General features: G+C 32.9%; 2 protein-coding genes, 1 long non-coding RNA gene and 1 other non-coding gene across 5 annotated transcripts; 1 reads left to right on the top strand and 3 right to left on the bottom strand.

Annotated features, from left to right (window-relative positions):
* Positions 1-18,602: 18,602 nt before the first annotated feature.
* LOC108457716 (ammonium transporter 2-like) lies at positions 18,603-21,808 on the top strand. The gene is made up of 4 exons (XM_053026482.1): positions 18,603-19,584; positions 19,666-19,951; positions 20,113-20,220; positions 21,182-21,808. Exons 1-4 carry the CDS (start codon positions 18,940-18,942, stop codon positions 21,610-21,612), a joined length of 1,470 nt encoding a protein of 489 aa, XP_052882442.1. The 5' UTR covers positions 18,603-18,939; the 3' UTR covers positions 21,613-21,808.
* Positions 21,809-22,020: 212 nt separating this feature from the next.
* On the bottom strand, positions 22,021-24,527 carry LOC108457717 (BAG family molecular chaperone regulator 4-like). 2 transcript variants are annotated; one of them, XM_017756802.2, is made up of 5 exons: positions 24,381-24,527; positions 23,921-24,153; positions 23,282-23,418; positions 23,046-23,192; positions 22,021-22,448 (listed from the first exon to the last, which is right to left on the bottom strand). In XM_017756802.2, exons 1-5 carry the CDS (start codon positions 24,434-24,436, stop codon positions 22,257-22,259), a joined length of 765 nt encoding a protein of 254 aa, XP_017612291.2. In that variant the 5' UTR covers positions 24,437-24,527; the 3' UTR covers positions 22,021-22,256. The 2 variants fall into 2 exon arrangements, with proteins under 2 accessions (XP_017612291.2, XP_052882443.1); XM_053026483.1 differs by having other exon boundaries at positions 23,282-23,409.
* Positions 24,528-34,755: 10,228 nt separating this feature from the next.
* Positions 34,756-39,557, bottom strand: LOC128291437 (uncharacterized). The gene is made up of 2 exons (XR_008281225.1): positions 39,296-39,557; positions 34,756-35,086 (listed from the first exon to the last, which is right to left on the bottom strand). It is a non-coding gene; the product is annotated as an uncharacterized LOC128291437 (long non-coding RNA).
* Positions 39,558-60,943: 21,386 nt separating this feature from the next.
* Positions 60,944-61,050, bottom strand: LOC128292115 (small nucleolar RNA R71). Its single transcript, XR_008282100.1, has one exon. It is a non-coding gene; the product is annotated as a small nucleolar RNA R71 (small nucleolar RNA).
* Between the last annotated feature and the right edge of the window lie 11,039 nt (positions 61,051-72,089).

Raw genomic sequence — 72,089 nt, 5'->3', positions numbered from 1 at the left:
AACTATTAAACTCCTCAGCAAGCTCCACGCCCTTGTCGACGGAGGTACCCCAAACGTTATATGCCAGCACCGGGGATGTTGCCAGGATCTACACAATTTTGATTTTTTTTTAAAAAATATTTATTTTGTAATTATTCTACAAACACGAAAAATTTGGAATTTTTATTGTAATTATTTGTGGGCATAGATGAATACAAAATATTAAGTCAAAAATATATAATTCAACATATAATATTATGCAAATAATAATACAAGAAAATAAGAACATTCTACAAAACTAATATACAAAAATATATAAAATTTATATAGGAAAATATAAAATTTGACCAAAAATCCAGATTAAAATATTTTTACAACACCCCAAAATAATAAAAATATTTTAGAACAATTTATATACGAAAATATAAAATTCAACCAACAAATAATACAAACTAAAATTGATTTACAAATACAAAAATAATACAAACATTTTGAATAGTAGTTTCTTCATAATTAGTCGTCTTTTGCTTGAATCAGGTTTACATTACATTTAGTAATTTCGACCTTGTTCGCTCGTCATATTCTTTAACTGTAACTGGTCTACACAGTTCATCATCTATGTTGTAGGAAGTCATCCTACCTTTGATGTCATAACCTTTATGGTTAACGTGACAGTATATAATTAAACTCCGTTAAAAATTGAAAATATATAATTCAACCCTGAAATTAAGTTGTACACTCCCAAACACTCCCGTCTACAACCCACTACATGACACCCATTTGATGATACACTACCAAAATCAATATCCACATTTGATAGTACACTCCCAAACAAGTTTTTTTCTATCCAACTACAATAGCACACCCCCAAGGCCCTCCATATATATAGACTAAGTGGGTGCCGAGCATTAGTGTTCCGACACACCAATTTTTTTTTTAAATTTTGATACAAAGGTGTCGGCCACTAGTGTCCCAGCATCTAATTTTTTTTTAATTCTGGTACAAGGATGCTGGCTATCAGTGTCCTAATACCAAATTTTTTTTAAAATCTGGTACAAGAGTGCTGACCATTAGCGTGCCAACACCAAAAAAAATTCGGATCTCAAAAAAGGTGGTGCTAGCCATTAAAGTCCCCCAACTCAAAAAAAAAAAAGAATTATTTGGTAAAGAGGGTGTCAACCATCTATGTGTCAACACCAAAAAAAATTATTTTTTAATGCAAAAAGTGGTGTCAGCCATCAAAGTCCCCCAACTCCAAATTTTTTTTCAAATACCGGTGTAAAGTATACTAGTATGATACGATTAGGAAAAAAATACGAAGGGTGCTGACCATTTAGGTCCCCCAACCACAAAATTTTTTTTATCACTTGACACAATTATCAGGTGATGATTGGGACAAAATCCAAGGCAATGCTGGCCATTTAAGTCCCACAACCTAAGTTTACTGTTCATTTTAGGTTATTTGAGTGATTGTTTTTTAACTTGGGCCATTTGTGTAATTATTTATTTTTTAGGTCATTTAGATAAAATAACCCAAAAACATATGATACATCTGTGAGTGTGTCCATTGTATTTATCTTCTTAATTTACTTTCCCAACCACAATAAAGCCTATAGTTTTTCCAAGTAAATAGTAGTACACTCTTTTAATTGCATTTATAACTGCACTATAATTATATTCATTCATTTTGTGGATACCATGTTTTAACTTTTATGTTAGTTAAATTTTATTAGTGGGCCAAACAATTGGTCTTAATTTGCATAGAAATCAAAATGAAACAAAAAAACATGGGGTTGTTGTAACATGCAAAGTATATGTGCATGTGTGAGGATGACTAAAAAGGAAAGATATATACATTTTTCAATTGTTTGTTTGAATTACCTATGAGAGCTATCTTTGGTACATTTTTCTCTTTTTCCTTTTCTTAATTAATAATTAGACCGATCATTAAACCTTCTTTTGATTGTTGCAATTTTTTTTACTCTCAAACATGTGCATTATGATTAAAAATGTGTAAGGATGAACTATTTTGTAGTAATGTCTCGATTTCATTGATAACCAAAGTTGAGAAACGCACAAGAATCGTAATTGTATTGAGAACAGGGTTACAAATGTGTACTATAGTGAGTTGGTGTTTAACTATGTTAATATCAAAGTTCACCATTAGAAGTTATAGACCAAGAGTTATGTCATACATATTAGATTTTTATGCTCAAAAAGATTATGTGAGGAGGCTTGTACTTGCTAGTGATGAGACATGTATTGAACAAATTAGGATGAATAGATTTGCTTTTTTAAAATTATATGAGATGTTATGTAATGACCTAATAGTCACGAGTATCAGAAAGTATGTTTTTGGGTCTCCGTTTTTGTAAAACGGATTTGTAAATTTTTATTAAAAATATTTACGAAGTTAATTGTGTGGTTAATTAGGTTTTGGTTAGGTGAATTTGCTTGAATTAAGAGTAATTAGGTAAAAGGACTAAATTAAATATATAGTAAAAGTTGAATTATAAATCAAAGAAAAGTAAAGGGACTAAAGAAGCAAATAATCCTTATTCCAACAAGTGTATGGTAATAGTAAATACATGTGTAAAATAATATACATATATATATAAATTAATAAAATATGTATTGCTTAATATTTAAGTATATATAAATATTGTTATATTATATTATTATAATATTATTAAGTAAATGAAATAATAATTAAGAAAAACAAATAAAGAAATAGAAAAAGAATAGAAAGATAGAACGAAACAGCAAAGAAAGAAAGAAAAAGAGAAAGAAGGAGAATTAGGGTTTCAAGAGTTCAAAGTTTAATTGGTTAGTCAATTTAGTCCATTTTCTTATAATTTTTATGTTTTTAGAATCCTGATATTAAATACTACCCGACCTATGTCAAAATTTTAGAAATTATTGAGTTTTTAAATGTTGTCTATGATGAATAATTAGAGTATTAGAGTCTAAATTGATAGATTTTTAAGCTAGAAATGAAAAAGGATTGAATCGTAGGATAAATTTCAAAATTTAGGGATTTAAGTGAAATTAGAGATTTAAATCTAGTTTAAATTGGAAATTGAATGAAAATATAGAATTAATTGTAAAGAAATAAAGTTAGTCTCGGTTTAGGGACTAAATTGGAATTTAGGCAAATGTTGAATAAAAAATTGAAATATTCAATGTGAAATTGAATTGTATTGTATTGATGAATTTTAATTGTTTTAATTCTGTGGCTAATGTTGTGCCGAAAACTTCAACTAAGAAGGGAAAAGATAAAGTCAACGAGGAATAGCTCGGAAGTTTTAGTTTGTATTTCTATAATCCGAATTTAATTATTAATTTGTTGTATTTTGATCTAAATGTTTATGGCAAGTAATTAAGGTGAGTGTTAGCATCTTGATATTGAATGGAATTTATATGAATATGTGACTAATGTGGAAATTGAATATTGGATGTTTGTTGCACTTGAAAAGATTGAAACCCTATTAACTGTATCGGGCTGAGTCGGATCTAGATGGCATGCTATAGGATTGGAAGAGTTCAGAGATTCTTCAACCTCGAGTCGATGGGACACTGGGTGTCAACTTATTACTTTGTATCATTCGATGAGGCACTAGGGGCCAAATTGGTGTGTTTTGGTTGGATCCATGTATCCGTCCAAGGTGTTAATAGGGGTAATTAAATGAAATGATACTATGATTGGTATTGGGAAACATTGAATGTGAACTAAAAATGAGACACATGGATTGTGCATCATATTGTGAAAAGCTATTGAGATAGCAAATGACGAGAATTGAATATGTTATGAATGGTTCATTTATGAATTGATTAATTGAAGGGCTATTGTTATTGTATGATTAAATGAGTATGTTATGATAATTTTTTTTTAAATATTCAAATTATAGAAATACCATTGAGTTTATACTTAGTGTATGGTTTTGTTTTCCGTGCATAGGTTAGGTACCTAAGTATGATCACCGATTCAGCATCCATCAACAATCCTGATCTCAAACGTGTTGAAGTATGTCTCTTTTTATGTCAGCATGTACCTAGGGTGTCTAAATGTTAACTATTTTGTGGATTGATTGTAAATAAGATTATAAGTTAATTTTGGTTGGTTATATTTATATGAGTATGAGTTATGTTAAGTAGGGGCGAGTATTCGATCGAGTCGAGTAGAATCAAGTCAAAAAATTTTGAGTTAGCCGAGTTGATGAATCCTATTTTAGCAATCGAACTCAATTTGAATTTTTTTCAAATATAGTCGAATCGAATAAAAAAATTTCGAGTTGAGTCGAGTCGAGTTAACGAATCCTATTATTTATACTCAATATTGCGTTTACATGGACAGATTATTTAACTAGTAAACGAAGTACAATATTATTTAACTACATAAACAAATATAATTTACTACTAAATAATTACATGTAAAGAACTATTTTAGGCATGCAAAATAACTATATATAACGTTGCAAGATGATCATTGTGGCCATAATTTGAGTCAACTACATGAGCTATTACATCACACGCATAATCATCTTTACATAGTGCATAATTATGCGTCAAGAACTATCTTATATACAAGATAACAAAATGATATACCAAAAGCATGATATAGAGATACATGTCACTACTACACAAAGTATGATATAATAAAATGATACACCAAAAGTATGATATAAATGGTCATGGTGTGACGCTCCAAGATGCGAATTCAACAAAATAAGTTCAAGCTTCCTACACAACAAAATCCAAAGTTCAACCAATTGTTTTGACCAAGTAAAGCAAATGCAAGGTTGAAAATTTCATAAGGATTAACAAAATATTTATTCCAAAAAGTTAAAATCAAACTATCTTCAAGCATCATATTCTTCGAATACTATAAATAGTAATTGACAAATCAGAACAAAAATAAAAATTTATTCTTAAATTATGAAAATCTTTACTAGAAAAATTAAAACTAAACATTCAATTTTGTGAGTTGTAGTTAAGTATGTTACCATCTTCATGTTCGATAACTTTGATAATTCTTATAAATATCAAAAGAGAAAAAATTTAATTAAATTGTGAGAATATTTATAAAAATAAATAAAATAAGCAATTAACCTTTTGGATTTAAGCTAGCCCCATACCATCATCTATATTTTGAAGTTCCTCCACATACTCCTCAAGGTTGATAGGATCTTTTGACCTTAGAAACCAATTTTGTGTGCAAACCAAAGCCTCAACTATAGAAGGAGTCAAAGAAATTCTAAAATTATCTAGAACACGTCCACTTGTGCTAAAAGAACTTTTAGATGCAACAGTTGAGATAGGAACGGATAACACATCTCGAGCCATTTTGTGCAACAATTGGGAATCTTGGACTATTAACTTTCCACCACAATAACAAATCAAATGAATCTGAATTATTTTCACAATCTTCTCCCAAATATCTATCCAATTCAGATTTACTTTCCAAGCCAACACGTTGTTTTTTCTTCATATATTGTTGCATGACTAAGCCTATCTTTGATTTTACTTGATCTATTTCATTTTCACTTGAACTTGGAGCTTTAGTAGGAAAATTACATTCAACTTCAACATTCATTTGATGATTTCCCTTAACAATTGCAGAATATTCATCAAACAAATCATGCAAGTCTCTATTGACCATCCTTATAATGTCATTTGCAATAGTAGGAAAAAGCAAGTTGACTCCAAATGCAAGAAAATCAATTTTCCGTCGTGGGTCAAAGATAACTGCTAGATAAATAAACAAGTTCATCACTTTTGAATCACCCCAATACTTCTTGTACTTGTCATTCATTTTTGAAGCCATAGGTATTTTGTCTAAATCCCCACAATGTTTATACTATTGAGAAGACAATGCACATCTGTGACTACTTCAAAAAAAGTATTAAAGGTGACATGTAATGATCTAAACACCTTCAATGTAAGTTCATGAAAAGGCTCAAGTACTTTCATAACTCTTCTAACATTTTCCCAATCATTACATGTGGGGAATCCCCATCCAGCACTAAGGTCTAAAAAAAAGTTATGATCATTATAAACATAAACTTCAAACACACATTCATATTTTTCAGCCACAATTAACATCATATAAGTTGAATTCCATCTAGTAGGCACATCTAGACATAAATGAGCCTTAGTACCTACTATTTCTTCTTCTGCTCGATGGTTGAATTTAGATAACCTTGATGGTGATGCTCTAATATATCTCACAGCTCCTCTAACTCAATCTATAGATATAGGAGCATCATTAACCCCTTCTTGAACAATGAGATTAATAATGTGTGCCACACATCTCATATGTATATATTTACTATTCGTAACACAAGCTTTTCGATGAACCAACTTCTTTCTCAAATAATCAATAGCAACATTGTTAGAAGATTAATTATCAATAGTAATTGTAAAGACCTCAATCCCCCAATCTCGAAGACATTTCTCAAGGGCTTGACTAATGCTTTCACCTCTATAAGTAGAAATTAGGCAAAATTTTATAATTCTCTTTTGTAACTTCCACTCATCATCTATCCAATGAGCTGTTAGAACCATGTAGGATATCCTTTGCAATGACGTCCAAGTGTCTGTTGTTAAACAAATTCTACTTGTCTCTTTTTGAAAAGATTTCTTTAATGTGTTCTTCATGGAATTAAACAAATCAAGACAACCTTTTCTAATTTTCCAATGAGATGGAAGATGAAACCTTAGGCATGCTATAGAAATAAATAAATTAAAACCCTCCCCTTCCACAAATTTAAAAGGAAATTCATCCACAATGATTATATGATTCAATGCATTTCTAATATGATCTTGATTAAACACCCAAGTTGACAAATCTACATTTTCTTGGCTAGATTCTGTAAATGCAAGTTCTGCTTGTTTAAGATCGATGTATTACTTTGGGGTTTTCTGGAGCAGGTCTTCAAATGGTTATTTAGATTGGTGGTAGAAGCCTCGATTTTCATTGTGTAAGTGACATCGCAATAATTACACTTTGCCCTATTCACCCCTTCTTTTGTTGAGTATTTGCTGAAATGTTACCAATAAGGTGCCCTTGGTTTGGTCTTTCTTTGAGTATTTCTCTTATTTGTTATGCGAACAACTTTAGTAGGAGAAGTGGGTGTAGCTTCTTGTAATGCTTTTTTGCTTTGGGACTTTTGGGATGAAATTGAGTTATTCATCTACAAAAATAAATATAATCAATTAAAATTACAAAAATGGTCAATGGCCATAATTCCATCAAAGTTTTATACTAATAGATATGTTCCACACAAGTATTCATCAACAATTCAAATTAAAGCGTTCAAAGTTAACATAAAACAAAAATAATGGAGTAACTTACTTATAAAATATACTAACTTAACTTATCGAATATATTAACGAAACTTATAATTGAGTAAACGTAACAAAATTTTAAAAAATGAGAATAAAAACCAAAATTTTAAAAATCTTATTTGAAGAGTTGTGGTTCACATAAATAATAATAAGAAGAAATAAAGCTTACAATAAATAATATAAAATAAATCAATAGTCAAAGATGAAAGAAGCCATAACTCCATAACACTTATTTTGGGAGATTGGAGTGAGATTTCCAATCATTTCAACTAATATTTATAATGGATAGAGATTAACAAATTATTTTAGCCGCAAATCATTCTCATCCACATGTTTAGGAATAGAATTTGAATGAACTAAAATTTTTTGTCACATATTGTTTAAATAAATGTAATAAACATAACATTATTAGGCATCAACAGGTTAAAGGTTTGTAATTTCAAGTTTTGGCAAATACATACTTTGTTACAATATAACAAATTGGATTAAGTTGAAGAATTGAGTGACAAGTTAGCGTAAAGCATTTTTTTCTTTCATGTTGGCACAATTGATGCAGTGTGTCTTCGTCTATTTTTCAAACACACTATTTGAAGAATTATGATTCACGTGTTATTTAAGACCAAAAAGTGCATGCCTAACTAATACTTATCAGAAACAAATAATGCAATGAGTCACGTTCGTTTTCAACTTTAATAAACGTGAATTCAACAACTCCATCCATGGCCTGGTCTTCATATGAAATATTGCATTAAAGTAGTTATATTTGTTTCTTTTTCCTTTTGCAAAATTAATTTATTTAAAGAGTTGATTAATTTAATTTGAATTGGTTTTATATTTAATATAATATATATGCATGACTTAAATAAAGCTAAACGGAATATATATGCATTAATATATATATGTGCATAACTTAAATGAAGCTAAACATAAAACAATATATATATGCATTAATATATATATATATATATATATATATATATATATGCGTGACTTAAATGAAGCTAAACCTGCTAATAATGGCGTATATATATGCATGACTTAAATGAAACCAAACCTGCTAATAATGGTTAATTTAATTAACCTAGAATAATGAGAAAGAATAACAGAAACCTGGAAACTTTGATTAGTAAAAACAGACCCTTAAATCATACAAGGCAGGCAGGCGAGGCGATTTTCAAATGAGAATTTGTTAAATGTGTGATGAGTTTACTCAGTTAGGATTCCCTCTAATATTGATAATCAAATTCAAAGGTGGAATTTCAATGTTTCTTGTCGTAAGGAGCAAGAAGAAGATTCAAAAAGAGCACAGTAATTTTTTGTAGAATGTAAAGGTAAAAATTGAAAACACTCACTCATTCACATGCACAAAGCCAAAAAAAAAAATTTACAGTCTCACCTTAAACAACTGATGGTGGTTGTGGCCTGTGGAACCGTGGACGTGGCCTCGTGGGACAAAACAAGAAATCAAAAAGGAGTAAACAATTCAAAGGGGGGTCGTCAGGTGTGGGGAAGGAATTAAAATCTTTGAGTAAAGAAGAAACGAAAAATTAGGGGGGGTGGGAATTTGGAACGACTGAAAGAAAATAAGCTGTAAGGTTGATGAAAAAAATTAATTTAAAAATTAAAATTTATCAAAACGACGTAGTTTTGTCATTTCTTATTTGGATAACTCAAATTGTGTAATTCATATACGAGTTAAACCGAAAATTTTGAATTTTTTTCGGGTCGATCCGAATAACTCGAATAACTCAAACTATTTAATTCAAAATTTGAATTTTTTATCAAATTTTTCAAATCGAGTTGGATTTTGCTCACACCTAATGTTAAGACTATAATATGACATGTTTTGATCAGTGCTTAAATGAATATGGCATAGGTAAATTTGGATTGAAATTTGTATGATTATAAATTAATTTGAAAAATGTTTAAATTATTATGTTTTGATAATATAATTGTGGAATCTATGAGGGAACATTGGTTAGGTATCTAAGTTGATCGTTTTGATGTGTTTTAAAGATATTTGATTGTGTTTTGAATTGGTTGAACGAATGGTTTATGAGTTGCTTGGTGTCTAAGATTGCAGGGCATGGTAAACTTGATGTTTAAGGTTCATTTTAAGTCCACACGGCTAGACACATGGGCGTGTGACTGGACCATGTGAGACATACGGCTAACACATGGGCGTGTGGTTTGGCCGTATGTCCCCTGCAACTTTAAATTTTAAAACAGAATGCTCAGGTATTTTCACATGAGCAAAGACACGAGCGTGTGTCTCAATCGTGTGTTACACACTGCCTAGCACACGGGCGTGTGACTTGGCCATATAACCCCTGCACCTTAATATTGCAAGTCGGTATGCTCACACGGCCTAGCACACGGGCACGTGGCTGGCCGTGTAACCCAAGTTAGTATGCACCTAAGTTTGGACACGAGCTGGGACACGGCCGTGTGCCCCTATTTCGAATTTCCACACAGCCTGAGACACGGGCATGTCTCTTGATTGTATGAGCCACACGACTTGGCCACACGGACGTGTGTCCCTTATTTTTATGAAAATTTTTTATTTTTTGGAAAAATTTCCTAAGTACCCAGTTTAGTCCCGATTTGTTTCTAACATATATTTTGGGCCTCGAGGGCTCATATAAGGGACTATATGATTTATTTACAATATATTTTTCAAATGATACATAATGTTTGTAATTGATCTGAAAAGTTCGGTAATGCTCTGTAATCCTGTTCCAGCGATGAATAAGGGTTAGAGGTGTTACATGTTATAGAATTTAGAAAGATCAAAATCAACAAGGAAGATGATTGTGGATGAGCAAGTGGCAATGTTCTTGTATGTAATTTCTCATCACCTAAAAACCGAGTTATCAAACACCATTTTAAAGGCTGGAGAAATTTTTAGTAGGTTATTCCACAATGTATTGAATGCAGTCATGCACTTGCAAGGTACGTTGTTTAAAAAGCCAAATCCAATTCCAGTTAATTCTACATATCCGAAGTGGAAATGGTTCAAGGTATTGAAGTGTATATATATTTGTCTTGAAATAAATTATTGGATTTAGATTTCAATAGACTATATTAACTTTACAATTTCTTTTATTTGTAAAATTGCTTTATATGGAACATATATCAAGATTAAAGTTCCATCAGTTGATAAACCTAGATATCGAACTTGGAAAGTTGACATAGCAACAAATATGTAGCTGTTTGTACAACTGATATGCAATTTGTATATGTTCTTTCTAGTTGAGAAGGTTTTGTCGTCGATGGATGAATCTTCAATATGCAATTACTAGGAGACATGAACTTAAAGTTCTTCATGGTAAAGTTTTGACTAAAAAAATTTTTTGAATTAATTTTTTTGTATCTTTTTAATATCGAGAACAAGAAATTGATAAATGTAAATGTTTTTAAATATAAGTTGTTACTACCTAGTTGATGTTGGATAGGTATCATTTAAATGAATGGCGTCAAGATCACCAACCAAGCACTCCGGAAGAATTTTTTCAATATGAAACATTCAACAATATGTAATGTTATTAAAATGTATTTTGGATTGTTAAAACTCAGATAAGGCATATTTAGAAGTCCGTCATTTTATCTTGTGAAGGTACATAACCGGATTATTATTGATTGTTGCTTACTTCATTATTTTATTCGAATGGAGATGAATTCTGATCCTATTGAAGCAAAAAACATAATTAAGAAAGATGATCATAATGTAATCAATATTCATCCAAGTGATCCATGGTAAAATTGGAGGATATAACTAGCACATCAATTGTCTAATGAATGACAATCATCTAGAAATTGAATATGTTGTCAAGGTTGTATTTTCCTTTTGTATGTAAAAGACTGTATGTTGAAGTTTATAGGATATAAACATGTAATAAGTGTCACGGGGCTAGATTTTTCATCTCGTAATCCGTGCAACCTTACGCAATCCGTTCGTCCAAACTCGCCTAAGTCAGCCTAAACACAAGGAAGGGTTCCTTTAAAACTCCTCCAAGGCACCAATTTGTATAGCAGAAGTAATTTATGCCAAAATAAACCACAAAAGAACAATAGAAAGAATGCACGAAAGGTGTTTGAGTAAATGTTCTCAATATTCTCTTATTCACAAAGAATAATAAAATAATGAATGGAGTGAGTACAAATGAGGGGGCTCTATTTATAGTTGAGCTCCCCCAAAACTGACAGTCAAGATTACATTACATCGATGGATGAGATTAGTCTATCCCTTAATTTTAGGGATTTACAAGATTACATCAAATCAAATCGAATCAAATATTTACAATATATGATTCTCTATCAATCTTTAAATATTAGTTCCTATACTTATCAAGATAGCCTAAGTTGCCATATCTTCATCATTGGGCCAACCAGGCTTCAATCTGACAGGCTTCTCCAACAGCTTACCGAATCGGGCTAGTTCTTGCAGGCCAATGATCCCTATCTAAATAATAAATCTCCATTGGATGCATTTAGTGCAATGGTCATAGGCTTTGTACTTTGACCCGTGACATTCTCCCCTACTCATTCTCGCAACACCTTCGTTGTGACTTCGAAATGGCACTGACTTGATTTGCCTCGGTCTCGTCTCAACGCATTAGCTTTTTCCTTCTTTCAAAACTTTACCTCAACTTACGTCTCTTTTTAACTTGAACCGTCTTACTTGTTTGTACATCTCGATGGCAAGAAGTTATGTCACTCTCTTGCCCATATTCTAACTTGCCTCGAACAGAATCCTCTTGATTCACAATACTTGGCTTCGAATTGCCCACAATCCCTCAGCCTCCTTGCTCAAGAACTTTGAAAAGGCCCCTACATTCTTTCCAAGTTAACAAGTTAGAACGTAACACACTATTAAAGTGTTTAGAATATACCTTACTCGTCACATTTACTCAGGTCAACTATCCAACTTGCATCACCACTTTTTCCAAGTTTGATGCACACGCTACCACTTTCATGGGTGGTAGTCTCTTCGATGTGTCAACAGAAATGAGCCTTCATTGATCCTAGCTTCACAGTTTACATCGCGGCTTCTTCCTCTAAGTCTGATGCCAAACTCACATCTTCCTTGGGTGAAAGCCTCACCGACGACTCGACCAACTCCGTCGTTTTACTCGAATTGTGCCTCATTGGTCCCAACTTTAGTGGTTTCATCGTAAACTTTTCTCCTAAGTTCGATGACAAACCCACATCTTCCTAATGTGGAAGCCCTTTCGATGACTCAGCAAGCTCCGATGTTGCCTTTTCTTTGACCACAACTGACTTGGATTGCTTTGGATAGTTCTGCAACTCATGCGGACCACAGTACAAGAAACACTTTACTCACTTTTTTTTGCTCCTCTTGGCCCTCTTGGCTTCGACTTTTCCCTTGCTCGAACCAAGCTTTTTGGGCTCCTTTTCTATTCTATCTTCCCCTTCGATGACAGTCTTCTTCGAACACTTTCGCAATCTATGTGGACCATGACACAAGAAGCACTCCACTTGCTTCTTCTCACTTTCGGCCTCTTTGGCTTCGACACCCCTTGCGCTCGAACCAAATCCCAAGGTCTTATCTATCGGCTTCTCCTTCTTAGAAAGGGTGAATTTCTTCAGACATTTCTTCAACATGTATGGACTGTTGCAAAGAAAGCATTTCAACTTGTCCCTTTTTTTTGTTGGGTTTCTTCTTCCCAACTCGCGGTTTCTCATTACCACTATTGTCGCCGATGCCATTACTCAATATCTTCCTTGTAATCATTTTCATATACGCCCCTTTCCTTGGACTTGGAATACTCAAACTTGTCTTTCCCTAGACCAAGCTTGACCATGGACTCCACTACCGTCACGACTTCCAATAGCTTTTGGACACCTCTTTGTTCCACCTTCTGTCTAACCCATAGCTTCAATCCATTCTAAAAAACAAGAAATGCTTCTTTCTCAGTCACATCTAAAACTTGGAGTATGAGTCATTTGAACTCTCGAACATACTCCTCTATTGTGCCTCATTGTGTTAGCCGTCCCAACTTTGCTTGAGCTTTTTCCTCAACAAATCCTGGGTAAAAATGTCCCTTTAACTCATATTAGAACTCTTGTCACATCCTAATCCCACTTTGCCTTTTATCTGTGGACCTGTCTCACCACCATAAAAGCGTAATATCAATAAGAAACATTGAAGCAGTGTTTACCTTAACCGCATCATCCGTGATGCCTTTGGCACAGAAATAGTTTTCCATGTTCCACAAGAAATTATCCACATCGCATGTAGACCTTGTCCCCACAAACTCTTTCGACTTTGGGATATCCTCGTAATTGAGTTTTGCACTTGTCACTCTTTCCCCTACTGCTGCTCGACACAAGGCTAGCTCTCCCTCGAGCTCCTCTATTCTTGTGTACAAAACCTTCATCGTGGCCATTGTTTCCTCCTTTAAAGCCATCACCATGGCCTCGAGAGTATCGTTCCTCTCTTTCATTTTCTTCCTTTGGGAATCAAGCAACTCTTGCACATTATCCCTATTGGAAGTGAGACACATGGTCACAAAGTCCCTGGACTGCTCCCATAAGTCATCTATGCGTTCACCAAGCGCATTATGTGACTCATTTGCATCCCCATTAGACTCCTCAAGTTTACCCACGCATTCTTCAACATCCGACTGCAGCTCCCTCAAAGGGACTGATCTTTTGGCCCACCTTTGTGCAAACTCTTCTTTCGACATCCCAAAGGTGCCTTTGTAACCAATAGCTCTGATACCACTTGTCACGGGGCTAGATCTTTCGTCTCACGATCTGTGCGACCTTAGGCAATCCGTTCGTCCAAACTCATCTAAGCCGGCCTAGACACAAGCAAGGGTTCCTTTAGAACTCTTCCAATGCACCAATTTGTATAGCAGAAACAATTTATACCAAAAGAAGCCACAAAAGAACAATAGAAAGAATGCACGAGAGGTGTTTGAGTAAATGCTCTAAATATTCTCTTATGCACAAAGAATAATGAAACAATAAATAGAGTGAGTACAAATGAGGGGGGCTCTCTATTTATAGTTGAGCTCTCCCAAAATCGACAGTCAAGATTACATTACATCGACAAACGAGATTAGTCTATCCATTGATTTTAGAGATTTACAAGATTACATCAAATCTAATCTAATCTAATCTTTACAATATATGATTCCCTATCAATCTTTAAAGGTTAGTTCCCATACTTATCAAGATAGCCTAAGTTGTCATATCTTCGTCATTGGGCCAACCAAGCTTCAATCTGATAAGCTTCTCCAATAACTTACCGAATCGGGCCAGTTCTTGTGGGCCAAATAATCTCCATCTAAACAATAGACCTCCATTGGATGCATTTGGTGCGATGGTAATGGGTTTTACACTTTGACCTGTAACAATAAGAAGTTGTAATTTTTTGTATGCAAGACTATAAAGTTTGAGCCAAATTCTAATGGAGATTGTGTCTGCAAGTTTATTAAAGTTTTAATTTTGATTGTTTCTCTTTATATTAGATTGTTTATCCATTTCATTCTTTTGTTGTGCATACATTTTTAATTGATGAACTTTGTATTGTCTTGAGATCTTAGTTGTGTTTGAGATAAAACAAAACTACTAATGCACTTTAATAGTAATTAATACACAGGATTAAATTTTTTTGAAAGTTAACCCGCAAAAGCATGATGGATGGTAAAAATTTGCTGACTCATACATATTTTAACAATCTTTACATAATAATTAATAACATCCAAAATTCTATATTAATGATTTAATATTTTTTCTAAAAAAATATTAATGAATATATCCATGAAGTATTTCAACATTTTTAAGGTATTAAAAGAGTATATTTGTCATTTGAGTATTTTTTGTTTTGGTATTTCAATCTCTATTTCACAAGTTAAACATTTGAATGCTATTAAAGTATCTATTCCATTCCATCTAACCAAACTATTGTTGTACTTTTTCTATTCCATTTGAACCCTATTCTATTTCCACAAAATAGTTATTCCATTACAGTTCTATGCCATTCGAATTGTAAATTTTAACATAACTCGAACTTGAAACTTGAATTATTTATTTAATTTGATTGAAAAATCGAATAATTTGATTTGATTAACTCGAAATTTGAAAAATTTGATTTTTCGAGTTAAATTAAACTTTACTCACCCCTAATTACTTATATTATCTTATAAGAATCTCACATCAGCCATATTAGCCTTTTAAACCCTCCTAGTTTGTTTCCTCAATATATATTATTCCATAGAATGTTGTAGATGCCACAAGCTTTTACAAGACGCCCCCCATCTCATCCTTTTTTTTGTTTTTAACTTGAGGACCTAGGATTAATTCACAATGCCTATGATCCATGGCTGTATTAAATTAAATATTGATACCTACGTTGGCTTAGTACTTGGATAGGTGGTGGGACAGTCTTTTCGTCCATTATTGTGGTGTTAGCATGTGGGGAAGGCGTCTGCTGTTCTTATATGGGCTGGGTTTAGGATTTGTTTAAACAGAGTTTTATGGATATATGGGGTTAGCCCATCTTAGATAAATAAGTTCTAGTTTTCCAACCCATTTAGTCACTAATTGGACATTAATGGATTCATAGGCTTTTACCGGATTCAAGATCATGACAACTGAGTTCACCTTTCCCTCCAACAATTCCATTTTTATTCTAAATTGATATTTGAGGTTTGAATTTAATAATTTTTTTCATTTTAGAATTTGAACTTAGCAATTATTCTTAAATTGAGACTTGAACTAGGTAACTATTTTCATATTTGGGCTTGAACTTTTCTTTTGTCCAAGTTAGACATTAAACTTAGCAATCGTTCTCATATTAAGATTTTTGAACGTGACAATTATTCCTACATTGGAGCATTAACTTTTGGGTTTTCAAATATTAACATAGATAAAAAAAAAAGTTCAAGTCTCAATGTGAAAATAATTGTCAAGTTCAAGGTTTAACTTAGACAATAAAAAAGAACAATTGTCAAGTTCAAAACTTAACTTAAAAAAAAAAATCTAAACCCAAAAAATAATTTAACCCCTAATATTACAAGTTACGTGCAATTTGAATTGATGGAATTAATTTTCAATCAAGTCAATATAAGTTGTAAGTTTAATTGCTTTAATTTTTGATCCTTTGAGTTGGAATTATTTGAGCTTACTAATCAAATATTTGGAGTCATTATTTCAAGTTATTTACATCTTGAATTTAAGTTTTTTTTTTTCAGTTCAAAATGAATAGATTCATATAAACTTTTTTTTTTTTTAAGATGAAATTAGAATTAAATGTATTTGAAGTTACGTAGTGATTTTTAAAATCGTTTGATTTGATGAGTTAAGTTGCTTTCATTTTCAGTCAATATTGCTGAAAACAGCATTAAGAATACTTGTTTCTATCAATCGAAACATTAGGGTAATTTCTATTGAATAACAATACATAAATTCTATTTGGAAGGGCGTCACAAAGCAGTTCTGTCACGGCATCTCCGAAACTGCTTATAGTCTTCAGCCCTGTGCATATGCTCTTCTCCGAACTCCAGAGAGGCAAAGATGATATGAGAAAGCTACTTGCTTTATCAAATTTAAATCGGGTAAATCACACCATTAGCCATTAAATTATGAGTAAAGTTTACTTTAGTCACTTAACTAAAAAAATTACAATTTGGTCATTGAACTACTCAAAAGTTTTATTTTAAGTCATTGGATTATTAAAATTAATGTTATATGACTTTCTCTGTTCACACTACTTATACTAATCGAAAACTCTCTTTCTCCTTCTCTTTTACGATTTAATTTTTTTTTTCATGAAACAACTTAGAATCTGTGAACCAAAATTTAAATAGCTTTTTTCTCCTATATCCGACATTGACCATCAAATCGACCAGGATCTAAATTATGTTCTTTTATTCGTTGATGGATCTTGATCCACTGTACCAATCATCAAATCATCACTTGGAGCTCACTGGTAGAACTTAAAAAATAATAATAATAAACTCAACAGACCAATGACTTAAATAAAACTTTTGAATAGCTTAATGACTTAAATGAAAACTTTCAAATAGTTTAGTGACCAAATTGTAACTTTTTTAGTTAAGCAACCAAAACTAAAACTTACACATAGTTTAATGACTAATAGTATTGTATGCCCATTTAAATATTATTTATTTAAGATAAACTACACCCAATATTTTTGAACTATACGTAAGTTTACACTTTGGTTACTCAATTTCAAAAGTTACAAAATAGTCATTAAACTATTTAAAATTTTACAATTTCATCACTCAACTTTAAAACTTACAAAACGATTATTGAACTATTCAAAATTTTCATTAAAGTTAAATATTAATGTAGTGGTTAAATCATTATTTTCATATATAACATATATTAGCCTCGTAATTTCCACGTGGCTTTAAGAAAATGTTTTGAGTGTTTTTTATTTTTTATCTTTTAATGAATCAAACCTAACCTATTTTCTCTAAGAACACTAAATTGAACTTAAGGAGGTTCCGAAATATAATTTAAAGTTAGAAGATAAAACAATCACTCAAAACGTTTTTCTAAAAGCAGCATGGAAACTACCGTAACTAATATATATGATAAACGGTGATTTAACAATCACATCAACCATCTGTTAATAATTTTAATAGAAATTTTAAAATAATTTAATTAATATTTTATAACTTTTTAAAATTGATTTCTTTCCTTTTCTTAGAAAACACCCTAAAGATACAACGGTGAAGCTTCCATCAATCCACCTTATTTATTAATATCACTAAATTTTCAAATTGAAAAGCTAAAATATCCACCAAATCCACCTATGATTATAGTAGTATATTTTAAAGTTTAAAAGATAAAATTATTGATTAAATTTTAGTTCGATTGTCAATATAAAAAAACATAAATTTAATTATAATGAAAATATATTTATTATTTTATTTAAAAGTTAAGAGGGTCTATAGACATATGTATTATATAAAAGGAAAAAAGAACCCATAAATTATGTACATAAAAAATGTTGTTGCAAAATCTACCTATGAAACTGTCATATTTTTCCATATTTTATTTATAATATCACATGGCAAATGCGTTGACTGATCAAGCCTAGCAAGTTCGCTAGGGCCAACACATGTGGGTCTAAAGGCGGAGACCTTTCTCCTAAATCAATCTTTTCCATTTGCACAAAGTCTAACTTCATCCAGAATATATACCAAACTTTCACAACTTACCAAAACAACCTAGAAGTATTTATTGAAAAGGATATACACAATGACATCTAGTCTCTTATTTTTAACTTTGTGGGTTACATTAATTTTAAAATTTGATAATTTTTGCTTAGATTTTGATTTTTTTTTTTTTTAAGAAAAATGATATAGCACTATAGGATAATGTAGCATAATATCAAATCACCATTCACACGTCAAAATGAAAAAAGGTTGACTAAAGTTTATTTTATCCTTAGTAAAATAAGGAAAAAGAAGGTTCCTTACAACGCATCTCACTTTTTTCTACCCAACCTAACATATAAAGAAGACTTAAGAGCGGTTACAAATAGAAAAGATATTGCCAAGGTGTGTATGCGTCCGAGTCAACCCGGCGCAGCACAAGCTACGTTTAGCCATGGATGCCAATCAGATAGCCTACACGGTAAATGAGAGAGCCCCAGCAGTGCCCCAATGGCTAAACAAAGGAGACAATGCATGGCAAATGACAGCTTCCACTCTGGTGGGGATTCAGAGCATGCCTGGACTTGTAATCCTCTATGCTAGCATCGTCAAGAAGAAATGGGCCGTCAACTCTGCCTTCATGGCTCTTTACGCCTTCGCTGCTGTCCTTATTTGCTGGGTCCTTGTATGCTACCGCATGGCCTTCGGTGATGAACTTCTCCCTTTCTGGGGCAAGGGTGCACCCGCTCTAGGCCAAAAGTACCTCGTTATCCGAGCCAGGGTCCCTGAGAGTAGGCACAGGGTCACCACCGACCGCTATGAGACCACGGTGCCCTTTTTTCCCATGGCTTCTCTTGTATATTTCCAATTCACTTTCGCTGCTATTACCCTTATCTTGCTAGCTGGTTCAGTCCTCGGCCGCATGAATATTAAGGCCTGGATGGCTTTTGTGCCTCTATGGCTTATATTTTCATACACTGTTGGAGCTTTTAGTCTCTGGGGTGGAGGCTTTCTTTATCACTGGGGTGTCATCGATTACTCCGGTGGATATGTTATTCACCTCTCTTCTGGGATCGCCGGTCTCACAGCCGCATACTGGGTAACATAAATCAAACTATTCGTTCGTATCATCAAATTTCGTGTATAAAATTCTTACAATTTGGTAACATAAATCAAACAGGTTGGACCAAGGCTAAAGAGCGACAGAGAGAGGTTTCCCCCAAACAATGTTTTACTGATGCTTGCAGGTGCAGGGTTGCTGTGGATGGGATGGTCAGGGTTCAATGGAGGAGCCCCATATGCTGCAAATATTGACTCTTCGATAGCGGTACTCAACACAAACGTTTGTGCAGCAACCAGTCTCCTTGTGTGGACATCTCTCGATGTTGTGTTCTTTGGGAAGCCTTCCGTTATCGGAGCTGTTCAGGGAATGATGACGGGACTAGTTTGCATCACTCCAGGAGCAGGTTCGATCGTAATTCTCTATAGTACCAGGAATTTGAGAAAAAAAAGTTTAATTTGTTTCCAGTCCCTATACTTTTTGAACTTTTGAATTTTTCTCTCTCTACTTTAATTTCAAGAATTTAGTCCTTTGTACACATTCAAAGTGTTTGTTAATTTGTTGCAGGCTTGGTGCAACCTTGGGCTGCAATAGTAATGGGATTGCTTTCGGGCAGTATACCATGGGTGTCTATGATGATCCTTCACAAAAAATGCAGTTGGCTACAACAGGTAGGTGACCTAATTAAGTTACAAACTCCCTTTCTAAATTTTTTTTGTTTCATTTGCTTTTGGTTTAAGTGTGTGTGTCTCCCATTCTAAGGCTTGACTTCTGTTGCCTTTGTTTGAATATTCTCATCACTTTTCCACATTTAATCAGATATTAATTTGAAACCACCCCTACTAGTTAGAAGGTCTAGAAATTTATGATTCGGTAGGTTCTTTATTTAAAGAGCAGCTATGTGGGATATGACTGGAGTCATTGAATTTAAGACCCCCTCCCCCACCCCCACGGTTCACAGTTGCGGCCAAGGCCCCTCCAAATTATCATAACCCAATTGAGTTCATATCATTGATTACCTCCACTTTGTGAAATGATTTGACGGCTCTTTTATCGTATGTACGGATTAAAATTAAGTTTTTAAATAAACCAATTTACTTTGTACAGCTAAAAAGATGGTTCCATGAATAATCCCTCTAAGCTGATATTGTAAGAACATTCAACACTTGTTACTTGTCTTGCATTTTTCCCATTGCTTTAAAGTCGTCGTTTATGAATGAGGGAAAAAGAAAAGGCCATCGTTTATACGAAAGAAAATGATCAGGTTTGCCCCACTTTTGAAAATTTAACAGGAAAGTAGCTTTCACTGGGGAATTTATGACTTTTTGAGCACTTTATAATTATGTCTCTAAGCTACATTCTTTAATAGCCAAAGCTCATCAATGTTGACTATTATATACGGACTATATAATGAAAACCCACTCTTAATTATAAAAATCCCATTGGGTTTTCTGTGAAGTACTGTTATCTTGACCTTTATATGTCTACTTCTTAATTTCCTTATTTAAAGAACAAGTTGGTTTTATTGCAAGTCAGAAACTAGAGGTTGCCAAATGCCGATATTATATTTTCCCATATGTAATGAAGTTTTAAAGGTTTGACTGTAATATTATGTTTTTTATCTAACCACAGGTAGATGATACTCTTGGTGTGTTTCACACACACGCGGTGGCCGGCCTGTTGGGCGGCCTCCTTACCGGGCTGTTGGCGGAGCCAGATCTCTGCAGACTCATACTCCCAAGAGAAACAAGGGGTGCAGTTTATGGTGGGAATGGAGGGGTTCAATTCGTGAAGCAGATAGTAGCAGCTTTGTTTGTTATTGCTTGGAATGTAGCGTCCACGACAATAATACTTTTAGTAATAAGGTTGTTTATACCATTAAGAATGCCTGATAACCAACTCGAAATCGGAGATGACGCCGTTCATGGAGAAGAAGCATATGCCCTTTGGGGTGATGGAGAAAAATATGACCCAACAAAGCACGGTTGGCATACATCTTCGTACTCAGAGGTGACAGCACCCTCACGTTTCGTTGATGGTGCGAGAGGTGTGACCATTAGTTTGTAGCTGCATGCATGTGAACGTAAACAAATTTGCTGTAAATACGATTTTCCCTGGTGTGAGATTGGGTCCCATAGCTTCAGCCTGGTTTCTTGAATTTTAAGAACGGAGACCATTGTCTCTGTGGTCTGTCTGAGTTTTGCGCCAACAATGCTGATGTTTTTATAGTTTATAAAATGAATATTTATGTTTCTATTATTAATTATTTGTGTTTATTTTCTTTTTATAGATTTTTTTTGGAATAGTTTTATTTTGTTAATTCGACCTCCAGCCCAATTCTTACACCTTTTATGTTAAGAGATCCATACTTCCTAGAGATATATTGATATCTAAGTTGCCTAAGATTTAACTTGTACGTGCAAGCTGTAAGCAAAAGCAAGAGCCGAGTCCAAAAGCCTGGCAGAGCGACAATGCTTTCTACTATTAAGGTATTGCATTACATCTGAATCCATAAGAATCAAGTTGTCTTTCAAGCAGAAGATAATCCCCCTTGCCTTGAAAATTAAATGTAGCCCCAGAACCATTACAAATGAACCCTGGATGATTTATATATTATGTTCCACGAGAATGAGGCAAATATTAACTAATCAAAATCTGAGATTGCATATGTAGAGTCACAATCAAGCTTCCGAATCCAGAGCAAATATTCACTAATCAAACCGTTCCCAATCCTGTGTCGTGTTTGTTGAAGATGACATAGGTGGAGGAGCAGTTAAGCTTCCCATCCCCGAGTCGAATGTCTCCCAATTCGTTGTCACTGACACAGCTTTGTGTTTGTCGCTAAAAGGATTCGAATTTCTTGTCTTTAATTGTATCTCGTGGTACTTCTGGATGCGACGTACCTGATCAAAGGGAGTAATTAGTTGATAAAACAGCATACAACATCATCTACGTTAATTCCTTGGCTAGATACAGAAATTGCAATTTTCTAAAGCTTGAAACATTATCCCACTCCACATTTCCTAATCTACAAACTGTATAAAATCCTTTCCTCTTTCAGCAGAAAGAGTACATTGAGAACACGATTTTAGCACAAACCATTCTTCAAGGAGGGGAATCTATAATGGACTGCTAGTGCTAGTAGTATCCTACTTACAAGAGGTGCAAACATCGAGATCACACACAGTATTCGCAAACAAGAAGGCCACAAGGAACCGGGGACAGGATATATTGCATTGACTATGCGATTCAAATGAATATTAAACAGCACTAGTCCTATACTTCTCATGTAGCATAGCTCTTGATTGGTATTAAAATGCAAAACTTAAGGACTACCAAGCGATGTCCCTAAAGAACAATAATATATCAATCTCAAAAACTCAGTTTAAATTCAAATCTTCCTAGCCATTGTTTAAGACATATTTATATCACAATTGACGCACCATGCAAAAGTTATCCACAATCAGATTTTAGTAGACACCAAAGCCTACAATACAAACCTCAGCCTTCCGCTGTAACCTCGCTTCTCCTTCAGCCTCGATCCCATCCAATTTCAGCAACTCTCTCATAAGTAACTCCGCCGGTACAACAAATTCCTCATCGGTTACCTTCGTCCCACTGTTCACAGCCACTTCTAATGCAGCAACCTATACAAATAAAGCAATATAACAGAGACAGATAATTCAATTTCAAGATTCAATACCAGTAAATATAAGAAACAAGCAGAGAAACTCACTCTTTCAGAGAGCTTGTCTACTTCTTTTCGGACTCCGGCAACCGCTGCAAAGGCTTTAGATATTTCTTCACTTTCCTTTACCTCTTCAACCTTATTATCTTTGGTATTGGTCATTTTTTCTTTGCTTGCTGTATTGTCTAGCACAGTAGATTACAGTTCACAACAGAGAAAATACAGCTTTAAAAAATTTTGTAACCAAAACGTAACAATCTGCATGTTAAAAATTTGCAATATACAGATCAATTTTATAAATAGATGAAACCTGATTAACTAATTTTTTTTTAAGTTCACACAAGATTAAGAACCAATTCGGAACATAATAAACGAAATTTCAGAAAATGATTGAAAAATTAGGAATATAACAGAATAATTACTAGAAGATGCCTTGGGAGTGGAAGAAGCAAGACCCATATGAAAGGCATAAACAGACGACAAAAATCCTAACTACTCTTCATTCTTTATCCACAACAAAAAGCTAAAATTAACGCCAGCAAGAACAATTAACACGCCAATGCATGATGAAACCAATAATATTTCTACCAAAAGAAAAACCCAATAATATCAATTATCCCAAAAAGAAAATCTTTGTGTTTGTTGTATTTGCAGCTGTAAAGAAATAAGAAGGTACAAGGAAATTACCAAAATAAGATTGGGCGGAGAGCTGGGCTGGGCTATGGGCAGGGTCGCTGTTGATCATGGGCCCGCCAGAGGATGCAGCAGCGGTTTCGTGATTGTGGTTGTGATGAGTATGATCGTCGTCGTCTTCTTCTTCTTCTTTGCGGTGGTCTCTTAGCTGGACCAGCATGCCACCTGGCCTCACCTCCCAATCGGATTCCTCGCTTTTGGCGTTGGGATTTTTCATTTTTATATAACTGGAGCGATAATATTTGACAATTGATTTACCCAATAAGACGAGAAGAATCAACTCGATAGTAATACAATTAAAAATTATAATTGAAGAAGACGGCGGCGACTACAACTAAGGGAGATAATTCGAAAATAAGCAATAAAGATTTAGAGTTAAGACTTAGATGTCACTCGGCGTCGGCTACAAGGCCGGGCGTGCAACTGACTAAATTAAACTGAGCCCAGGCCTCACCTCAGAATCTTGTTTGATCTGGCCAATGCATCCAAGGTATCCTTGGAAAATTCCATCTAATAATTCACGATTTAACTTTTAAAATATACATATATTTTTTTTTATTTTAATATTTTAATATTTTATTTAATTAAGTACCTAAAATATCCAAATATTAAGGATCGACCTTAAAAACAAAAAGAAAAAAGCACCAACCATGTTTTGCCTATTTAATTAAAAGATTAAAATAGTTGGTTGAAAAGCCAACAAAAAATGTTGGGTCCAGAGGAGTTTAAAGATAAAAAATAACAAACACTCATCTCAACCACCATATAAATAGAATCCGATCCCCTTTCAGTTTTTTTCTTTATATTCTCTTTCATATTTTGTTTTTTCATTTCTTTCTATGCGACTAACTAGAGTTTATCTAAGTAATATGCATAATACAAAGTTCACGACACATAATTCTTGTTATTCATTTTATCATCTCATTTGATATAATAATAATAATAATAAAGTCTCTTCAAAAATTAAGAATCTCAATAATGTATTATCTTTTACTTCTTTTTATTTATTAGCCTATTCAAAAATATGAATAAAACCTCTATTCAATTTGTTTGAGCTAGAGAGAATGTACAAATATTCTTTGAAAATTCAAAATTATAATTAATTTGTTATCATTCAATGAACATTTTGTATTTCATAAAAATTGAGAGGCAATGTAAGGCTACACCAAGTTTTAGACATTAAGATATGTTTCAAACGTGAATGACTTTTATAAGAGATTCCTAACATGTCGTGCTTTCCTATTTTATTATGCAAATTGAGAGAAAAAATTGATATTAAAAAAATTTTAAACGCAAATAAACAAATACTTCTTTTATTCTCTCACTCTCTTTTCCACAGCATTTAAGTAAACAACTAGATCAAAGTGCTGCATCGCCATAGTCACTCCTTTGACAAATATCCCTGTTTTTTTTTTGTTTCTCTCCTTGACTCAAATCTCCTTTTTATTTGCTCAAGTTGGACGAAATTGAAAAGTTTTTATTTTTGGTAAAATATCTTTTACGTGATTGTTACATAAGAAAAAAAAATAAAAGGGGGGCAAACTCTCATTTACATGAATGACCCAGTCAAGGAAAAGTCGTTCCTAATTAATTTATGTTTTTCATTTGAACAGATTTTGGTGGAGCTGGTTTTTTACTTGCTCTTGGTGCTCTACATTTGAGCCACTTGTTTGCAAAGTGTTACAACACCATGAACAACAGATGAAACATGAACCCTCTTCTTTTTAATTGAAAACATTTTATTAGTTAATGATATTATTGGGTTTCTATATTTCCATCTTGTAGTGGCTGAGGAGGTATTCGATTTCCATTTCACACCTCTTCACAACACTACTTTTCCTTTATTATCAGCTAATAACTAAATTTTTCTTTTTAAAATTTAAACAGAAAAAAGAAAAAGACTTTGATGATGAGAATGAAGACATGAATTTGATGAAGAACAATTACCAAATGAATTTTGATGATGAGAAATGAAAGGATGAATCTTGATTTTTCATATTTTTGGTGAAAAAATAAAATAAAATAAACAACACACAGATTTTAAGTGGAAACCCTTTCGGGAAAAAACCACGGGTAGAGGAGAAGAAAATTCACTATGTCGAATTCAAATTATTACAAGAGGAATAGACTATGTCTATTTATAGGCTTGTAAAGCCATATTCTAGTAAGACTGAAACACCTTATTCTAATCAATATAAAATAGATGAAGTTTAATAATGTTTAAAAAACCTTATTCTAAAATAAAATAAAAGAAGTGTAGTTCTATATGGATTTTACTTTTATTTTATTTTACCACTATATTTTATTTAAATAAGAATTCGGGTTATTTAATTCTAACAATCTCCACCTTGACACGAATTCTCAATGAACAAGTTCTTCATTAGAACTCTCAACGAACAAGTTCTCCACCTCTTCCATAAAACCCTTTAAGGGTTTAACTTCAACAATGGACACCAACCAAGTCTAAGCAATGCTCAAACTTGGTTATAAGAAGTGACTTAGTCATCATATCTGCAAGATTTTCATGAGTACTAATTTCGCTCACAACAATATCACCACGAGCAATAATATCACAAACAAAATGATACCGAATATCAATGTGTTTTGTTCTATTATGAAACATTTGATCTTTTGTAAAGAAGATTGCACTCTGACTATCACAAAATACAGTACTGATTTGAAGGTCTTCATTAAGTTCACTAAAGAGTCCCTTCAACCAAATAACTTCTTTACAAGCCTCAATAATCGCCATGTACTCAGCTTCAGTGGTAGAAAAAGCGACTGTAGTTTGCAAAGTGGCTTTCCAACTGATTGCACAACCTCCGATTGTAAAGACATAACCTGTGAGAGATTTTCTTCTATCAAGGTCTCTAGCAAAATCAGCATCAACATACCCAATGACTCTATCTCTAGTTCTTCTAAACTATAAGCAGACATCAGTAGTACCTCGTAAGTATCTTAAAAATCCACTGAACTTCTTTACAAGCCTCAATAATCGCCATGTACTCAACTTCAGTGGTAGAAAAAGCGACTGTAGTTTGCAAAGTGGCTTTCCAACTGATTGCACAACCTCCGATTGTAAAGACATAACCTGTGAGAGATTTTCTTCTATCAAGGTCTCTAGCAAAATCAGCATCAACATACCCAATGACTCCATCTCTAGTTCTTCCAAACTATAAGCAGACATCAGTAGTACCTCGTAAGTATCTTAAAAATCCACTGAACTGCTTTCCAGTGTTCTTTACCAAGATTCACCATGTATCTACTAACTGCACTGACTGCATATGATAAATTTGGACGTGAACAAACCATAGCATACATGAGAGATCTCATTGCACTAGAGTATGGAACATGTGACATGTACTCAATCTCATCATCTGATTATGGAGACAAAGCCGATGAAAGTCTGAAATGGGCTGCTAAAGGAGTACTAATAGGCTTAGCACTCTGCATATTGAACCTGCAAAGAACTTTCTCAATGTACCATTTCTGACTTAGGTACAATTTACTTGTTTTTCTATCTTTGAGAATCTCCATACCAAGTATCTTCTTTGCTGGTCCCAAATCTTTCATCTCAAATTCTTCACTTAGTTGGGCTTTGACATTTCTTATCTCTCATTTATCTTTTGCTGCTATCAACATGTCATCAACATAAAGAAGTAGATACACAAAAGAACCATCACTGTTTTTCTTAAAGTAAACACAACTGTCAAAACTACTTCTTTTGAAATCATAAGAAGTCATAAAGGAATCAAACCTCTTGTACCATTGTCTTGGTGACTGTTTCAAATCGTAAAAGGGACTTTTTCAACAAGCAAACATAGTCCTCTTTTTTTGATACTGTAAAACCCTCTGGTTGTTAACTGTAAAACCCTCTGGTTGTTGTATGTAAATATTCTCCTCAAGTTCTTTATGCAAAAATGCAGTTTTTACATCTAACTGCTCAAGCTTCAAATCATGCATGGCCATAATACCAAGCAAAACCCGAATCGAATTATACTTAAAAACTGGGGAGAACAAATCTGTGAAGTCCACTCCTAGAATTTGACTGTAACCCTTTGCAACAAGCATTACTTTATATCTAGGTTTTCAACTCTTGGAGTCCTTTTTTTCTTTTTAAACACTCATTTAAAATGAATAGCCTTTTTACCTTTAGGAAGTTTCACAAGATCTCATGTTCTGTTTTTTTGGAGTGATTTCATCTCCTCTTGCATAGCAAACATCCACTTTTCTGAGTCTTCACAGCTAACCGCTTCAGAATAATAAGATGGCTCTTTATTTGCATCTATATCTTCAGCCACATTTAAAACATAAGCAACTAAATCAGCCTCGGCATACTTCTTTGGAGGTTTAATTTCTCTTCTAGTTTTGTTTTTGGCAATAGAGTATTGTGGTGAAGAAGCAACTCTATTCTCAATTTTTTGTACTGGCTTGAGGAGTCGACTCTGTATTAATCTGATGCTCCACCTGCGTTTGATTTTCTTTATTGGAAGAGTCTTTAAGAGATAAGTTAGGTAGCATAACAGTTTCATCAAAAACAACATCTCTGCTAATCACAACTTTTCTATTTTCAGGACACCATAACTTATACCCTTTTACACCAGCTTTATAACCAAGAAAAACACATTTAATGGATCTCGGTTCCAATTTTCCATTATCAACATGAGCATATGCATGACATCCAAAGATCTTTAAATTAGAATAATTAGTAGGATTACCAGACCATACCTCTTGTGTAGTCTTTTTCTCAATGGCAACGGATGGAGATCGGTTGATCAAAAAACATGCAGTAGAGGCTGCTTCTACCCAAAACAACTTTGGTAAGTTGGCATTTGATAACATACGTTGAACCTTCTCCATGATCGTTCTGTTCATTCGTTTTGTAACGTCATTTTGCTGTGGAGTATGGCGAACTATCAAGTGTCTCACGATCCCTTCTGACTTGTACAATCTATTAAACTCATCAGAACAGAACTCTAAGCCATTGTCTGTATAGATGTATTTTATTTGTTTTTCCATCTATTTTTCAATCATAATTTTTCAAGACTTAAATGCGGAAAACACATCGCTTTTCTGCTTCAGGAAGAACGCCCAAACTTTTCTGAAAAAATCATCAATAAAGCTTAGCATATAATTAGCTCCACCTCTCAAAGGCACTCTGGATGGCCCTCACAAATCAGAATGAATATACTCCAACGTTCCCTTCGTGTTATGGATTCCTCTAGTGAATCGAACTCTCTTTTGCTTCCCAAAAACACAGTGCTCACAGAAATTCAGTTTGCAAATTCTTTGCCCATCAAGAAGTCTTCTTTTGCTCAATTCTGTCATGTCATTCTCACTCATATGCCCTAGGCGCATATGCCAAAGTTTAGTAATATCATCATCTGACAAGGAAGAGGAAGCGACAGCTGCATCACCAGTAACAGTAGAACCCTACAAAATATATAACTTTGCAGTCTTTCTCAGCCCTTTCATCACAACAATAGAACCTTTGGAAATCTTTAAAACTCCACTTTCAGCTGTGTATTTGTACCCTTTTGAATCAAGAGTACTCAACGAAATTAAATTTCTTTTCAATTGTGGAACATGCCATACGTCACTAAGTGTTCCGACAACTCCATCAAACATCTTAACTTTAATTGTCCCAACACCTGTAACTTTACACGAAGCATTATTTCCCATAAAAATAATACCTTGAGACACTGTTTTGTAAGTTGTAAACCAATCCCGATTGGGACTCATGTAGAAAGTACAGCCTGAATCAAGTATCCACTCCTCGCTCACTTTAGAATTGTTGACAGAAGCACCTAGAAGTTCACCATCGCTATAGTCTTCTACACCATTGCTCACATCGCTCACTGTTTTCCCTTTTGATTCGCAGCCTCTCTTTTAATCTTGTTCTGTAGCTTATAGCAATCAGATTTAATATGCCATTTCTTCTTGTAGAAGTTACAAGTTTTACCTCTGTTTGAAGACTTTAATCTACCCTTAGATTTTGTCGCGAGGATCCTGTTCCTGTGTCCTTCCATAATCATCATCAACATTCCGATCTTGTCTCCTACGAACAATGAAACCCTCTCTTTGAGAGTCGAGTTTAACCACAAGATGCTTAATCTTATCATACGAGGTTAAAGAATCATAAACCTCATCAACTGTAAGAGACTCGCGGCTATATAAAACCGTGTCTCTAAAGGTTGAATAAGACGGGGGTAGCGAACAAAGTAGAATCAACCCTAGATCTTCCTTATCATACTGAACCTCCATGGCCTCCAAGTTTGAGAGAATTTCTTTAAACACTGTTAAGTGTTCATATACAGACACACCTTCCTCCAAACGCTGAGTATAAAGATGTTGCTTCATATGCAACTTGCTTGTTAGAGTTTTTGACATACATATTTGTTCTAGCCTCTTCCATAATGCAGCGACAGTCTTCTCTTTTATCACATCTTGCAAAATTTCGTAGGACAAATGCAGATGTAATTATGTTAACGCCTTTCGATCCTTACGCTTCTTCTCTTCATTTGTTAATGTCGAAGGCATCTTATCTATCCCTAGCAGGGCATTCTCCAGATCCATTTGCGCAAGAACTGCTTGCATCTTAATCTGCCAGAACGCAAATCTAGTGTTGCGATCCAACAGCGAAAAATCATACTTCAAAGACGCCATTACCGTGATCGAGATGAACAACCCGGAAGCTCTGATACTAATTTGTGAAAAAATAAAATAAAATAAAGAACACATAGATTTTTACGTGAAAACCCTTTCGGGAAAAAACCACGGGCAGAGGAGAAGAAAATTCATTATGTCGAATTCGAATTATTACAAGTGGAATAAAATATGTCTATTTATAGGCTTGTAAAGCCATATTCTAGTAAGACTGAAACACCTTATTCTAATCAATATAAAATAGATGGAGTTTAATAAGGTTTAAAAAACTTTATTCCAAAATAAAATAAAAGAAGTGTAGTTCTATATGGATTTTACTTTTATTTTATTTTACCACTGTATTTTATTTAAATAAGGATTCGGGTCATTTAATTTTAACATTTTTTGTTAAAAAATTTAATTATAATTTTTTTGTTAAAAATATTTAATTTTGTGTACTACCCCAAAACTCGGCCTAAAAATTTCGGCCGAATCTCGGAGGTCACATTACTGAATTCCAAAATCCTCTTCAATAGTCAATCCCTTTGTATGCTTAACTAAATTTAATAAAACTAAACCTATATTTTGCAAATAGTGTTTAGCTGACGTCAACCAAAATCCATAACCAGTGATGTAGCAAAAAACATGTTGTTACTTTTTGACAAAAAAACTTAGGCCATTTCTCAACAATCGTGTGAGCTTTAGAACAATTGCAAAAAGACTAGTTAAAAACCATGCATGAAGTTTTCAGAAAAATCTGTTCAAAACCCAAAACATAGAATCCAACGAGAAATTTAAAGATCAAAACCTTTACCACAGTTTATATAATCTTACTTACAAATCAACTGAAAATAATAAGCTGAATTTTAAGAAACTTCATTAAAAACAAACCAAACTCTTTAAATTCCGAGACCACCGGTTTACCGAGTCCAACCTCCAAGCTCCAAGTTAACCTAAAAAAGGAGGAAACTAAGGGAAATGAGTTACACGAGCTTAGTGTGAGGTCGAAATAGAAATGAAGGCAAACGACGGAGTACCAAAACATATACTTAAAAAGGGATCTTGGAGTTAAAGTATGAAAATCTCAATTCAGTAATCAGATATACAAATAGTGTCATTTCCAAACATGACATGATGATATTATTCTTAAAACACCAATTACCTAATCATGTCGGACTACTCAAATTACTATGCAGTTATGCTACCATCATTGCAGACAGACTTATATTCGGATATGAAAATGAATGAAGCAAATTAGAAACCCCCTAACCATCCAAACACCACTTCGTCCACCCTGCACACCACATTAAGGCTATAGAAAGCCCATTTACCCTACACACCACAAATGTGGAACTAATCCACTTGAATTAAAATGTGCAGTTGAGCTGACATTTGCATAATTTTACATGGTAAGCCGCTATACAGAAATATTGCAGTTAAATTGTCAAATCAGTCTTTCTTCTCTTCACAACTAAAATCTCAGGTTTTTATGCAAATGCAGGAATGCACCCAAATCACTAACAAACTCACAGAAGCAGTGGTTCATATTCAGTCGAACAAATTCAGAATCAATAATACTGGTATACATTTATTAAATAGTGATGACAAGAAAATAACTCAAGCTCATTCATCATATCACATCACATCAATACTTTTCTTCCGACCAACTAAACCTAACACCCATGAGAACACATACATACATGAATCCAAGCTGTAACAGAGTCCCAAATACAATTACAGAAGCTTTAACGAGGGTCGGATTACACAGAAACTAAAACGAGTCAATTTTCCAACAAAGAACAAAATCTGCAAAACAGAGCCACACAGCCATGTGGAAGTGTCTAGACCATATGAGGGTCTACACGGCCGTGCGGAGAGTGACACACCTGTGTGACAGAGGCACATGGTCGTGTGGCTAAGACACACACCTGTGTGACAGAGTTACATGGCCGTGTGGCCAGCCCGTGTAACTCACTGTGCACTTGTACAAAATTTAGGAAGCAGAGCAGACATAGCAGTGTAGCTAACTCACACGCCCGTGTGGTTGAGGAACACGACCATGTGGAAAGCGATAAAATCCCCAAACAGTAGCCATACGGCCATGTGACCAACCCGTGTGGCACACCCCAAACCGTGTGAATCACAAATACCCTAATTTCCATAATGACACATGGCCGTGTAGACCGCCCGTGTGCGACACACACCCATGTGGCTACCCTTATGGTCACGAAACCACACCAAATCAGATTAAAAATCGTAAATTGCTACAGCCAATCGATCCCTAACCACTAGTAGTTCAAAAACACACTTGATAAACGAGATATCAAGCACCAAAAACTGATCGATTTGCCTCTACAAAATCGTTTTGAAAACTCAACTCTACATACAAACTAAACTATAAGAACTTCAATTAAAACAATGTACAAGTCCTTAACCCTAATAAACAAAACCTACCCGATTCAAGCATCCAATTAGACAGAAAACACGAGGACAATCGACCATTGACCAACGAATAATAACAAAAATGTAGGAACGGAAGAAGCAAGAAGAAAACAAGAAAAGAACGTGAAGAAGAATGGGAAAAAAAAGAAATATTTTTGGGAAAACTTCCTATTTTAAAATTAAAATTAAAATAAATAATTAAAACTTTAAAACAAAACAAAACATAAAAAAAAACTAGAATAAAATCAATTCCTCTTAACACATAGGAGGACTCAAACTCAAGAACTAAAGGTAAACTAACACACCCACTACCACTGAACTGACAAGCTCATTTTGCTTCCAAAACGTAAGGAAAAATGTAAAAATCTACACGAAACCACTGACTTATTTACAAACCTAAATCCTTCTAACCCTTAATTTCGGGATGTTACATTTATAAAAAAGAAAATTAACTTTTTTAACATAAGTACCTTTTTATCCATGTAAATAAAGGAAACAACCCATCAAAGCTATAATTCCATGGCCGATCAATGTCGTTTTGAGAGGGAGAAGCATTGCAACACTATTTTGCACCTTTTTTTATGGCTTGTCTCATTTAGTTACATGGATTTGGACATTCTTATGTCTTGATTCATCTACATTTGGACAATTTCATATATGCCTTTTATTAATTTTTATATTTCTTTTATAAATTATTAAATTTTTTTATTTTTTACACTTGTTTTACCTATGTATTTGATGGGCGTCGAAACCACCAAAAAAATTTCCTACAAAAATAACTCTAAATAGTAGTAAAGAGTGGTAGTAGGGTCGAGTCCACAGGGATTAGATGTTATTATCAACTTCTGCGTTTATCTCGTGAACAGAATGTTTGTCGTGTCGAAGGTCATGGCAAAAGTCGTGCCCACGACTCCAAACGGACCTGCTGAAAAATAAACAAATAGATCAGGGGAGTTTTGAAATGTTTAGAAACTAAATAATTGAAATAGCATAAATAAATAATTAAATAAATTAGAAATCAAATTGAAAATTAAATTTGGATTTTGTAATCAAAGATAATAAGCTTTAGCCCTAGACTCGATGGATTCTGGATTTCTGAATCGATCCTCAAAAATTAATCTTCTCCTCCAAATAATAAACTGGTTATAGCAGTTAAGAACGTCCTAACCACCAATTCTTCCTCTCGTAGCTGATCCCGGTACGACCTGCAAACTAACTTTTACCGATAATCTAACCGAGATACACGTGTTCCCGATTTAAGATTCCGGCAGCCTTGCGTTCTGAAGAACCCAACTCGAATTAATGGTCTCAACCACTTGGGTCGTTTAAACTCGATCACTTCTTCTTTGATTTGTTCTCGGAGATCCGAATACAACGCGCCCAACTCGTTTCTCCAACTGTCAGCAAATACGATTCCAACCCAACGTGCACTTTTTGACTTGAAATCAAGTTAACTTTAAAGGATGAGTTGTCAATCCTAATACTTAGGAAAAATATGAATACCAATTGGAAGGATTTTAAGCACGAATACGTATCTCACGATTCCCGACAGGAAAGAACACCGACCTAAAGCTAAGATGGAATTTAGTGAAGCATGGAGTTATTCATGCTTTGTAAACTTTGAAAGGTAGGTTGATGATTATGGTGAAGAATGGGAGAAGAAAGGTACTTGGAGAGCAATTAGACCAATTTTGAAAAAGAAACAAGAATTGGAAACAATGCGACAGAATGTTATCGCCAAATTGAAAGAAAAAGGAAAATAAATCTATTCAATTCCAAATTGAAATTAAAATGTAGAATTAAGGGATGCCTTTTCAAAAGACATTAAGGCCTATTTATACATATAAAATTTGTTATTTTTGGCCTTAACTAATTTAATATAAAATCAAAATAAAATAAAATAAATAAAAATAAAATAAGATTTTTAATCTATTTTTGGCTTTTACAAAGTTAAAAATTCTGATGAGTCCTTGGCTTTTCTCCACATTTCTTATTCGGCCTCATTTTTATTGGTTGTGTTTCAATTTGGTCCTTTTTTGCTCGTTTTTGTCTCTTAGCATCCCAATTGCATCCCTGACAAGATTAAAACATAAAAGTACTAATTTAGCTGGATCGATTCAAAAATGAACCAAATTAAGCATAAAATAACATACAAATCAATATGTTATCAGTATTTTTATTAATTTTAAAATCACTTCTTAAATTTTTTATTTTATTGTTAATTTGACATATATACCATTGTTTATCATAGCATCATTAAGAGTCGAATCGTTTAATAGATGATTTTCGTTAATAAGGACTAGTTAATTTTTGACTTAATTCATGATTTGACTTTTGAAATATATCTAATTTTTCACTTTGGCACTTCAAATTTTTTATTCCAATTCGGTACTTAAAATATCAATTATTTTTACTTTTGGTCCATTTTGTAATAGTCGTTAAAAAATTTTGTTAGGCCACTTTGGCCAATTGAAAAGTGCCACGTGACTTGTTTTAACCAATCAAAAAGTGGTACGTGGCAATTAGATCTACTTAAAATAAAAATATTAAATTTAAATTAAAAATAGAAATAGAAAATTATAATATTAAATATTTAGATATTAAAAATATTGTTGACTTTGACCAATCATTGACTAGAGTTGACCCACTATTGACTGGTGTTGGGAATCATTGACCGATTGTTGACCGGTCATGTGGTACTATTAAATTTAGTCACGTGTCCTTTTTAATTTTTAAATATTATATTTTATATTAATTAAAATTAAAAAACATATAAAATGGATAAAAATAGTTGAAATTTTTATAAAAATTTAAAATATATAATATACTTTTTAAAAGTCAAAATATTATATAAAATTTAAAAAGTATTTAAATTTCAAGTAATTACAAAATAAACATTGAAATTTAAATACGTTTTTAGTATTTCATAAAAAATTGTTTTTAAACTTTTTTAAATATTTTTTACATTTTATAATAATATTATTAATTTCAGCTAATTTCTTTTCTATCATCATATTTTTAAATTTTTTATAATTCATATTATTTTTCTAAATTATATATATTTCTAAAATTTTTATATGTTTATTTTATTTTCATATTTTTAATGTGTATATACATTTAATAAAAGAAAATCTTTATTTTCTTTTTTTACTTAAAGTCACCATGTGACATTTTTAATTGGCTATAAATTTTTTAATGTCTAAAAAATAAACTCAAAAATTTAATGGAGGCATACTTTAGGTACCAAATTGAATAGTGATCGATATTCTAAGTACCAAATTAAGACAAAAAATTTAGATATCAAAGTGGAAAAATGAGTATACTTTTAAGGGCCAAACTGTGAATTAAACCTTAATTCTTTTTAGATAAATAGCAAAACTATACAGATAACTTTAATTTTGTATTCATGGAATTTTACTTTGATTTTGATTTAATTTTTACAACCTGCTAACAATATTAGCATATCACCATTTAAATGCAAACAATTATAAAATAAATATATTAATTCAATATAAAATAAATAGATATATTTATTTCTTTAAATCAAAATCAAAGTCCACAACTTTATATACATAATTACATCAAATCAAAATTCATATAATTCGCATGAATTTTTAAGCACTGAAACTTTGTAACACCTCTCATCCGATCCGATTGTCGGATTTGAGTTATGAAATGCTACAATCGTTACCAGAACAATTACAACATTTAATAATCAGATTATACCATAAAACAAGCTTTCTTAATCATAACATATCATAAATACGTCATACGATGTTTTCCGAGACTTGATCGAGCTTACGAAAGCTCATTTGCTAAACAAAACATCAAAAACGACCAAAATGTAAAATTTTAAAAGTTTCCATAAGAAGTGCTGATTCCATTTTTAACTGATATTTTAGAAAAATATATAAAAACTCAATAGTATCGATACCTAAAATAAGGTACCGATACTTCATTTACAAAGTACCGACCGACACAAATTTGTGAATCTGTTTCTTTTTGTAAAAATAAGGCAAAATCCAGCGTATTGATATCCTTGTAAAGTATCAGTACTTTGATATAGAGTACCGATACTTTAGTCTGGTATCAATACCATTTTTGTATTCGATGTTTTGGAAATTAAGAAAATTTGTTAAAAGTGTCGATACCCTTCCTAGGGTATCAAACCCAAAGGCAAAAATGGTAAAAAAATCTCCAATTTTGGCACCCTGTTCATGCCTAAACCAATTTGTACTCACTTAGTACATATAAACAGACACAAAACCTGTATAAAACCAATTCAAAACACACACCTAACAGTCATTCATACATTTCCTAATATCAACTAAACCAATATGCCACAATTTGACACCATTTCACAACAAAGTATACCAAACTTACTAACAAGGTTATAAATCATCTAATACCATCATTAAGCTCACTAAAATTTACCCAGCCATATACCATTGCATATATGCATAATAACTTTACAGCATCAAGTCTTAAATTAGATTTAAACCAATCATCATTCACAAGTAATACTTAGATAAACACCTATGTACATGCCATATAAACGAACTAAAAATGATCAATGGACTATCAAGTCAAAAGTAGGATAGTGTGATCCTCAAGTTGATTCGACCAACACACGGAGAAAAGAAATCAATGGTTAAGCATAAAAAATGCTTAGTAAGTCCATATGAAAATCAACTTAACTTACCTTGACACTACAATTAGTTTAAGTAATTGAAACGCATTTGAGCATAGCATGACATTCCTTTGGCATCCTATACATACATATATAATTTCAAAAGATGACTAAGAGATCAGTTCATTAATACTACAAGATTATAATTCTCAATTCATATGCAAGTACTACCATATCGTTATTATCATGCTATTCAAGTTTGCTCATTTTGTCAACTTAACCATTAATTTCATATTCAATATTTTCAACCATTTCATTTTCATTTAGTTACCATTTTCATATTTCGGCTACTCACACAAGCTTCAGATCAGGGTTAATATACAAACTTTACTCGATGCTACTCACTAGGGGTGAGTGTTCGATCGAATCGAATGAAAAAATTCCGAGTTAATCGAGTTGACGAATTCTATTTTATCATCCTAACTCAATTTAAAATTTTCTCAAATCGAGTCGTGTGAAATGAAATTCGAATCGAATCAAATATATTTGTTTGAATAAAAGCTTAATCATGTCTATCGACCTTAAAAACCTTAATTCAAGCTTTCACTATGACTAAGGGTAGAGTAATATGCATCAATTTGTCACTTCAAACTATAAATTCAACTTCATTTCGGGAGGAACCAATGCATTTCTCAATACACTGCTACCACTCCAAGAAATTAAAAATATGCAACAGTCCAAATAATTGTTGAAAACCAAATTACTTTATCCCAAAACTGATTAGTAGTAATGTTAACGTCTCTCTAAATCCAACTTGTCGATAAAAATAAAATTCTTAAATAGTAATTAAAAGAAAATGCACCATTAAAGATAGAATTGAAGCTTTAACCGATACCCATCACAAACATCAAATGCTTATGTTTGCTGGATTGTTTTAACATGCACCATTAAAGATAGAATTGATACTTTAACTCTTACTCAAAAAATCTAAAAATATCGAAGTCACGCTCAATTGATGGAATTTTATATTGCAAAAAAGAGAAGAAAATAAATGCAAATGCTCAATATGAGTTTTTCTTATTTAGTTCATAATTTAATCTGCAAAAGATTGGAGATACCACCATTAATAGAGCTCATCAATGAAATTAAACTTTACAACCCATTGTTTCTCTCTTTCATCCTCTTTATTTTATTTTATTTTTTACTTAAACTATCAAAACACAAATTACATAATTTGCCTCATTATCCCACAAAGTTACCAACCATTGGCCACCTTTTTTAACTTGTGAAACTCCCCCATCGATCCCTTCGGAACCTTTCATTCAAATATGGGTCATTAATGTTTCTTAAATTAGGTCAAAATCCAACCCTAGTTGTATCATCAACTAACTCCTTAAAAGAAATGATGAAAAACTATGATACTGTTCTCATGAACAAACCAAACACCACAATTGCAAATATCTTGTCTTATGGGTGAAAAGATTTGGGGTTTTCCCTTAATATTTCAAATCCACCACACATGTATATTCTGCAGACTCAATACCATTTTACACTATATCCAAAATATTTTTCACTAAAACATTTTTAAATGAAAAAGGTTTTGGATTAAAATATCATTAAGAACAAAATTACCAGAAGAAAAATAGAAAAACCTGAACTTGAGTTGTTTCGATGCGGCGTCTAGCGAGCAAAAACTAATGAACAAACAATTTTCAGGAAAGTTCCATAAAATGACGAAGAAGGATGGTTTAACCGGAGATGGGTGAGGGACAGCCGAACGGGAGAGGGATTTCAATTTTCAGAAATTGATGAGTGATGAAGAGGAAGATGGTTTACTTTAGGGATTTTCCAGATTTTGGGGTAAAGAGTGAGGACAGGGCAAACATTTGGGGGGCAACCGGGAAAGTAAATGGGTTTTTTGAGAGGAAGTAGAAGGGGTAAAACTGTAAAAGACCAAAATTAAATAATAATTTAAATTAAAAATTAAAATAATATAGTTTGGTATCACTTTATTTGAATTATTTGAGTTATTTAAATTTAAAAACTCAACTCGACTTAAAGTAGAAATTTGAAAAAAATTCGAGTTAATTTGATAACTCGATTCGAATAATTCAAAATTCTAATTATATTTTGATTTTTTCGAGTCGAATCGAATTTTGCTTACTATTTCTACTCACACAAGCTTCAGAGAATTTGTAACACTTGTCGAATCTCAAGCCATCGATAAAAGAAAATTTAATGTTGCTCACACAAGCTTCAGACCACAACATGTTCTGGATCTCAAGCCATTGATAATCAATGATTCAATGTTGCTCACACAAGTTTCAGATAATCTACAACATATGTTGGATCTCAAGCCATTTATCATGAAATCCCTGATCAAACACTCGATTCTTTTTCGACCCTAAAACATTTACTAATTCACATGATTACAGTTACCATTCCAAACTTTATAACACCATCATATACATATCATTCAATTGAGCAACAATTCACATCCATTCGTTTCCATATATGTATTCCTATTTGTCATACATTTTATATTTTAAGATTTAGCCCATTAAATGCCAAAATTATCAAAATTACAATTAATCTAAACTAATAGACATTATATATAATTCAATCATAGTATAAAATAACTTAATAAGTTCCATATGAACTTACTCGACAAAAACAACAACAAATAAGGCGTTGGGGCTAATTTACAATTTTTATTTTTTCGCGATTATTCTTCGGTTGATTTAAATCATGATCTATCCAATAATTCAACTCAAATATCAATCTCAAATACCTTATAACATCTAATTGTATGCATATGACATTTTAAGGTTCATTTTACAAAAGTTCTCTAAAATTTCGCATTTTATTCAATTTAGTCACTATAACCGAAATTGTCATAACTTTCACAATTGAGGTTCAATTTCGAAACCATCTCAAATATATCCTTCCATGAATCTCTAATATCTATCATCATAGAAATTTCACACTCCTATTTACAAATTTTACACTTTAGTCCTTTTGTCAAAATTAACAATTTTACTTTACAAAATAACTATTTTTCACTTTTAAACTTAAAATCTAACAATTTGATATCAAAAGCTTCAAGAAATCATTAATGGAAACTTTTGAAATTTTAACAGTTTAACAAATTTTTACCCAGGTTAGCTAAATCAAGCTCCCGGGATCTCAAAAATATAAAAATTACAAGAAACAGGCTTGAAATCACTTACCAATTGAAGCAAATAAACTTTGAAAACTTGAAACCCTTTGTTTTTCTTTCGTTTCGTGAATGGGAGAAGTGAGCACAAAAAATGTTTTCATTTTCATTTTCTTTTATCTTTTATACTTTATTTAACTATTAATTAAACATGATTTAACTAATTAAGCTTAATTAGCTTAAACTAATCCACTAACCTATGCTGTAAAAAGGACTAATTACCTAATTAGGCCTTTAACAAATTAAATATCTATAGTAATTAAAATTTTACCGTTTCTACGATTTAATCCTTGTACTATAATTAACTATCAATTCAATAAAATCACTAAACCAAAATTCAATATACTACTAAATTAGACTCATAAATATTAAATAATAACATTTACTTAATTCATATATAAAAATGGGGTTCCAAAATCACCGTTTCCAAGACTACTGAAAAACAAGTTGTTACAAACTTAATTGATTTTTTTATTTAATTTCTTAATTTTTTTTGTTTTTACTCTTTAGAAAATAAAAATTACTTGCTAAACCTTGATGGATAACCTTTTTAATATTTTTGTCACACTCGGTCCCCTAGAGGACCTAAATTTGAAGAAAAGTCTGGGAGCCAATTGTATGGAAAAGTGAATTTGAGAACCCGAATAAGTTATTTAGAAAACTTAAATGGCTGGTTAAGGAATGATTAAATTTCAATCTTGGTTTAGTTAGATTAGAACTGATTGGTTCCATAGTGAGAGACATAATAATTAGGATTGAGTGGCAGCAATGGTTTATGGAGATCATGCCAATGGAATATATATATATATATATATATATATATATATTTAGAAGTGTGTGGGAACAAAATACCTTTCAATTCTGCTATCCAAATCTTTCTCTCTAAGCATCGTCTTTTTCAGTCGCCTGAAAAAGAAAAAGATATAGCTAAAGGAAGATTTGCATGCTACAACTATTGTGCGGATTTGAGTTTAGAAGTAGGAAGATTGGAAAATATTGAGTTTCCTTATCCCTTTAAACTTGTGGATTGAAGACAAAAAAAGTAGAGTAAGAATCCTCTAAGCTTTGGTATAATTATAGATTATAGGTTTTGAAACTTGAGTGTCTTCAAGGTTAACCGATAAATGGTTGTTATGCTTAGCTACCAAGATGAATAAGGCTTTGGCATTCGAGCGAGCTAAGTTGTTAAGCTAAAGGAAGTAAGGTGAGTTTTTGTACTCCATTTTTGAAATGATGGATGATTTTTGCTAATAATGTATGTTATGAATGGGTAGAATTTGCATAATATATGGGTGCCTACCTAATGGTAGGGTGAGTAAAACTCGATTCCATTCAAAAAAATTGAAAAAAATTCGAATTTCGAGTTAATCGAATCGATTTATTCAAGTCAAATCGAATAACTCGATTCGAGTTTTGATTTTGAGTCAAGTTGAATTTCACAATTCGAATAACTCGAATAATTCGAATAACAGACTGGAGTAAATACTCTTTTGGTCCTTATCAACTTTGAAAATAAGGAAATTAGTCTCTCTCTCAACAAAAATTACAAAATAAATCAAAATAATTTTAAAATTCAAAATATTTATAAAATAAAATAAAATTTTATATTTTTAAAAATTCTAAAAATATATAAAAGTTAAAATTTTGAAAATTTTCTAAAATAATAATTTTGGGGACCTAATTAATGATTCAAGTTTATTATACTCAAGTATCTTAATTTTTATTATTTTTCTTTGAATTTTTTAAATATATATGGTTTCAAATTTATGTGCTCTAACATGGAATTAGTCACATCAGTAACAATATTTTTATTTGACATGTTTAAATTTTTTTAATTTAACTCGAACAATTTCACCCGAATCGATTCGATTTGACTCGACTCAAATTTCTTTTCACTTGACTCTATTCGAAAAAATTTCAAATTGAACTAATATGATAAAATAGGACTCGTAAACTCAACTAACTTGAAAATTTTTCACTCGATTCGATCAAATGCTTACCTTTACCCAATGGTAGTTCATTGTGCATGAAATAGTCAAGGTTACATGTTTTAATAGATGGCATATTTATTGCTAGTATGTAAGTGAAATGTAGGTGTTGTATGAATTAAGCAATGAGAAATATAGATGGGTTAGATGAAGTTCAAATTGGGTAAATGGGTTAAATTGTTAGATACCGCCAGACAGTATTGCTGTGAGCACCCGTGATGTGCAAAGCTCTGGGCCTTGTGCAAGGGATATGCGGTGTTCGAGCATCAAGGTATAAGATGGTGAAACGAAGGAATGGATTGAATATGGGAAGAGTAAAGATCATAGTTGGGTTATGGGACTGATCGGAGGTTATACGCCTAAAATGAATAGGAGCGTAACTAAAAGATGCTATGGCATCATGATGAAATGAGTAAGACCATAGCTGAAAGATGTTATGGCATCATATGAAAGCATGCCAAAATGGCTAAATAGGACTAAGATCATAGTTGAAAGATGTAATGACATCCTTCATTAGTTCACCGAGATGGTAGACACGGGGTTATATTGGGTAAGACCCTAGCTAAGAGACGCTATAACATCATAGATAGTTCACCAGGATAGTAAACACGTATTATATTGTGTAAGACTTTAGTTGAAAGACGCTACGACATCATAGATAGTCTAATAGGACACTAAACATGGGATAGTCTGATGGGACACTAAACACGGTATAGTCCGTTGGGCTAGTAAATACAAGGCAAGTTGCCAGGACAAAAGGCAGGGTGACATCCACCAAGACAGTCAGCTTAGGAGGGAAGAGTGAAAGACCATAACTCGATTATGATATCATAAAGACTAAACTGGTAAGGTGAACTTGAAAGTTTATATGGTGTATGTTCTTGGCTTGGTCGTGAAGGTGGGCAAGGTTTGCCAAATGAAATGAATACTAAGGTCCGTAGACATAAATGTAAATTGAAGGCAGTTATGTTTGTCAAGGTTGTATAGGGCTAAGTCATCCAGGTTAAAAAAGGAAGAAGTTCGTCAATAACTATCCAAGGGCGAACATGCCACCAAGAATATAGGGAGAATAATAAATTGAAACTCAAGGAAAGAAAGGTCAGACAATCAGTGACCAACATTTGGTTTCCCATTTAAGGTTGGGAGGGAAAGAACGTTGGTTGAGGTGTATTCAGGTGTGTACTCCTAGAGAACCTCCAGTTTGAAGAAAATTGGCGTATACTACAGAAGAAGCAGAGGGTAGCTAGCTGTAGGCTGTAGGGAAAAAAAGAAGAAGGCAAGGGTTTCCTTAACACAATCTGTCAAATGAAAAGGATGACTAGGAATGGAAAATTTCCTTTAGATCCTCAATCCTTTAGCTTTGAATTTTTAATATATGACCATTATACAAAATCTCACTAAGTTCAATTGAGCTTATAAATGGTCTACTTAATTGCAGGATAAGGTTATAATAGGAAACAGAGTAAAGGGCTGAGCCAGAATTTTCCTATGTGAAAGGAAGAAGGAGGGGAATCATAACATGCTATAGAGGGATGCTTCCAGTGTTGGATCTAGTGCCCTAAGTGTAGTATTTTCGTCTAAGTACACTTGTAATTTGTTTTGAACAGATTGATTAATAAAATTATTCATGAATTAAATTAATATACTTTGTATTATTTTCCTCAAATGATTTTTTTCACGCAAAGAAAAATAGAAGCAAATGTTGCTCAGTGGTTGTCTATTGTTTAAACTTATACTAAGAGGTATTACGTGGTCGGATCGTAGTACAAAAAGATAGCTTGTATTAATAAATGAACTAAAACATGTTCTTAGTCTAATTAGAAATGAGCAAACCGATTGAAAGACTAATATGTCATCTATCAAGCCTAATTGGGGAGATGCCTTGTCTTAGGCATCGGAACATATGACTCTCAGAAGATAAAGGCATAGATCTTGAATCTTTTTATGGATTTATTCACTTGTGATGTTTATAGTGTGACATTCTAAATCCTAAATGGATGGTGGACTATGTATACGTCTCGTACACTTTTATATAAGTAAAAGCCTGAGTTCAAATAGATGAGGAACCGAACATGGGTGCGTTAGGTGTATAACTTTTGCAGTATATAGCGTCATTCCCAATAGTGGAATTCATAGCTCGAGACATAGGTAAATGATATTCTCTCATAGGCATTACATGGTTAGTGAAAAGTAAACATGGCCACGAGTCATTCGTCTTTGTAATGGATGACTTGATCACTATCACTATTTGATAGTGGTTGACTTTTCATGAAGGAAGATGTAATGGTTACCATGAGATAAAATAAGATCATATTGGGAGAACAAATATTATCCCAAAGAGATCAAGGATATCGTATGAGGGTAACACACTTATGATAAGGTCATTGGATGAGCACTGAGTAGCTGCTTTCGTAATGGTATGTCATTGGGGAAAGCTTAGTCACGATACTATAGTGAAATGACTTCCTGACTAAATAAGTTTATAATCAATAGGTGAAAAGGAAAAACTTAATTATAAATCATTTGAGCCTCAACTACATATGTCCAATCGGTCCCTCTGCTAGCTCATCGAAACCAGAAATGAACTGCATGTTTGAATAGAAATGAACTAAATGAATAGGAAAAGAGAAATGGGAAACACTCAAGAATAATTATGGTTTTATCTGAAATGGAGAAATAGAAAAATTTTGGAAATGAATATAGGTTTCCGAAAATGGAAATGGAAATGTAAATGAAAATGAAAACGGAAATGTAAATGATCCATTTGCAATCCTAAATGGATTATTTAAAAAATGATAGGAAGAATGAGTTTATGTTTTTGGACTGTTTTGAAGCCTGAAAATGAAAATAAACCATTCGGTCATAGTGAACATGTTGAGTTGTGAAATATTGAACATATTTTCTAGAAATTTTACTAGGGGAAAAATCATCAAAATTTTACCAAGGCTAAAATCGACAAAATTTTGCTAGGGGTAAAATTGGGATGAGAAATTTTTTTTATATATAAATATTAATGTTTATTTTGTGAAATAGGAAAACTGAATTAGGTTGGATCACATTACAGAGTATTGGTTCAAAAAAGCTCAGGAAGTACTCGTAATTGGACCCAATGTAAGAGAGGCCTAAAAACCCCTCACAGACATAAAAGGGCGACGACCCTAGTAGGAATACTTGGGTGTGTCGTTCAACCTAGTCCTATTCTAAGCAGAATGTTTTTCTATTTGAAATAACCCATTACAACTCAACAAGGGTTCTACCTTTTCTTCTTATAAATAGATGGAACCTGTAGAGCTATTAACAAATCCTTGAGAGATTGTTATTCTGCAGAAAAATAGAGAGAATTTATTCTCAACTATTACATATATTTTTCTGAAATAACAATTTTTTCGGTTTCTATTAAGAAGAGAGAATTTTCGTTTTCACCCCAAAAGGCGAGAAAACTTTTTCTAGTTATGTTTTTTAATTCAATTGGTTTGAACCCACACTCGAAGTAGTTCGTAGTACAAGTGCAATACCCCTAACCCGAATCTGTCACCGAAACAGGGTTACAGAGCATTACCATTATTTACAGATCAAATAACAAATATTCCACATCATAGGATATTCATATTAGAAATTAATCATAAAGTCCCTTATATGAACCCTCAAGGTCCAAAACATTCATTTGAAACAAGTTGGGACTAAACCGAGTTTACAGAGAATTTTTCGCGAAATCTCAAAATTTTTCCTAGGTGCAGGGGACACACGCCCGTGTGTATCAGGCCGTGTAACTCTTTTACTTGGGTCACACGGTCAGGTCACACACCCGTGTGCTAGACCATGTGTAGGTGTAGGGGTCACATGGCCAAGCCACACGCCTGTGTGCTAGGCTGTGTGGTCAATTCTGAGCATTTTGTTTTGACATTTCAAAGATGCAGCGGACACATGGCCAGATCACATGCCCATGTGTTAGGCCGTGTGTTAAACACAGTTGAGACACACGCCGATGTCTTTGCCTGTGTAGACAAAAATAGGCTATTTTCCAAGCCACATTTCTCACCCAATTTGTCTTCCTCTTACACCAATACTTAAACATATTCACAAGCCATTTTAAAACAATTAATTCAAGTCAAAACCAAGTCTCATGCATGACATATCATCACATACAACTAGTGTGCTCTTAAACACCTCAAATGACACTTTACCATCATGTAATTGAATATACAAACTTAACTTATCGAATTCACCTATTTGCATATTTTACCAAATATGTTAGAATTAATTTTCAATATGCCAACATGATTTCTATCAGCCAATCATTTAAGCACACACCAAACATGTTATAGCCTCATTTATACATATCAAAACATGTTCAACACAAGCTATTCCAATGACTAGTTATAACCCAAACATTTACATGCCAACATTCGCTAATTAACCTATACATGCCATTATAACCATAATTAATTTACCATATATATATATCAAGTTGGGCCGATGGATAGTGTGAGTGATTTCTATCGATGCTTACAATCCAACGAGCTTTCGAATTACTATAGAACAAGGGAAAATAAAACAGAGTAAGCATAAAATGCTTACTAAGTTCGTATAACATGGTAAATAACTTACCATATATTTATGTTCAAAATAAACATGCAAGGCACTATCACCTAATTTTATCACAAGCCCTAAACACATATCCACATCATGTTAGCCAAATAATCACATATAATAGTCCTTAATCATGGATGAACAAAGTCATTAAGCGTAATCCATATTCATGTAACAACCAATTCATGCATCATTATATTAGGTAATGTCATTTCCATGTACTTCATGTACATAAGGGTAATAGTTCCTTTCTAAGTCATACTATCTCAATAAATATCAAGAAACATGTATGGGCTCAATAATAATCAATTCCCATATATATATACTTTCCACATCATGAATTCAAATAACATATACAAATCATACTAATGTATTTCAAGTACATTTTCACAATATTTCGTCTCAAATTCATATTATTTCATGTCAGGATTTTGCTCATTAAATCAATTAAAATATCAATAGAAACCCAGGAAAATACACTTGAAGTGTACAAATCTATAATCTTAGATGAATATATTTGTAACACCCCTAACCCTTATTCGTCGCCGGAATAGGATTACTAGGCATTACCGGATAATACACACCCTTCACATGCATTTATACAATCATAATCAAAATCCATTCAATTCATTCACATTGTCCCTTATAAGGTCTTACGGGACCTTAAAACATGCTTAGAAGTGGTTCGGGACTAAACTGATAACATTTACAAACTTTGGGAAACTTAGAAAATTTAGCAAACTTTGGGAAACTTAGAAAATTTTCCAACATTTAAGGGTCACATGCCTGTGTGAATAGGCCATGTGCCTGACACGGCTACTAGACACGCCCGTGTCATAGACCGTGTGAAAACAGGGCGTACATACTGACTTGTACCACATGGTAGAAGACACGTCCGTGTGCCATGGCCGTGGGAAAATTTAAGAGGTTACTAACTTGAGTTACACATCCGGCCACACGCCCATGTGCCAGCCCGTGTGTCACACACGACCAGTCGACACGCCCGTGTGTCTAGGCTGTGTCAAAATTGTAGGGTATACTACTTTAATTCAAAAGTGTACCCCAGGGGACACACGAAAAATAGGCCATTTGAAAAGCCAATTTGCCACCCTTCACTCATGTACACATAGCAACCAATTTCGAACCATTTCCATACACTTATAAGCAGCCAAAACATACCAAATCCATACACTTATCATACTACCTATCATCAACAATTTCAACTACTCAATTCCTTATTCAAAACATACGAAATTACTAAACCAAAGTCATTAAGACTTACATATCTCCTAAATGAATTTTCTCACCTTTCTATCAACCAAATCATGGTTCTCAAACATACCAATTCATCATTTATAAATCATATCAAAATATTCCATTTCTCAAACATTAATATATCATCTAATAACTAACCAAATGTGCAACCACTTAGCCATACCAATAACCATGACAAACATGCCTAAACACATGGTAAATTATAGACATCACATATATCATTTGTCAGCATATAAATCAAGCCAACTCAAATAGCCATACATATCACCATTTACAAGCTAAATCTCATGGTTAAAATCATAAGTCAAAACATATCATCAACTCACTAGCCTATACATGCTATATACCATATTTACAAGCATCCGAAAATACCAATGAGTAGTCTATAGTGTGACGATGGTTCCCGATGATCCCCGATGTCTGAGCTAGCTTCTATAATATATAAAACAAAGACAAATAACACACAGTAAGCTTCATAGCTTAGTAAGTTCGTACCAACAATACTCAATAGTTCATAATATACAAATCATCAATTAATAAACACTTAGTAGTTCTCATATCATCATTCAATTCTAATTCATGACCATTTATCGGGTATATTCAAATTCATCAAGCATCATACACATAGTATCAACTACCACATAGGTATCGTATGTACCTATACTTTCCCGTATTTATTTATCTCATTCTCACCTCTTTGTTTAATACATTAAATCGTTCGGAAATCTTTCAATGCTTTAAGAACTGGCACATTTAGTGCATAAATGTTTAGCTGAAACTATAACAATATCGCACACTTAGTGCCATCAAATTAAACCGAAGCTATCTCAGTATCGCACACTTAGTGCCACATAAAGTCGAAACTATTCCAATTCGCACACTAAGTGCTGTATATAGCCAAAGCTATCTCGAAACGTACACTAAGTGCCAAACATAGTGGATTTGTCGTCGAACATTACCATAGTCTTGTATATACAATTTATGCAATATCAAAGCATTGAAAATATAATTGTAACAATGCCTATCACGTACGAATTTACCTCGTACTCGGAATTTGACGAATCGGATCGATTACTTGATAACCTTCGATTTTCCCCGATCTAAATCCGAATTCTTTCTTTCTTGATATATATGTATTCAAAATTAACCCATTTAATCACCAATTCATTCAGTTTAATCCAAAAACACATAATTTTAGCCAATTTTCACTTTTGACCTAAACTTTCACATTTCTTACAATTTAGTCCCTATTTCAAAAATACACAAAATTTACAAAATTAGATTCAATTATATGCTAGCTGAATTTTCTAGGGACCCCTAAAAGCCAAAAAATTTCATTTATTGCAAAATTTAACCCCTCAATTTACATTTTTCGTAATTTAATCCCTAATATGCATTTTTACTCAAAATCACTTTACAAAAAATGTATATCAAGCACCAAGCTCTCATAATTCATCATCAAACATCATAAAACTCATGGATTCATTAATGGAAACTTCCAAAATCATCAACACTTTCAAAAGTTGAGACATGGTCTCGCTAGTACTCAAAGCAATGATTATAAGAAAATAGAAATCATCAAAAATAGAAAAAAAATCATATACCAATTGAAGCTCACAAGTGCCGAATTTTTCAAGCTTCATACCCTAATGTTTCTTCACCTTTTTTGATTGTAAAAAAGATGAATGAATCCATTTTAACCTTTGTTTTATTTAATTTAACTTAAATTACAAAATGACATAATTACCCTTAATGATTTAACAATAAAATTCTACTAACTATAGGCATAAATGTCCATCCATTAATCCAATGGTTTAATAACATCATAAGGACTTCTATCGTTTAATTTCATAGCAATCAAGCACTTTTAACATATAGCATGCTACTTTTGCATTTTATACGATTTACTCATTTTCTCAAATTAACCACTTAAACGATAAAATTAACATATGAAACTTTCACACATATCTAATTTCATGCCGTAAACATCAAAAATAATATTAAAATTATTTTACAACCTCGAATTTGTGGTTCTAAAACCATTGTTCTGATTTAGCTAAAACCGAGCTGTTACAATATTCATCAAACAAGTTCCAAGCTTGTAACACCCAAACCCGGCCCAGAAGTTATGGCCGGATCCGGCATGCCACATCAAAAACATAAAAAAAAATTCCATTCTAAGTCCAGAAAATCATACTTGATGTTCAAAAGATTAATTCATTAAGGGTTAAAGTGAATGGAAGTCAGGCACCGTAGGAAACCGAAAAGAGGTGGTGAGTCTATCGGATCGCTAAGTACCAAGCTCCTTCGGATCCAATCCTAGACATGCATACCGCCATTGCCACACCTTAACGTCATGGATATTTCTAGGAAACCAATTCGATTAAGTCATTTTAGGAAAAGTGATTAATTTTGGAAAATACTTTCATTGCGGAAGCTTTGCTTGTTGTCGTGTTATTTTGAAATCAACTTTTGTTTTTGAAAACGCGCCTAAAGCTATCCAATTTCAACAGTTAAAATAAGTATTACCTATCTTAGTAATACATATTAAAACCATCAAAAATAAATAAGTGGCCTTATTACATTTAAAAGCCTAAAACCTCAAACGTAATTAAAAGGATGTCCGGTTTACTGAAGAAAATCAAACTTTCGAATGGGTGGCCACTCCGAATTCCCTCACGACTCCAAGCCCACTATGGTTGGGGATTTCTGCGTGGATGAAAATAAAAGGGTGAGTTTGGGGAAACTCAAAGTGTAAGGAAAACCCATTCAAAGCCCAAGTCACTCAAGCCTATTGGGCCTAAGCCCATTCAGTAATAATGGTATGGGCCGAGCCCTTTTCAGATTATAATAAACCGGGCCTTAGCCCTTATTCAGATAATGATGGCCCATAGGCCCATTTCAAAATACATGCAACATTAGTAAACATATGCAAGCCCATTTGGGTAATAGTGGTACTGGGCGAGCCCTTTTCAGATTATAATAAACGGGCCTTAGCCCCTTATTCAGATAACAAGATGGCCCATAGGCCCATTTCAAAATACATACAACATCAAGAAACATATGCAAGCCCATTTGGGAGACTACTCAACCCACCAACCACTACACTCCACCGTACCAGCCATACACTCCATGTGGGGAATAGCTCAACCCACCCAAATTTCAACACTCCACGATTGCAAATTTCTTCGCTCGCTTATCATAAAATTGAGGCAAAGCCTCCAAGATGTGGACAAGCCACTTTCAGTACTTCCTCCGTCAATATCCCAATCCCATGCATCGATAATAACAACATGGCATGCAAGAAATAACAACAATCAAACATGCATTTAGGTCAATTTAACCCTAGAGGTATTTCGGTAATTTATCTACTAGGGGTAAAACTATAAATTTTCCATTTTTAAAGGTATTTCAGTAATTTATCTATTTTAGGGTTTTTCATGCATATTCCTACCTTTCACGTACTAACAGAATCACGTACCGAGGGTTCTTACCGAATTGGGCCCGTTGGCCCATCATTCCAATTTTGGCCCATTAAGCCCAAAAATATCGAGGGCACAGAAATCATGCACTTTGCAGTCCAAACATTGCAGCTTACCAAAAACATTAATCGATTTACCTCACGAGCATTCTCACACTCGCAAATCTACAAAATACCGATTTTCGGCATTTCGGCTTTTCTGCTTTTGCCGATCTAGACTAAGAAAGAGGTGTTAGTTACACACTTGCTTATGACGATATATGCCGACGAGATCCACACACGAACCGCCTACAATTGGATTACTAACACGTTAATCTAACTATTCAAATACAAACTACATATTAACCCCTTACAATATTCGGCCAACCACACCTACATATCATTGTAAGCTTATAAGAAAACAATAAGCAACTCATTAACAAATTTTTGTCAATGTTTACCACATAATTATAATTTCACTGCAAGCTGTCTTCCTGAGCAACAGTTACTAAATCATTTATAACTGGAGCTACGAAACTCCAAATCAAGTTCCGCTAATTTTCCTTGAAAATAGACTCATATATCTTCTATCCATAAAATTTTCAGAATTTTTGGTTTAGCCAATCAATACCAGATTTTTCTCAAAGTTTCCCATGTTTCACTGTTTGACTAATCTGACCACTCTTCATTACGAATCAAATTTCTCATTGTACAGAATTCAAAATATGTTCTTGTTTATTTCATTAGAAACTAGACTCAATAAGCTTTAATTACATAATTTATTCACCTTCTAACTCATCTCCCACAATTTATGGTGATTTTCCAAATTCACGTTACTGCTGCTATCCCAAGCAGATTTATTACCAAATCACTCTTTCATACACCTATCTTGCATGCATGTTATTTAAACATGTATATCACCAATCAATCATCACATATTTATGATTTTTACTTAAGCATAATCTCTATTTCATCATTTCAAAGCACAACATGTTAGCCGATTTTTCCCTTTAGCATCTAAGGCACATGCATGCTCATTTGTTTGGCTCAACTTCACATATCTTCCATTTTTCATCAAAAGAACATGAAACAACAACCATTTCCTTCATTTTAATTCATGACCAAATGCTCACAACACAACTAAAAATCAAAATATACTTCAAGAGTTAAGGTAGAATCAAGAAGAACTCATGAACCTCAAAATAGAAGCAAGGTACCAAGAACTTACCTTCAATTTTTCTCCTCCTAATGACCGAATACTCAAGAGCTTTCTCCTCTCCTTTCTCTTCTCTAACTTTCAGCTATGATGAACAAAGATGGACAAAACTTTGTTCTTTTCACCCCTTTTTCTTTTAATAAAACTTCATATTTCATCCATTTAATTCTTTAATACAAAAGACATGATATTCTTATCATGAAACATTTACCTAACCCATTATCATGAAACATTTACCTAACCCATTATCATGGAACATTTACCTAACCTATTATCATGAAACATTTACCTAACCCATTATCATGGAACATTTACCTAACCTATTATCAATTTGTATCAATTTGTACCATAAATTATGGATATCAAGTGTACATTTTGTCTACAACAACATGATGGCTAGCCACTTCATGTAAAATGGGAGGTTTGTCATGCAAATCCTCCTATTTTGCACTCCTATTTATTTGGCCACGTCAATTTAGCCTATAGCATTTTCAAACATTTTCACATAGGTCCTATTTTATAATTTCACCCCCTTTTTCTTATGGAACAAAAATTAACTAAAATTGTTGGGTTCTATCTTAAGTTTGGGCTTTCTAGAGGCCCACTAACATAATTAAACCTATGCCAACATTCACAGAATTCCCGAAAATTGGGGCGTTACAAAGCTCATATATCACCATCTCATACTTCTATATATCATGTATCATCATTTTCATGTTTTTCAGGTAGATACATGTAATAATTCATTTCATGTTCATATTTTCTCATGTCAAGATTTTGCCTGTTGAATTTATTTGAAAACATTGATGGATAGATAGGTAGTGCACTCGAAGTGTACAAATTAGAAACTATCAATTCATATTCAGAGGTACCCATAAGGGCACATAATCAGGAAGCACATTCTCGAGCCATACACAGGATGCTTATTTGAGCCATGTAACAGAATGATTACCCGAGCTATATCAGGAAACTCATAAGAGTCTATAACAGAAAGTTCACAAAGAACTTTTAATTAGGAAGCTCATGAAGAGCCTATCAGGAATGCTCACAAAGAGCCATGTAACAGAAGCTCCGGATAGCATAACAGGAAGTCCAAGCGAGGCATGTTAGGAAGCTCATAAGAGCCTATATCAGGACGCTCATAAAGAGCTGTGTTTGTGTCCACAATAAATACTGGATCACAACTGATCGAATCATGTAACAGGATGCTCACAAAGAGCTGCGGTAGTGCGCAACACATGTAGGATCATTACCGATCAGGATGCTTGCAAGAACCATGTAATAGGAATGCTCAAGAAGGCTTTTATCAGGATGCTCATCTGAACTATAATGTTCGCAACATATGCAGGACTATAATCAATACAGGAAAATATTGTATCCATCGCATTTCATTATTCAAACATGACTTATCAATTATCGAACAATATCGGGCATGTGATTAATTTCATACATTAAACATTTATGCAATTCACAAAAATACAACATTCAATTCAAACATATTAATATACATAGTTAAGTTACACGAACTTACCTCAACAAATGTTCGTGTACATAAAATCTACTAATCTAGCACTTTCTCTTTTCCTTGTTTAAACTCCAAATTTGGTCTATCCGGATCTAATCAAGCAAAATAAGTTGGCTTGAGCTTAGGTTTCCATGGCTAGGGTTTCTATACTTTTAATTTGGGAAAGATGATATAAATGATGATATTTATTTTTTGTCATTTATCATATTTTATTATTTCACTTTCCAATTTCATCCTTTTCTTTATTATATTTTTCATGGATGAATCATCATCCTTAACAACTAAGAATTTTTAATGGTTTATTTACCATTTAAGGACCTCAAATTTTGAATTCTATAGCTATTTAATCCCTTTAGCTGTTAGAACTCAACTTTTGCACTTTGTGCAATTTGGTCTTTATCAAATTAAACATATAATAGGTAAAATTTCTTTATGAAATTTTCATAAAAAATTATTATCATACTGTAGATCATAAAATAATATTAAAATAAATTTCATTTTAGGAATCGAATTTGTAGTCCGGAAACCACTGTTCCAATTTTACTGAAAATGGGCTGTTACAACGAGAATAGTGAAGAAGATCGTTTGGTTGAAAGTTAGGAACGAAAAACGTTTGCTAAGCTGAAAACACAAGTACAAATTCGATTAAGGTTTATATCTATAAATTTCACAAATTGGGTCAATTTTCAAAATTTTAATTTTCTGTTGTGCAAGAAAACCATTTTCAAATCAAGTTTTTTCTAAAACCCAGAGGTTATGCCTCAGAGTTTTAGTTTAGCCACAAATTTTCTTGAGTGTTTTGTCAAATTTGTAAATGAAGTTTTTAAGTAGAATTGTTAAGAGATGTATGTGTTAGTATAGATTATTGTGTTTAGTTAAATGGCTAGAAACAAATTTTAAATAATGTTAGTTATTTATTCATAATTTGTATCATCCTGGACTCGGACTCGAAGAACGGGTTTTGGTTGTTACAATTTTTTTTTATTCCATTGTTTCTCTATCGGTGTTAGATTTGGACTGACTTTAACAAGTCAAAAATATCAAGAAAATGTTGGCTAAACATGGATATGATGAGTTGGCAAGATTAATCTATAAGGTTCTTAAAGATTCAAAAAACTAGCATGCAAATGGCAACCTGACAATTATCTTTAAGATTGAAATGATGATAATAAATAATGACTTGAAGATTAAGCAAATAGATAAGCATGAAAAATACATGCATGATTGGAACTTTAGGAAGAGTAAAAGATAAGATTGTATTAATGCAATAAAGAGTACTAGAGGTTTCTTAGGCAGTTAACTATGCTTATTTATATCTATTTCATATATTAGTGTAGGCATGTGTATGAGTTTCGAGAGAAAAAAAACAGTAGGCATGTGTGTGATAGAAAACTAGCAACAGCTACTATTAAGAGAGAAAAATTATTTGCATTTGTATTGTGCAATATTTGTATGTAATGAAATTATTTTGGTTTATAACTCACTATGCTTTCAACAATGGTATTAGGTCTTGGTTCGTGTCAACATCACAATAGTAAACATGATTCAGCCACATATCACAAAATTAACAAAGACAAATTATGGTAATTGGAACATCCAAATTAAGGCTTTCTTTGACTCTCAAGATTGTTGGGATATTGTCAAAGAAGGATAAGTTGAGCCTAAAAATGTAGTTGTCGAAGTGGTTTTGACAAACGGAGAGAAAAAGATATTGAATGAAGCTCCTAAACAGGATAAGATGGCGTTGTTCTTTATTTTTCAATGAGTTGACGAATTAACTTTTGAAAGAAAATTCAAATGCGAAAACATCAAAGAGACGAAAAGGCTAAAATGGCACATTTACAAACACTCATAGTCAAATTTAAGATGTTAAAAATGAAAATTCTAGAAAGAGTTGATGATTATGTCACCCGAGTAAAAGCAACGGTAAATGAAATGAAATAGTGAAACTTTTGATGACATTAGAGTAGTGGAAAATATTTTATGGTCATTGACACAAAAATTTGATTACGTGGTTATTTCCATTGAAGAGTAAAAAGATTTTTCACAAATATTTATCGATGAACTTATGGTGTAACAACCCGTTTTTCTGCGGTGTTGGAAAAATTAGTTTCGGGACCACAATTCCAACGAGTGAGTCCATAAATAGTATTTATGAATATTTACGAGTTAATTATAGTGTTTTATTAAAATTATCAAGTGGTAAGTTTTGTTAATTGGACAGTTAGCTAAAGTTAAGTGGTTTGACCCTAAAGTCAAGAGGTTTTAGAAAATGAGGTGTTGGGACCTCATTTTTGTAAATTGAGTCAGTAAATATTATTATTAAATATTTATGGAGTTTTTATATAGGTAATTGAAATTTGGTCTGGAAATTTTGGTGATTTGATAGTTAATTAAAGAGAAAAGACTAAATTATAAAAGTTGTAAAAGTTAATCGATATTGATTTTTATTAATTAAATTACTTAAATAGTAAAGTGGGAGATTTTATGTTCTAATTAGACCGTAATTAAATATGGGATGGTTAGTGGACATTTTGGTTGTTTTTTATATATTACTAAAGTTAAAATAATAATATAATAAAAGTAAAAATATGAAATAAACTTATCATCTTTTTCATTTGGTGTTTCATCGCTGAAACCAACCTTAAAAAACACCATTGTTAAGCTTCCTTAAGTTTGGCCAACAAAAATCTTTGCATGTAAGTTGATTTCAATCCGGTTTTTAGAATTTTTTTATGTTTTTGAAATCATTATAGCTTAATCTAGTTAATCTAGGGACTAATTTGTAAAACTGTTAAAGGTTTTGAAATTTTTGTTGATGTTTTGTAAGGTTTTATGAAATTGAATGAAATATTTATAAGTTTGGTTGTTAAATAGGACTATTTTGTAAAGTGATTTTTGTTAGTTTTAAGTCTAAAGACTAAATTTATAAAATAATAAATTTAACATGAAATTCTTGTGAAACTCATATAATTATGGGCTATAGATGAATCACTGAAAACTTGGTAGCATGATTTTGGGCTTAATTGTGATAATTGTGTAAGTTTCGAGTCTAGGGACTAAATTGAATAAAAGGTAAAAGTTCAAAGTAAAAGCATAAAATGTTGATAAAGTTTCAAATACATTAATTTAAATATTTTAAGGTATTTGAATTGGTTAATTGAGCTAAATTATTATATATAGATCAAGAAATGGTTTAATCGGTTAATAATCGCGGGAAAGGAAATGTTGTCGAGTAGTCTTCGTCGAGATGTTGGTAGCTACTACATTTAGGTAAGTTTGTATTAGATTTGTTATACTTATTGATGTTTTTAATTCTAATCATATAGGTGTTTATGTAAGTGTAAATAATGACCATAGTTAATTAAGGTAGCTTGAATATAGAAACAAAGGCCTGAGTAGGAAAGTATGGTGATGGTACTTATTTTACATGAAACATGTTATTCTATGGAATGTTTGTAATCAAGTTGAACATGGCATATTGTTATAATCATGAAAAGATAAAGGTATACAAGTTAAGGTCGGTGTGAACTCAATGAATAGCTAGGATACAAATAACATGTCATTAGGGTGTTTCGGGCATTAGGTGCCGTTGATATTAGTTTCCAGGTACTATGTACCAGTGATTACAGTTTCCAAGTACTATGTATTGGTGTTATAGTTTCCAAGCACTCTATGTCGGTGATATATTTCTAGGTACTATGTATCGGTGGTGGATATCATATCGATGGTTGGAATTTAACATTTTTTGTAGATTCTCATCAGCTTGTGTGAGAAGAATTGTGTAATGGTTAATATCTCAACAATTAGTTAATATCTCAACAATTAATTCGGTATAGCAGATTTAACTAATTTTCGCATTTTAGGAGCTTGAAAGAAAACATTTTCATTAGGTTTTAATTATGTTTTTGCAAGTTTTCCTAAAGTTAATAAAATGTGCAAATTGAGTCTTTTACTAACCTTAGGGGCTGAATGAGGCCTAAAGGTGAACTAATGACCTTTGTAAGTGTGCAGGAGACCATTAGAAGCGTACTAAATCAATTCTGGTTATTATGTCGCAGCAAGGAATACTCAATGATGCAACATAGGGAGCAGTGTGGAGAAATCATGAGACTGCCTTTGATGTCGCGACACAGCCTAAGGGTGTCGCGACATGCCCCTGAAGATATCCCAAGAGGAGTAATCTGACTTCTATGTCACATTATAAGTTTTGGTGTATCACGACATTGACTTTAGGCGAAAATTAAACACGAGCAAGTGGGCATTTTGGTTTGCACAATCAAACTTAAAGATCAAAAACGTCAGCTAACCTAGGGTTAAGGACAACAGCAACCTGAAATCTATAAATAGGCTCCTTTTTCACATGTAAAAGACATCAATTACTTAGCTTAGTTTTCTTCTTTTAAATTCAAGTTTAGTTTTTCTCTTTTTAGGTTTTAGATTTACTTTCAAATTGTTCTTGTTTATTTTGAGAGATTTGATTTGTGAAGACAATCAAACTTGTGGATTCACTTCATTCTTAATACAAATTTGGTGTTTTCTTAAACTCTATAATTCAATTCATTTATCATGTTTTTTCTTTACATCAATTCCATATTGTTTATGAAAACCATGAGGAACTAATCCTTCTACGGGGGATTAGCGAGTAGAAGTATGATCTGTTAACTGTTTTATAGGGTTACTCAATGGATCAATTGTTTGGGAAAGCAGGAACCTAAATCCTAAGCCTAACAACCCTAGGAAGTCATCAAGGTGGAAATTAACCCAAAATTGGTATGACCTATCCGTGAACACCTTCTCCCCAAGCTGGTCTAGACTGTGAGGTCGAAAGATAAGTAGTCCTTGCTGACTTGTTATTTGAGTGGAAGATTGGAAGATTCTACTGGGATAACGACTACTTGATTGAAGAGGAACCTGAAGCGACAGTTGATAGGGATTACCGAAGCAAGCTAATCACTAATACTCAAATTAGATTTATTCTATTCTCTGATCTCTTGAATTTTTATTTCTTTACGTTATTTTATTTTTTTATTATAAAAATCTTACAAACTTTTTTTATTTTACTGTCGTACTATAACTAAACTAAAGTACTAATTAGATCTTTCAGTATTTAAGTTAGAATTGATCTAACACTCACCTCCATTGGGTACGATCCTTGAAGTACTCACCTACTCTGTTGTAACTATATTACAACCGGAATCGTACACTTGCGGATACCACCTCATATAGCTATATCTTTTATTGCAGTATTTACACTCTAAACGTTAGTATGTTCAGAGGCGGTCAAGTTGTTGGCACCATTGCTGGGGAGGCGACGTCACTACTTTGATTTTAATTTTTTCACTCTAAAAAGAATAATTAAGAAATTTTTAGGTGATAGATATGATTTTATTTTCTTTATTGTTACTAGTTTTCTCTTTCTGGGTTTAGTATGACTCGTGGCAAGGGAACACCCAGAGTAGTAATCAAAGATCCAAAAAGAATAGTTTGGAGAAATCACTGATAGCAATAGTAGCAGCAGCAACAGTGCAAGATCCACCACCACTTGCTGCAAGTAATGTGCTACGCGAGAATCCACTGTTTGGCAGTGCTAACGATAACGCTTTAGGAGATCCACCGGCACTACCACAACTACCTGCAAATGTGCACATGGCTCATAACAAGAGAACCTTAATAGACTACACATTACCAAGTTTAAACGTGGTTCAGGAGAGCATAACAAGGCCGACTATCATAGCTAATAATTTTGATATCAACCCGACAATGACTCAGATGATCCAGAATAATTTACAATTTAGGGGCACAATGACATAGGATCTGAATCAACACTTAAAATGATTTCTCTAACTTTGTGATAATTTTAAGTTTAACGGGGTTACTTAAAACACTATTCATCTTCGGTTGTTCCCCTTTTCTTTGATTAACAATGTCTTTTCTGGTTAAACTCGCAGGCACTAGGGTCTATCACGACATGGGATGAGCTTGTTGGAAAGTTCTTACAACAGTTCTTCCTTGTTAGTAAAGCAGTTCAACTAAGAAGAGAGATTACTATCTTTAGAAAGATGGAAGGAGAAAGTTTCCATGAGGCATGAGAGTATTTCAAAATGTTGATTCAAAAATGCCTGCACCATGGATTCCTTGAGTCGATGCGATTGTGTGTAACACCCCCTAACCTCGAACCGTCACCGGAACAAAGTTACGAGGCATTACCAGACGTATCAGACAACTTATGAATAATTCACAAATAAAATAATATTCATAGCATAATTTAATTACTAAATCCCTATATTGAACTATTCAAATCTAATCATACATTTAAGTAAAACGGACTCGTTTAAGTACTCCAATTTTATTATTATTATTATTATTATTATTATTATTATTATTATTTTATAAATTTCGACAGCATTTCTGCTTATCTTTACATAAAACCCCCTGCAATTAAACCATATTCATTTCAAACATAACCAATTCAACCAATTTATTTCACACATTCATTTTCTATTCTAAATGCCTTCTAATCAACTTAATCAATATAATATCAATTTAAAATTATCATTGTACTAATTAAATTGAAATGGATAGACTTTTTCATTATAATTCTTAGACTTGCAATACTAATATTTTAAATCATTTATATTCAAAACATAATAACCTTTATATACATCCTATGTACATGCCACATTACCAAAAGAAAATATACATCACCAAAAGTTTGATGAAGTCGGTCCGGCTTTGGATGTTTGGTTCAAGATTTGACTTCTACAACTCACAGACGGAAACAATCAGACTGAAAGTATGCATATACTCGATGGTATCACTATAATTCAGTTTATAATTAAATACATTAAATCACACACATACTTTTACATTACAATTATCATCACTTAATGAACAATTCAATCTTTTTATATTATCATTCGATTATATATATATATCATTCTTATTTCTTTATTTCAATTCTCAACTTTCACATATACTATATCATTCAAATTTAGTTTTATCAGTAGATTTATTTCATTTGTCCCTATTAACTTGACTTGGACTCGGCGGATACACGGATTCCAACCAACACACCAGTACGGCTCAATGTGCCTTAACGGTAGACAGTACCTAATCAGTAATCAGTAACGGTAGTAGTAGCAATAACAATAACAGTATTCAACACCCAAAGTGCTGAATCAGAATGCATAATAAGATAGATTCGACATAGAAAGTGTCGAATCGGTAACAATAACAGTAAGAATAAGATGAGTCGGCACATAAGTGCTCGATCGAAAAAACCCGTACTCTTCCATATCCTATGGCATACCAACTATATCCGACTAGCCCGACTAGTTAATAGGGTATTTAAATCATTTTCAGACAATTTCCATTTCGATTCAATATTAATTATAATTTATTATTTTGATCAATTTTCACAGTAATTCAGTAATTCACTTCATTAGAAATTTTACAGTTCAATTTAATATATGTAACATTATTCAGTAATTTCACAGTTCAATTCGGTATTCAAAACAATATTCAGTATCCCATAATTCAGTTCAGTATCAATCTCAATTTTAGTACCCAATCACAAATTTTATTAGTTCATTAAATACTTACCTTAAAAATACTTACCACACATTCATATTCAATTAAACACATATTAATTATAAAGCTTGAGTTATAGTGATACAAACCAGAATTCTCTTCGGATTTAATCCTCGACGATCTTTCTTTTTCCTTTTTGGGCCGATGCTTCAGGCTCGATATTAGCTACGAACAATTAAAATAATTTCACAATTATTAGCATAATACAATTTAAACGCTGAAATTTTTATCTAACTTTTACTTTAATTCCAATTTAATCCCAACTAAACCTATATATTTTTCTTTCTCAATTCATACCTTTTTGCTACTCAATTTCTTGCCAAACCCACATCTAACTTATTTTTATCATATTTTCATAATTTCGAATTTATTTAAATTTAATCCCTAAAACTCAAAACTTATAGCTTAGTTTACAATCAATCCTTTATTCAATTCTAACTTAAAATTTATTCAATTAAATCCCTAATTCATTATTTTGCTCAACATGAACTATGTTCAAGAACCTAAAAACTTTCAAAACCTTAACTTAATTTCAACAAAACTTTATTCTAAAGCTTCTAAAACATCAAAATTAACTAAAAAGGACTTAATTGACTTACCAATCAAAGTTTCAAGCTTCAAATCTCTAGTTTTTCCTTTTGTCTTTTTCTTTCTCTTTTTCTCCCCTGTTTTCGAATGTTTCTGTTTTCTATTTTGTTTGTTTAGTTTCTATTTATTTTATGCTTTATCTTTTTTTACTTTATTTAATTTATATTATATTTAATTAATAAATATCTATTTAATAGTAATTATATATATAACAATTGTACACACAGATGTTTTACATTTGTCCAATATCACCACCCTACATTTGTCATAATTTTATTTAATTATCACATAAAAATCTTATTTTATAATTATTTAATTAATAAATATCTCTTAATTATAATAATAATAAATAAAAATATCTACTAATTTAAATAAAAATTATAATTGTATAAATATTATCATTACATATGTATATTTTATCACCTTACACTTGTTATAATCATACTTTATTTAACATATAAAAAAATCTTATGATATAATTATTTAATTATCAATAATTTAATTTAATCTAATTATCTATTACTTTACTATTAAGTAAACAAATTATTTTATAACAAGTACACATGTATCTATTTATTACAAATATACCAATATTTTTATTACCATACAATTCTCTACTATTTAATTCAATTAATAATAATACTAATAATAATATAAAACCATAACAATTAATAATTATAATAATCAATTATACAATATTATATAATACATATATAATCTAAATAAAATCTTAGATTTTTTTAATACATTTATGCCGCCTCAACCATTGCTTAATGGCATATTTTCCATTTTGACCCTTTTTACTTTCTATTGTTTTAGAATTAAACTTTTACTTCTTATTCAATTTAATCTTTTTCGCTAATTACTCTAAATTAAGCTAAATTTACTAAATTAAAACCTAATTAGACACACCACTAGGCTCATAAATATTTTTAATAATTATTTTCGAACTTATTTCACAAGATGGAGGCCCGATAACACACTTTTCCGGTGCCCACGGATTTTGGGTCGTTACATTGTAGGTGTTTTACAATGGGTTAGATGCGAATACAAAATCAGGACTAGACAGAGTAGTAGGAGGAGTAGTCATGAACAGGACGTACAATGATGCATAAGAAATAATTAAAAATGTGACATTAAACTCCTGTCAGTAGCCCATTGAATGATTCACATATGGCCAGAAACCCACTACGGTAAAAATGATTTAGGAGGATCACAAGTATCAACAGTTAGTGGATAGACTTAACTGTATCGAATCTGCTAATAAACCGTCTAGTTGTGGAAAAGAAAAACTGCTCTTTCACTACATCAATAATCCTACTGAGGATGTGAACTATATCAAAAATAGGGTTGGAAATCCTTATTCAAATACCTACAATCCCTGCTGGAGGGATCACCCGAATTTGAGAAGGGGAGGAAACCAATGAGTAAGTAATAGTTTGAATCATGCCAAAAATATTAATTATCAGCCTCCTTATTTGCTGAAACCCTAGGATAGGGTCAACCTCAGTGACCATACTACATGTGGTCAACGTTTAGATAAAATCGAGAGAGAAATGTAGTCGATGAGAATAGACGTAACACATGTGCAGTCTAAGTGCACCAAATCAATAAGAACATTGACTAAACTTGAGGATCAAATGATCCAATTGATGAGCATGATGGGTGACATCAAAAGTCAAATTGATACAGGAATTTTGAGTAATACAGAAAATAATCCTCGGAGGGAAGGAAATGAGTACGTGAAAGCAATAGTGCTTCGATTGGGAAAATTATTGAATAGCCTAGAAAACCCTACTCTAGAGGTAAATTTGGAGAATGCTAATGATCCTCAAGAGGAATCCGTAGAGGCTGAAGATGAACTAGAACAAGATGAGGTAATTGCACCAACAGTGGAGCCAAAAAAAAAATTAATGATGTTGCCATTACAAAGATACCATTCCCTTGAAGATTAGAAGAAAATAAATAAGAGGATGAAGATGAGTTTGTAAGTTTCCTAAACTTGCTCAAAACATTAAATATAAACCAGCTTTTAATCGAGTTAATTGAGAAAGTTCCAAAGTACGCTAAGTTTTTAAAAGAAATTATGCCATTGGCTATATGACTGGACAGTTGTAGGCATGATTTATATGGTTTTATAATTAAAATTTTAAGGTTAAAATTGTAAAATAATAAAAGACATATATGATATATTATTACATAAAAAAAGCCATGCATTTTAGCTCATATTGTGACCGAAACTAAAAAAAAAAAAAAAGAACTAAAGCTTGGTATATTCGGTCATTGTTGGTTCAATTTTAAGGTATGTTTTGTTTCGATTTTTGATAATTTTTACGTTTTTGTGATCGTTGCTTTGAATAGTACCCGACCCATGCTCGAATTTTTTATTTCGATGAATATTTTGTGTTATGCCATTGATGAATATTTGTGTTTTGTGATGTTTGATGATGAAATATCAAAAATATGTTTTAGATTAACATGTTTTGTATTGGAGTTTTTGATGATTTTGAGTTATTAGGACTAAATTGCAAAAATAATAAATTGAGGGATTAAAATGTGAAATAGATGAAATATATGGACTAGTATGTTTATGTGGAAAATTCGGCCCAACTATATTGTTGTGAGATTTTGTGTATTTTGTGTTTTATCCAATTAGGACTAATTTGTAAAAAGTACGAAATATCAAGGGTAAAATGGTAATTTACCCATTTATGTGTTGTTGGATTAAATTGAATGAAATTGTGTTTAAATGAGTTTAATTTGAAATTATATAGATCAAGAACAAAGGAAATCAAACTTAGATCGGGGAAAAACAAAAATAGTCGAATAGCCGATTTGTAATATCCGTCGATATCCGAGGTAAGTCTTTAAGCAATTAAACATGGTTTATTTTGAACATAAAATGTTTTATTGTGATGATTCAAATTTTATAATCTATTAGTATAACAGTCGAATGTGATGTATCATTGAATTATTGTGGTTGAGTTTCATTCAACTGATCTAAAACCTCTGAAAGTGTGTAAGTGTTACATGGAATATTATATGAGTCGATATATGAAATGTTGTGGAATGATTCTATATTTGTGATATTCAGGCTTTAAGGCTAGCAAGCCTTGTGCTGGTGACTTTGATCGGGCTTTGTGCCTAGCAGGCTTAATGCCGATGAATAAATATCAGACCTTAGGTCTAGCATGCCTTGTGCCAGTGTGTGATTCAGTCTTATGCGTAGCAGGTTTTATACCGGTGATTTGTTTACAAGTCTGTGATTATAAGAGTTCAAATTATTGTGGATATTGAGCAAGTGAAATTGAGATAAATTACTTTGTTTATGTTCGGCCACATAGGTAAGTACATGTAAGCTTATATTGAACTTGTATATTTGGCTGCATGTGAGGTTATATTGAATTTGAATATTCAATTACATGTGAGTTTATATTGAATTTGTGTATTCAGTCATATGTGAAGTTAACTTGAATTTGCATATTCGGCTATATGTGATATTCTATTGAATTTGAACTATAGGTTACATATGATGTTTTATTTAACTTTTATATATTCAGCCATATGTGAGTCCATTAAGAATTTTGTGTATTCGGCCATACATGTAAGTGCTAATGTGATAACATATTTGTTCTTGTATAATCGGCTATATAGGAAATATATATATGGTGATATATATTTGATTTTGAACATTCGGCTAAGGTATCTTAATGTGTTAATGTGTAATATTATTGATATAATTTGGTTAGTTGAATGTTTTGATTATTCATTGAGTTGTTTATTGTGCTTAAAGCTTACTAAGCTAAGTTAGCTTACTCTGTGTGTTTGTTTATTTTGTTTTATAGATATTGGTTGTAAGTCACGAGCTCGGGGATCGCTATCGAAGTCATCCACACTATCGTCAACTTTCGGTACTATTAAAAGTTTATTTTCGATCTTATGGCATGTATAGGCTAATATGTATTTTGTTCAACTTTGAATATGTATATATAAATATATTGAGCCATGCGAATATAGCTTATCTTTAGAGTTTGGATATGGTTATGTTCGGCAATGGTTTATCTCATTTTGATTATAATGAAATTATATGCATATGTTTATATTTGTTAATAAAAATGTGATTATTTGAAAGGTATAGATTGGGTTAAATTTTGAGGTATGATTCGTAAATGCAATATGATAAATAAAGCATGTTTAATATTTAATTAGCCATGTGCTTTATATATTTATGAGTATGAATTGTATGAATATGTGAATGTTTGGAATCTTATTTTTGCTCAGTAATGCCTCGTAACCCTAATCTGGTGACGGGTACGGGTTAGGGGTGTTACATTTTATTGGTATCAGAGTTACAGTTTAGTCGATTCTAGGACTAACGTAGCATGTGTGAGTTTAGCTATACATGCCATAAATTATACTGCGATAGTGTGATGACTTCTGACATTTGAAAATGTGTTTTTATATAGTAAATGGATCCCGATAGAGCTGTGGCTGATGATGTTGAGAGTGTAGCGCCTGCTCCCGTGCATGGGACATCGCTAGTTGAATCACGACCTATCTCGAGTAGCCATGAGGGGGAGGCTAAACAAGCCTTCTACCAAATGATGAACGAATGGTTTACTTAGTATATCCAGACTAATCCGGCTGTACAACAACCTCCACCCCCGAATAATCCATCTCCGATACCTGTGGTACCTCCGATGATTAATCCGATGAGATTTAATAGGCCCTTTGTAGATAAAATCAGAAAACACGGGGCCGAAAAATTTAAGGCTAATGATAATAATGATGCTGAACGGGCCGAGTTGTGGCTCGATAATACTATCTATGTGTTCGACTAGTTATCATGCACTCCAGATGAATTTTTAAAGTGTGCCATATCTTTATTACGAGACACTGCATATCACTGGTGGAATACACTAGTATCGTTGGTTCCGAAAGAAATAGTGACTTGGGAATTCTTTCAAGCGGAGTTCCGTAAGAAATACATTTGCCAGAGATTTATTGACCAGAAACGAAAAGAATTTCTGGAATTGAAACAGGGTTGTATGATCGTAACCGAGTATGAGCGAAAATTTGTGAGACTTAGTCGATATGCTCGTGAATGTGTTTCAACCGAAGCTATCATGTGTAAAAGATTTGAAGACGGTTTAAATGAAGACATTAAATTGCTGGTTGGTATACTTGAAATTAAATAGTTCGTGGTACTTGTTGAGTGAGCTTGCAAAGCCGAACAACTCGAGAAAGAGAAAAGAAAAGCTGATTTTGAAGCCAGAGATTCCCGTAAAAGATCATCGAGCAAGACTTTTCAATCAGCATCGAAGAAGTTTTGAGATGATTCTAGTCGATTTAAAGTTACTTCAGACTTTTCTAGACTAGATTAAGACCGACCTCCTGTGAGTTCACGAGCTACTTCGATTGTTAGTGTTGGCAATGATAATCAGAACAGATCCGAGTGTAAGCATTGTGGTAAATGGCATTCTGGAAGCTGTAGATTGCATGATCTGTCTTGTTTTAAATGTGGATCGATGGATCATTTTATCCGAGATATTCCGATGTTAGTAGAGCAAAACACTATTTAGAATGCGAGGCCGAGTAACATGTCAGCACGAGACAGACCACCAAGACATTCAGGTAATGTGAGTGTTAGTCAGAGAGGGATGAAAGATACAGTGGTTCGATCTAAGGCTCGTGCACTTGCCAGAGCATATGCTATACGAGCTCATGAGGAGGCTTCTTCCCCAGATGTTATTACTGGTACTTTCAGTCTTTATGATACTAGTGTTATTACATTAATTGATCCTGGTTCGACTCATTCATATGTGTGTGAAACATTAGTATCCAGTAAGACTTTGCCTGTTGAGTTTACTGAGTTTGTAATTCGAGTATCAAACCCCCTGGGTCGGTGTGTTCTGGTTGACAAAGTGTATAAGAATTGCCCTTTGATGATTCGAGATTCATACTTTCAGGCCGATTTGATGTTGCTACTTTTCGACGAATTTGATATAATTTTGGGTATGGATTGGCTGACTTTGTACGATGCTGTTGTTAATTGCAAAACAAAGACCATTGATTTGAGATGTCAGAACTACGAGATTATTTGGATTGAATCTAATGATCTAAATGGTTTACCAGCGGTAATATCTTCGATGTTAGCTCGAAAATATGTGAGAAAAGGTTGTGAAGCTTACCTTGCTTATGTGCTTGATAGTAAAGTAACTGAAAAGAAGATTGAATCTGTACCAGTTATGTATGAGAATCCGGATGTGTTTCCTGAAGAATTGCCGGGTTTGCCACCTATCCGAGAGGTAGAGTTTGGTATTGAGTTAGTTCCGAGGACGCCTCCGATTTTGATAGCTCCGTATCGGATGGCACCTACTGAATTAAAAGAATTGAAAGCACAGTTGCAAGAGTTAACAGGTAGAGGTTTTGCACGACCGAGTTTCTCTCTCTGGGGTGCTCCAATTCTATTTGTGAAAAAGAAAGACGGAACCATTAGAATGCGTATTGATTATCGCCAGCTAAATAAAGTGACTATAAAGAATAAATACCCGTTGCCACGGACTGATGCCTTGTTCGATCAGTTAAAAAGGGCCTCAGTGTTTTCGAAGATAGACTTGAGATCGGGTTATTATCAGTTGCGAGTCAGAGACTCTGATGTGCCAAAAACTACTTTTCAAATGAGGTACGGACATTATGAGTTTCTAGTTATGTCGTTCGGACTTACTAATGCACCTTTTTTTTATGGATTTGATGAATCAGATCTTCAGGCAATATTTAGATCAATTTGTAGTTGTGTTTATTGATGATATACTGATCTACTCTCATAATGAAACCGAACATGCCAAACATTTGAGACTTGTGTTACAGACTTTGTGAGAAAAATAGTTGTATGCGAAGTTTAGTAAGTGCGAGTTCTGGTTACACGAAGTTAGCTTTCTGGGACATGTTGTTTCAGCATCAGGTATTCGAGTTGATCCGAGTAAGATTTCAACTATACTCGATTGGAAACCTCCGAGAAATGTTTCTGAAGTCAAAAGTTTTCTGGGACTTGCTGGTTACTATAGACGGTTTGTGAAAGGTTTCTCTATGATTGCAACTCCGATGAAAAAGCTACTACAGAATGATGTCAAATTTGAGTGGTCAGAAAAATGCCAGAAAAGTTTTGATCAGTTGAAAGCTCTTTTGACCGAAGCTCCGGTGCTAGTTCAGCCAGAATCGGGTAAAGAATTTGTTATCTATAGTGAAGTATCTTTAAATGGTTTGGGCTGTGTTTTAATGCAAGAAGGTAAAGTTATAGCTTATGCCTCGAGACAATTAAAGCCGCATGAAAAGAATTATCCGACGCACGATCTAGAGTTGGCAGCTATAGTGTTTGCATTAAAGATATGGCGCTATTATTTGTTCGGGGAGAAATTTCATGTCTATTCTGATCATAAAAGTTTGAAATACTTGATGACTCAGTAAGATCTGAATTTGAGACAACGTCGATGGTTAGAATTGCTAAAAGACTATGAACTTGTGATTGACTATCACCCGGGAAAGGCTAATGTTGTTGCTAATGCTTTAAGCCGAAAATCACTATTTGCTTTGCGTTAATGAATGCACATATAGCTATGTCAGATGATGGTACGATGATAGCTAAATTAAAAGCAAGGCCATTATTTATTCAACAAATTTGTGATGCCTAGAAGGTTGATAATGAAGTGATAGCAAAACAAGTTCAATGTGATTCAAATGCCGATTCAGAGTTTCAAGTTGATGCTGATGATTGTCTGAGATTCAGAAATCGAAAATGTGTTCCGAGAAATACAAAGTTGATTCAGATGATTTTGAACAAAGCTCATAATAGTCGGTTAACTTGTCACCTGGGTAGCACGAAGATGTATAATGATCTAAAACAACACTATTGGTGGCAAGGTATGAAACGAGAAATTTCTGACTTTGTATCGAAATGTTTAGTCTGTTAGCAAGTAAAAGCCGAGAATCAGGTACCTTCTGGATTACTTCAGCCGATCATGATACCTGAATGGAAATGGGACAGAGTTACGATGGATTTTGTATCCGGTTTACCGTTGACACTGAGCAAGAAAAATTCAATCTGGGTTATTGTTGATAGATTGACCAAATCTGCTCACTTTGTTCCGGTTCATACAGATTACTCACTTGATAAACTGGCTGAATTGTATGTTTCTCAAATCGTGAGGTTACATGGTGTACCTATATCTATTGTTTCTGATAGAGATCCAAGGTTTACATCGCGGTTTTGGAAGAAACTGCAAGATGCATTAGGTACTAAACTGCATTTTAGTACTGTTTTTCATCCCCAGACAGACGGTCAGTCTGAGCGAATTATTCAGATACTTGAGAATATGTTGAGATGTTGCATTCTCGAGTTTGAAGGTACGTAGGAATGATATCTACCTCTGATTGAATGTGCATACAATAATAGCTTTCAATCAAGTATCAAAATGGCACCCTATAAAGCTTTGTACGGTCGTAAATGTCATACACTTTTGAACTGGACTGAGCTCAGTGAAAATAAGATACACGGGGTTGATTTGATCAAAGAAACCGAACAGAAAGTAAAAGTTATTCGTGAAAGTTTGAAAGCAGCATCAGATCGTCAGAAATCGTATGCAGATTTGAAACGTAAAGACATAGAGTTTCAGATCAGGGATAGAGTGTTTTTGAAAGTTTCACCGTGGAGGAAAATACTCAGATTCGGTCATAAAGGCAAATTGAGTCCGAGATTTATTAGGCCGTATGAGATTTTCGAGCGAATTGGGCAGGTTGCGTATAGACTGCTGTTACCAGCTGAGCTAGAAAAGATTCACAATGTATTTCATGTCTCGATGCTTCACAGATATCAATCTGATCCTTCACATATGATTAGTCCGACTGAAGTTGAGATTAAGCCCAATATGTCGTATGAGGAAGAACCGATTCGTATACTGGCTCGCGAAATTAAAGAATTAAGAAATAAGAAAATTT

This window comes from Gossypium arboreum, chromosome 4 (genome assembly GCF_025698485.1).
Source record: "Gossypium arboreum isolate Shixiya-1 chromosome 4, ASM2569848v2, whole genome shotgun sequence".
NCBI classification, from domain to species: domain Eukaryota; kingdom Viridiplantae; phylum Streptophyta; class Magnoliopsida; order Malvales; family Malvaceae; genus Gossypium; species Gossypium arboreum.
Note: the sequence above shows the minus strand (reverse complement) of the source record. Positions and strands in the feature narration are given on the sequence as shown.

Bases quoted from the DNA above. Each gene is read 5' to 3' on its own strand.
- LOC108457716 (XM_053026482.1), top strand. From the start codon at position 18,940: ATGGATGCCAATCAGATAGCCTACACGGTAAATGAGAGAGCCCCAGCA. The intron at 19,585-19,665 runs GTAACATAAATC...TAAATCAAACAG, and splicing joins GTCTCACAGCCGCATACTGG to GTTGGACCAAGGCTAAAGAG. The intron at 20,221-21,181 runs GTGACCTAATTA...AACCACAGGTAG, and splicing joins CAGTTGGCTACAACAGGTAG to ATGATACTCTTGGTGTGTTT.
- LOC108457717 (XM_017756802.2), bottom strand. From the start codon at position 24,436: ATGGAATTTTCCAAGGATACCTTGGATGCATTGGCCAGATCAAACAAG. The intron at 23,419-23,920 runs GTAATTTCCTTG...CTACTGTGCTAG, and splicing joins CTCCGCCCAATCTTATTTTG to ACAATACAGCAAGCAAAGAA. The intron at 23,193-23,281 runs GTGAGTTTCTCT...TTATTTGTATAG, and splicing joins TAGACAAGCTCTCTGAAAGA to GTTGCTGCATTAGAAGTGGC.